This window comes from Crotalus tigris, unplaced genomic scaffold (assembly GCF_016545835.1).
Source record: "Crotalus tigris isolate CLP2741 ecotype Arizona unplaced genomic scaffold, ASM1654583v1 scf7180000024433.1590703, whole genome shotgun sequence".
In the NCBI taxonomy this organism is placed as follows: domain Eukaryota; kingdom Metazoa; phylum Chordata; class Lepidosauria; order Squamata; family Viperidae; genus Crotalus; species Crotalus tigris.
The window spans coordinates 6,263-78,351 of record NW_024100600.1 but is presented as its reverse complement, the minus strand read 5'-3'; the positions used below and the strand labels follow the sequence as shown (position 1 = coordinate 78,351).

The following is a 72,089-nucleotide window of genomic DNA, read 5'->3' as shown; positions in this document are numbered from 1 at the left end:
TCAAGTAAGCAGAAATCTTAGCCATTTCTGCTAAGTTTGACACTTTAATCGTCCATTCTTCTATAGTAGGCAAGCAATCATTTTTCCAATATTGCCCTTCTAGTAACCTTGCAGCTGTTATCAAAGTCAACATCAAATTAATTTCTTTAGCATCACAATCTGTAATAACACCCAATAAAAATAATTGTGGGGTAAACTTTATCTTTCTCTTGAAAATCTGTTGAATGTTCCACCAAATCTTAATCCAAAAGGCTTTTATATTTCTACAAGTCCACCATATATGAAAATAAGTGGCATCCAAACTATCACATCTCCAACATTTGGGCTCTAAATTAGGATACATACAAGACAACTTTTTAGGATCCAGATGCCATCTATAAAACTTTTTATAAAAATTTTCTCTTAAATTTTGTGCCTGGGTAAATTTTACATTTCTAACCCAAATTACCTCCCATGTATCCAATGGAATCGGTTCTTGAATATTTTGAGCCCACTTTACCATACAATCAACTAATTCCGTTTCCAAATCCATTTCTATTAAAACATTATAAATTCTCTTTATATGCTCTCGGTTTTGATCTTTAATCTGTTTTACCAAATCCTCATCCATTAAAGTAATACCAACCTTTTGATCTAACTTCCACCTAACCAACAATTGATTGTACTGAAACCAAGACTGTACAATATTTTCTTGCTTTAACTCAACTAATGATTTTAAATACCAATCATCAGATCCTCCTGTATCTTAAGCCTGTCTTCTGGAGTGTTGGCTATTCCTGCCAGCTTGGTGTCGTCTGCAAATTTGATGAGTTCCCCATCTATCCCCTCATCCAAATCGTTGATGAAGATGTTGAAGAGCACTACACACTTCCCTCCATGTAGATGTGGTTCCATTGAAGACCACACGGTGAGTACGGCCAGTCAGCCAGCTACAAATCCATCTGGTGGTGATGCTGTTTAACCCACATTTTTCTATCTTATCAAGTAGCAGGTTGTGGTCTATTTTATCAAATGCCTTACTGAAGTCCAAGTAAATTATATCCATAGCATTCGTCTGATCCACTAATTTTGTCACTTGGTCAAAGAATGCAATAAGATTTGTCTGGCATGATCTGTTTTTGACAAACCTGTGTTAGCTTTTAGTAATGACTTTGTTTGCCTCTAGGTGTTCACTGATTCGTTGTTTGATTATCTTTTCTAGAATCTTCCCAGGTATTGAGGTCAGGTTGATAGGTCTATAATTTCCTGGATCCATTTTTTTTTTCATTTTTTGAAGATGGGAACTACATCAGCTCTTTTCTAGTCCTCTGGTAGTTCCCCAGTGCTCTAGTTAACTAAGATGAGTAAAGGCCTGGAGACTAAAACATATGAAGAACGGTTGAAGGAACTGGGTATGGCCAGTTTAGAGAAAAGAAGGACAAGGGATGACATGATTGCAGTCTTCCAGGATTTGAGAGGCTGCCAAAAAGAAAAGGGGCTCAATTTATTTTCCAAAGCATCAGAAGGCAGGACAAGAAACAACGGATGGGAACTAATCAAGGAGAGAAGAAACCTGGAATTAAGGAGAAACTTCCTAACAGTGAGGACAATCAACCAGTGAAAGGGCTGGCCCTTCAAAAGTTGTGGGTGCTCCATCACTGGAGGTTTTTAAGAAGAGACTGCACAGCTACCTGTCCGAAATGATATAGAGTCTCCTGCTTGAGCAGGGGGTTGAACTAGAAGACCCCCAAGGTCCCTTCCAGCTCTATTCTGATTGACCTAATTCCCAGAAATTCCTTGTGCTTTGGTATTTTCTCCAGTGGGAGAAAGACATTCCCAGAAATGGATCTCAGTGAGGTTTGTAGAGATTCGGAAAGTGGCCTTGGTGAAAATAAACAGAAATTGTTGCTTATGCAAAAAAAAAGAGCTGAAACATTTTGAAGCCTGGAACTATGAGATAACTACTGGGTCAGACAGACACCCCCTTAATTTGCCAAAGTATAAGAAGGGGGAAGACATTCGGCACAATCTAACTCACAAGAGATTCTGATACTAGGGCAGCCAATCTGAACAAAAGCAGTTTTAGCTTTCCTGGCCAGTTGATTTCCTAGTCTGATCTCCTCCTGGGGCTGGCAAGATTACTGCCAGTAGGGAGATGTCTGAGCTATTGCAACAGTACATCTTCCAAGATCTTTCTCTGCTTCTGGAAAGGCAAACCCACCCTCTGGAGACCCCACCGGTCCAATGAGGGCAATGATGATTTGGAGAAGTAACCCAAACTTTGGGAAAATCATTTTTAAGCGCAGCTCCTTACGGACTGTTTGCGGAGTGGCACATAGTGGCCGAAGAGGCCAGAAGTGCTTGCAGATGTTTTATTACCCCCCACTAGGTAACATCTGGGAGAATTTTGCTCATTTTTTCAAGGGCTGTTTGGATTCCTCCACAAGGTTCTCAAAGCTAAAGTAAATCCATCCACAGATGTGTTCAAAGGGAAGTTGAAATTAGTTACCACTTTGCATTTCTTTCCCTGCTTCAATTCCCAGGAAAGTATTCCCTGGCTCATCTTGAATGAAGGCCATCTCAACTGCCCAAACCCTCCTGACCAAAAGCCTTTTTTTTTTTTTTTGCAGGGACACCCATGGTTTCCAAGAACTGAATAACTGCATCAACAAACAGCAATATGTTGTTTTTTTTATCAAGACTTTTTCCAACTGCATTCCTCCAAATAAATAACCGCAAATCAACTGAGCTCTGCCAGAAGAGGAACTTTTTTCAGCAACTCCACAGAGCAATCTTTCAGAAACAACACTCGAAGGATGCAAAACACTAGCCAAAATCAGAGAAGGGAAGACAACTGGAGCTCTGCCTGGATGGAATAAGCATCTCCAGTTTAAGCAGCTTTTTTGTTCCCGGTTGCCTTTAGCTCTGAGATCTCATCACTTAGCTAAGCCTGATTGGCTACCACATGCCATGACATTATCGCATTAACCATTCTAACCCCTGGCAGATGACGCCGATCCCAAAGGCGCCAGGAAGAGACGAAGAGCAGAATGACAAAGAAGAACTTTCAAAATGGGGCCTGTTTAGAAGCTGGGAAAACGTTCTGAAAATATTCCCAAGGCTTCAAGCTTCCAAAACTAAACGTGTTGATGTTTGGCAGAGCCTGCTTGAAAACAAAGCAAACTACGATTCCTCTAGATGAGCAGGGGTCTCCAAACTTGGCAACTTTAAGACTTGCGGACTTCAACTCCCAGAATGCGGGCTGGGGAATTCTGGGAGTTACAAGCCCACAAGTCTTAAAGTTGCCAAGGTTGGAGACCCCTGCTCATCTAGAGGTTTGGGCAAGTATCAAAGTAATCAGCTCTTTCTGCTGAACAAATTTGAAAGTATGAGCGTTCTTAAACATCCATCCCCCACCCTTGTCTGTTTTCTGACGCTCAGATACCTCCAGGATAGGCTCCTTCCAAAGCCTGCCTCAAGTGAAAAGACAGGCCAGAAGAACAGTCCTGCCACACCTACCATATGGAGTGGCTGCAAAAAAAACCCAACGGTGAGATCACGCTTGTGGGACACTGGAGAGCACTGATTGCTCCGTTCTTCATTCCCCCCCTCCTTCGTGGCCATCTTCCCTGGCCACAAATCGGCGGGGAAGGTTCAGGACCCCCAAAATGATAGGGATAAAGCACAACCCAAATAGCATGCAGTTGTGTGTTTCTTCGGAGTCACACATATCAAGCGTGGCTTCTTTGGCCAGGGCTGCTGATGGCATCCCAGAATACGACTTACCCCCCTCAACTGAGCCCCAAAGGTTTGTTGTTAAGTAAGACAGTTAAGTGGGTTTTGCTCCACTTTAGGACCTTCCTCGCCACAGCTGTTAAGGGGATCGCGGCAGTTGTTAAATTACTCACAGGGCTGTTAAGTGAACATGGCTTCCCTTTTGATTTTGCGGGCGAGAAGGTCGCCAAAGGGGATCACATGACCCTGTGACCGTCATAAATATGAACCAGCTGCTAAGGGTGTCTGAATTTCAATCACGTGACCACAGGGATGGTGCAGTAGTCTTGAGTGTGAAAAACGGTCATAAGTCACTTTTTCCGGTGTCGTCGTAACTTCGAAGTCACTAAACGATGATAGTAAGTGGAGGACTACCTATGTCGATTCTAATTCTGGAGGGTGTACAGAAGCAGAGAGGACAGCCGAGACTCGGCTTCTTCAGCCCGGTTGGTGAAGGGCTGAGAAGAAAGCAGCTGCAGAGAGCCTCTTGGAAGAAAAGAAAAGTGGAAACTGAACAGGGCTAATTCCAGGATCCACACAGCAAATGCTTTATTTTCTGAGGCAAAAGCCCAATTTCGTTTTGCCATAAATCAAGGGCCATAAAAATTAAGGTTGAGCAGAGAGCTGTCGCCAGATAGGAAATTAATTCTTATTTCCAGGTTGCCAATTTTCACTTTTCTAACTGTTTGGAACAACTCTCCACTCGACATGATTGATTTGGTTTGTGTTCTATCCACATACACCCGAGCGCGCATGCACGGCACCCACCCCCACGGAATTCTGAGGGGGTGTTCCTTCTTTTAGTGCCTTTCTTCTTCTTAAGAACCCTGTAAGGTAGGCGGAGGATCTCAGGCCAGTCAAAAAGCATCAGAGCTGGAAAAGTTTGAATTTCTGTTAGATTGTTGGCTTTTGTTATTCCAATAAGTAGCCTGACTTCTTCCTAAAGATGAAAAAAAAAATAATTGGGATGAAACTTTAGGTCAAGGGTGTCCAATCCTGGCAATCTGTGGACTTCAACTTCAAGCATGGCTGGCTGGGGAAATCTGGGAGTTGAAGTCCACAAGTCTTAAAGTTGCCCAGTTTGGAGACCCCCCTGGTTCAGGTGGATTATTAATGACAGGACCAAATATTTAAACGTCTAACCTTTGGCTCCCCCAGAGCCCTCCAAAGCTATTTTCGGCATTAAATCCAAAGTACTACCGAACTCCCAAGCATATGACTGGGAAATAATCATATGGCTTACATTAAATTTTAATTAAGCAGAAATAGAAATGAAATTTAGTTTAGCCTTGGCCACATCCACTGCTTGTGAGTGGACAACCGCCAAGATGTCAGCCAAAGACCCAGTGCACCCCCAGCTGGAAACAGTTGTGCACCTCCAAAATAGTAAAATAAGAGGGCAAAGCAGTGAAGGGAACCAGGGACGAAAGAGGAATCTCAACAGGCAGTAAGGAAAGCCTGTATTTGATAGATACACTTCAGAAAATGTGTGGTGTTTTTTAAGGACCCCATGAAAACCAGTAAGTCTGTTTAGAAGTATAAACTGAGCATGAATTGATGTGCAAATCATGAAAAAAAAAACCTGTCAAGCAGGAGACAAAAATGACCTGCAACATCCTTATAAAAAAAAAAACACTGTTATCTAAAATGGATGATTCTTGTTGCATGTGCTCAAAATAATTCAGGAAAAGTGTAGATCTGAAAGACAGAGTTGTCGTTCGTCCTGCATCTCTGTGTCTTTGCAGATCGAGACTTTTCCTGAATTGCTTTGAGCACACCCAAGAAGAATGACCCATTTCTGTTCATGTATACAGCATTTGGTAAGTGATTCTTCCCAAGACCAGATTTTGAGCCAAGGGCCCCAATTTGTGTCTAATTTAACTTTGGAAGGCAAGAATATCTTCCTGTCTATTTATGGCCCTCTGACACATTACCAATGATGCAATGGCTCTAGTAAAGTCTAATGTGATTATTATTTATTAACACCCCTTGCCTGTTTTTGCTTAGGTGGAAGGATGAATCAGAGTCTCTTTCCTGCTTGCTTTTTCCCCTCAAATATGCTCACATCAGGAAATTAAGTTCTTTGCAGTTCCAACTGCTTGTCCGCATTATGAAAATCTGTCCTGCAAGTGATAAACGGCTCCAGAATGTACAAGTCCTCTATCATTTTTAGTGCAAGTCCCACGCCAAGAGTGTAATGGCACAGTCAGGCCATGACATGTCTACGGAGCTAAACCTTTGGCAAATCCCAAAAACATTTGCAGCCAAGAAGTCCGGCTAATTTGTCCAATGGGAAATCAGTGGACATTCTTTTGAAGCCACATGTCTGCTGCAGTGCTGCAACTCGCAGAGGCGGTTTCAGTTGCGGAAGTGTCTGAGGGATGCTGATATGTGCTTTGGCGTGGGGCAACGCGTTCTCGTCTGAGAAAGGAAGCAGAGATTGGCAAGCTGGTAAGAACAACAGTTGGGCTTCTCTTGCCAAACAGATAAGGTTGGACCAAAGTAGAATTTTCCTTCTGAAGAGACAATCAACCAGCATGCTGTAGCTTTCCACTCTGAACCCTCATCTGGAAGAACGATCTTCCACAGGCAAGACACCCCAGCTCACTGTTCCCTTGGAAGAGGGGTGGTATGAAGTAGGATTGCGAAAGTCTTTGGGTCAGTTCTGGTCACTACAATATGAAAAACATGTCGAGATCTTGGAAAGGGTGCAGCAAAGAGCAACAAGGATTCTGGAGGCTAAACTGTATGACGAACGGTTGAGAGAACTAGGTATGTCTAGTATAAGGAAGAGAAGGACTGGGGTGATATGAGAGCTGTCTTCCAGTATTTGAGGGGGCTATCCCAGAGAAGAGGGGATATTCTCTAGGGCACCAGAGGGCAGGGCAAGAAGTAATGGGTGGAAGCTTGTCAAAGAGAGATCTAACCGAGACGTAAGGTAAGGTGAAATTTCTTGACAATGTGAATAATTAATCAATGGAGTAGTTTGCCTACCAGAGTTGTGGGTCCTCCATCACTGGAAGTTCAAAAAATAGACTGGCCAACCGTTTAACTGGGACGGTTTATATAAGACTGCTGCCTTGAGCAGGAGATTAGACTAGAAGACCTCCAAGCTCCCTTCCATTCCTAGGATTCTATGATTCTGATGTTCCCATGAATCATGTTGAAGTGGCAGGTTGGAGGTGGGTGGCTAGGCAAGGAACAAACTCTGTATTAGGTGCCTCCTAATGCTCCTAGCAAATTGTAGAAGAACCTCTGAAAGATGATTTGAAATCTACCCTCTCCTTTTTTCCCCTCTCCCTCTTTTTAGACTTAGCTCACAGACAACCCCTTAGCAATCTTTTCTAAAATACCTTGGAGAATTCCTTCTGAGAGATGTCACTTAAACTCAGGACAGTCTAGACAATTGTTCTATCACAATCTTGATTATATCCATGCATCACATCAATCACACATGCCCATGTAAAAAATCACCCTTGTGGGTAAATCCAAAATTACCCACTGTATCCTGTTTCTATCCTGAGTACCAGCTGATCAAACACAGCATTCTGGAGGGTTGGGTGATGGTAGTGAAGAAAAAGTGGACCAGTGGACCACATATGATGCTTTGTGGCAACAGTAGCATGGGGCAATCCACAGGGATGAACCCTAATTTCCCTACAAAATGCAGCATCCCATCCCAAATACCTGAGGAAGTGCACATCTTTCATCTTTTCTTGGGCTACACAACGGATGTGTGGATGAGTATGTGCTGCACCCACCTGGGTATCTTGCCTACCATCTTCCTGACTTCAGAAAATAGCAAGAGGTGTAGCTGAAGCTCACCTAATATTGGACTAATCTGTTTCTCATCATTTAGTTTTAGAATGTGCAGGGAGAGCAGATCCCGTGTTCGGTCATATTTATAAAGAAATAAGAACAATCCAATGGGTCCTGTAAGTTTTAAGCGCTACTATATGTGTGTTGTTCATTTAAAAAAAAAAGACAGAACTTTGATGACACCCTTGTGACCATCACCGTGACTATTTTTGACCCCACTCTGTGGAGAGTTTTGCTGTAAACAGAGAATGGCACCTGAGGTGCTATCAGCTTGCTGTCTCCTTCATACTTGTCAACCCTTGGCAGACATTCTCACAGCCCAGGGTTCGTCCCAGAGCAGATGAGGAGATGGTGCCAGGGTTGTTGGTTGAGTTGATGCCCAAAGTGGGGGTCTCTGAGGGACCCACTAAGGAGGCAGGGTGAGGCCAGGGATTAAAGGTCAGCCACCAGGAAGGAGAAGTGATCAGGCAGCGCCGTCCTTCATGTTGCAAGCCTGTGGGAAAACAAATGCCAGTGTCATCTAAGACGGCTGTTTTCACATCATCGCTGGAAGAGACGAGGTGGTCCGGTGGCCAAGTTTCTGTCAGTTGCAAATCATAGACTAATATGGCTTTTAACTGGCAGAGGTGCTCTGGCCTTTCTACTCTGCAATATAACCCAGAAAAGAGGCATCTTTCGGGGAACACAGCATAGCGATGTGTAATTTAAGGTTATTAAATCAAGAAATGTCATGAAAAATAACACAAATGACTTATTGTTAACTTACTCCTTTAAAAAAAACCTATCTTCTTGATTAGCCAGAAGTTTGTCTGCAGAACATTCATATGTGGAAATGAAAATGGAAGAGGTTGGCTGAAAGCTTGACATTTTTGGGACTCATATCTTCAGGGGGGTTCGAAGGGAGTGGTCAAAGAAGTGAAGCTGGCTGGACTCCTACTTGAAACAGCTGTTTGAGGCCTTGGGGATGGGGGATTTGGGACTGCAGAGACCCCCTGCTCCCATCCCACCTGGACTTCCTCAACTACTAAGAATTGGGCCCTCCCCTTTTGATGACATCATCATGTTGGACCTCTTGAAACCCCGCCAAATGGGAGAAGGCTGACTTATCCTTCCACAATTGATCCCAGTGTCCCCCAGTACCTCCCATTCATGCAGAGACACAGGAACAGCAGGAAAGGCCCCAGCTTCACAGCTGATGCACACAACAAGGCCAAACCAAGAGTTTGTTTGGAAAGAAAGTGATTTATGAAAAACTCCAAGAAAGCACCATCTTCTCAGAGCGAATCCTGCAAGCCAGGCTGAGCTGGGGACCATGGGAATTAAAGTCTCACAGAGTTGGAAGATGCCAGCTTGGAAAAGGCGACTTTTAGGGATTAGCCTGCAACAAAGTGATTTTGCAATGAGCGATGCCGATTCCCGGATTTTTCAAAGTTCTTGTCCAAAACTTTCCATCTTACTGAGGACAACAAAGGAAATTAAACATGTCTTGCCATTTTTTAAAATGCAAGAAACAGAGACGCAAAAACACACCCTCCGCTCCCCCCCCCAGCCATCCCCACCCCAAAGAATATTTCCGATCAAAGGATAAAATTAAGTTGGAAAAGATTTCCAATTTTGGCACGCTTCTCCTCATCTTTTCCATCTGTCCTTGAGGACTGCAAGATAGCAAAACACTAGTTGGAATAAGAACAATATTTAAAACCCAGTATAAATATAGTTGACATTCCTTGCGATACCTCACTCACCGGGGCGAATGTGTTTCATTAATCATCTCAGGCTCTTATCTTGGATCACTCCCCCTGCTCACCAGGGGACCTGTCCCGGCTGTAGTTGCCCCCAATAAAATATTAAGCTGATAAATATTTAACTGATGGACACAAAGCATGTGCCCCAAAGAGCCGGATTTCTGCTGCAAACTGCAGCCTGCCTTTCTTTGACCTCTCCCCTCCATTCTGCCTAGGAAATTCCAGCAGGCAGAAAATTTGGTCAGAGGGTCAATCTCGACAGCCAGGCCTTTGCCCCCAAGAGGTCTCCAACGTATTTCTGAGATGGTCCAGAGGAAGACAATCCAATAGACCTCCAATTTCAGAGAGCCCAAAATCCTGAAAAGGCTCATTAATCCATCCACCTCTAAATCTCCCCTCAACACATCCATGTTCTCCACGCAGAAACATGTTGCTTCCTAGATTTCAGGGGGGTTTCCTGAGATTCGGGTGGTCACTGGGATCTTGGCAAGAATCGTTAGGAAAGGAGAGCCTTGCTTTCCATGCTAGGCACGGCCTCAATTTTTCTATCGTGTTTCTACACTCCAAGGGGAGAGTGTGCCATTCAAACTGTCAAAACAGTGCAATAATTATTATAAACTATTATGCCACAGACCATCAGCCGTCCCTCGCTAAAACAAACACAGGAAATGATCTTACAAGCAAGCCGAAACCTGTTTTTAATATTCACCTCGTTTTAGGGGAGGGGGTCTTCCTTCTTTCTTGGCTTTGAAAACTATAGTCCTCAGTGTGTCTCTCTCCAAGCTCCCTCGGTGAGTTGAGTCTGGAGGGGCAACACAGAACGCAGGCAGTCCTCGACTTACGGTCACAACTGAGCCCAAACTTTCTATGGCTAAGTGAGACAGTTGTTCGGTGAATTTTGCTCCATGTTATGACCTTTCTGGCCACAATTGTTAAGTTAATCACTGCAATTGTGAAGTTAGTAACACAATTGTCCCAAAGATGGCAACTGGACTTTCTTGTTTTTCTTTGAAGCCGTTTTGCTTCTCATCCTAGAAGCTTGACTTCAGCTCAGAAGCTTCTTGGATGAGAAGAGAAACGTCTTCAAAGAAGAACAAGAAGGTCCAGTTGCCTCGTGGAAAAGCCCCTTTGGGACAACCGTGACCTGGATGACGGAGAATCTCCATAGACATTTAGTAACAAGGTTGTTACGTGAGTCTGGCTTCAGACAGGTCTGGAGGGCAAGCGTAGAAAGGAAGGTCTGACAGAGGGGAAGGGACGGTCAACAGCAGTCAGAGGGAAGGGGGAACCAGCATTGCAAGGATGAAGAACCACCTGGCTTCAGTGACTAAAAGGTCTTGTGCAAGAAACTATCAGAAGCTACTTTATCTCAGCTTTGAACTTGATGACCATCTTCTTTGAAAAAATCCACCACGTTGACTAGGAGCAACCTTGATTCTACAGCTGGAGACTTTTTTTTAAATAGGAATTGTTGAGACCTGAAAGTTGGATACAAAACTGTAGCGTGCACTTCCTCCACGGATTTGGAGCCTACAGAGTTTCTCGGTAGGAGAGCAAAGAGGTATTTCTAAGAAGAGAAGTTATGAATATTTTGGACACATGGACAACGGCGCAGCAGTCCCGTCTGACATCTGTAAGGAAAGTAGAACAACGGCTCAACATTCCAGAGCGTTTATGGGACTAGCAGATGTTCTGCAGGTCTGCCGCTGATGGGTTGAAGCAGTTTCCTCTGGACTTTCTAGGTTCATACAACAGTGTGGATGCTACCTGATCTTCCAAAATGTCTAAGCACGGTGGATTCCAGAAAGGTTGGAAACTGGCCAGCCTGAGCCAAAAACCTGTCATCCATCTACTTCTGCTGTTGTCAGCTTCTAAGATTTCTACGGAGAACAATCAAGTCCTCCTAAGGTTTAATCAATATTTGTTTGTCTATTCTGGTAACAGCCAATAAGAATTGCTGTTAATTCTGTTAGGTAACAGATTCCCAAGCATTATTCAATAGAAAAAAATCAGATTCCCATCTATCTGAGAGCCCTTGACTTATCTGCAAGTTTTGGAGCCTGCCTCTTGAAGACGAAATGGAAATGATCCTTTGGTCACTTAAGAAGCTGCAAATGAAATACATAACAAATTAAGTCCATCTGTCACTGTCAATTGAAGTTCATCCTCAGAGGGCATGCATTCCAATTTCAGCAGTCCATCAAGAGAAGCAGAGAGATTTATTTTCAAGCATGCTCCAAATTTTTTTAAAAAAAATAAAATAGAGAGACCTTCGTGGGTACAATCGAGAAAGAGAAATAGCATTAGCCAGTGAGATGGAAGACTGGGCCGGAGGCACACTGGCTGCCCTCAGCATCCTCCGATGGAAGAGATTCAACCTTCCAAAAGGTGGGAAGTATCCAAAAGTAGGAGAATAAAGAATAGGCTCCATCTTTACCAGCCTCAGTTGATAAGCAGAAATTAAAATGGGAAGCTATTTTTAATAAATGTTAGTAGGTTCTTTATCCTGGTTCTTTGCTACTTATTTTATTTTTGGATATATCGTTGGGAATGAAGCTACTAGGGTCAAAACGTGCTGCCCAAGAAGGATTGATTTCTTTTGGGAAAAGAATATGTTGTTGTCTCCCAGCAGATTAACTTCTGGTATTCATGACTTTGGTTGGATCCTGTGATTCAGACAGCCAGATGTCATTCCACAAGAGGGAAAAAAATCCTAACAACATTTTGTCAGTAGTGCAGGAGACTGATGCCATTGAACCTTAAATTCATGCCTGTGTATGTGAGTCTTTATGATGATCAGTAGAAGAGAAGGAGCTTGGTGGTTTTCTTGCAGATGTTTCCTGACTCAACCAAGGAAAATCATCCCTGCTAGAAGGAAGTGGGGTTCAGGAGTGGAGGAGGAGGAGGGGGATGACTGTGGGGTCCCCGGTGCTCCTAGAGCTTGGCTGTTTGTTTGAAGACTTTTCATGACCCAACAGGGAACATCATCAGTGCTAGAAGGAGGAGTGGTTTGCAGAATGGAGAAGGAAGAAGAGAAGGGCTATGGGATCCTTGGTGCTCTCCGGGCACGGTCATTTACTTGCAGATGTTTTATGATCCAGCTAGCTAATAACATCTGTACTAAGATATTTAAGATAAGCATTTAGCCTTGTATCAACAGGGTTCCAGCCGGCCAGCTGACTACAGATGCATTTGAAGTAGATATTTCAGCTTCCAGGCTTAAGGTCCCTTGACTGCCTGCTGCAAAATCAGATGGAAACCTGAACATAGCACTTGGGTCAACATTGGAACTGTGCTGGGAAGGGAATCCAAAGGACAGAGTCTCATTAGTACCAGGTTCAACTTCAAAATAAATATTTCATCCTAAATCCCGCCAACTGAGCAGAATAATAAAATGATGGAAACGGAAATTCACCTAAGCTTTAAAAAAAAAAAAAAAGCCTAAGAGGTTGTTAACCAGAAACTGCCACATTTGACTTCAGCAATGAAAACGTTTCCAAGACAAGCCGCCTGGCTAATCAATAATACATCCATAAAAATGTCTTTCTTCCCCACACAGGAACAAGGGGGAGGACAGACCAGGATGAGCAGAACTGATCTTTGTCTGTCTTTGCTTTGTAGAAGTTGGGTAATGCCGGTCATCAAGAAGAGAGGAAGCATAGCATCTGTCCATCCAGTGTCTGTCTCAGCCTTGAACTCTTCGCCTGCCCAAAACAGTTCAACTCTCTGGTATCAGAAAGCCTTGACTAGGTGCCAATAACATCGTGGCGAGAGCTGGGGGATTAATACCGCAAGGTCCTTTGGGAAGGGAGATCTCCAAATTCTTCTTCTGCCTTCCATCAAGTGGGGATGTCAAGAGAGGAGAAGATGGGCTTGGTTCAGTTATGTGAGTGAATATTTGGACGTGGCCGCTATGGGGCCGCAGCGTGCGGAGAAGGGGGACCAGCAGATTCCAATAAAATTGCACAAGAAAATGAAGCAGCAGCCAAGCGAGAAGAAGAATCAATTTCATCTGCTCTGTATTTTCAATGCTGCAAAAGGGTTCAAGCCTTCCCCTTTCCTTTTGAAGACTCCACCCTGGGCCCCGTCCTTGTGCCAAGGTCGAAAGCAGCTTCACAAAAACCAGGGAACACAGCCCAACATACGCACCCAGGCCTGCCATATTTCTCAATGGGGTAAATAAAGGAATCACGTCAAAGAGTCTTCTGCTTGTAGGACCCTGCAGCCGAGCCACCTTTAACTCTACTTTCTCATCTTAAAGGAGAGAAGAGCAGGCTTGCATGATGTTCCTTTGCAACATAATCTTGGGGATTTTTCCTTTTAAGAAGGCTGCCTTGAACTTAAAGCCATGGACCAAAGCCAGACCTTGGGCAGAGCGTCTCACCTATTTTACAAGCCAATCAGGCTCAGAATTGAATTAATGGTGGCTACTGTTTATCACCACCAAAAGAGAGAACACAAAATAAAGGAGTGACATCTTAGAGATTACCAGAATGAGAGATGTGTTATAGTCCCTGACAAAGAAGAACAGACATATTTCCAAACAGAGATTTCAATGGAGACAGGAAGATAAAAATCGGAAGCTGTAATCCCTGCGGTCAGGGAAGCTGCCGAGAGGGGAACTTGTGAGGGCAAGGAAAGAGTCGGGTGCCAAACACATGGTCACCTGCTGTTACAGAAACTGGTGGAAGTCAAGCCACTCATTAATGCAAGAACGGGATGTGTTTAGAGCCAATGTTAAGATGATTCAGGAACGGTCAGCATCACGGCAAGGATTCTAAACAACAGCCAAGGGATCCTGATCCATCCTTGAAAACAGTGATGGAAATCTAGTTATCTTTGCTTTCATGGGAATCAGCTGGGCTTGGCTTCCATCGGTTAGGCCAATGCTTCTCAACCTTGACAATGCTAAAGGAAGTGGCCTTCAACTCAACTTTTGTCATTCTGGGTGGGACATAGGCCCTTAATCAAGCGGTCTCGGGCTCTAAGGGCATACACCGGTAGTGGCTGGCATGTACTTTTGTAAAATACAAGGTAGATCTCCAGACAATCCATTACTACCAGTAGCAAAACCAGAGGCAACATTTCCAAACTGGGTTGCTGAAACTGGGTACCGTGTGAAAAACAAATAAGTCACTGAAGTCACTCATCAAACCATCCATTTTTATGTAGGGTAATGTATAACCCGAACATTAAACAGCAGGCTACTATGGCTAGTTCAACAAATCTTGGATAAATGAACATGCCTTGGCCTTTTTCCATCTCTGCAACTCATGGCCAATATTTAAGGGGGCAGCACGGACATTGGCACATATCCACTTATTTCTAGAAAGCAAGACATTATAAAAAAAGAAATCAAAGAGCACCAGGTCCTCCAACACCCAACTGCGCAGAAGGGGGCTGAGAGTTTGGCCACTTTCAGTCTCCACCACATTTTGTGTCCAAGTTGATCAAGTGTTTGGCATTGTAGAGAGGGAAAAGGTAAATATCCTGACAAGCCCACATAATTAAGCCCTCCTCAGCCATGTTTACACTGACCCTTTTATACGCCTTTAGCTCTGAGCCAAAGAACGGAGCCAGCCCAAGAGGATGTGGAAAGACAACCCAGCTCACTCCAAGAGGTTTGATGAGCCTCAATAAAAATGATATCTAATCAAAAACACCTCAAGTGTGACTGGAGCTGGATTAGCTGGGATGGAGAACACAACCTGGAAGACAGTTTTCTGGGCTGCGATGTCCAGAGACTAGCTCGGGGCTTCAGTCGAAGGAAATCAATTATAGCAATGGGGGTGCCAAAGAGAAAGCCACAGAGCATGACCAGTGAACCCGGGCAGTCACACAAACACACAGACACACAACTTCAGCAGAATTCCTAGGACCAACAAAATTACCGTGCAACTCTATTGCGTGGCCCAGTTGCCAGCACGTCTTGTATAAAAGCCAGAAATGTGGCTTGCATCTATGGAGGCAGCCAGAATTGTGTGAGCAAATGTGTGAGGCAGAGTTGTGACTTGGAAAGGTTGTGCATTCAAGTTCAGGCATGTTAGAGAACCAAAGGATTGTGCTAAGCCCAGCCACCACCCCACAAGGCGTCCCAGAGTCTGCAGGTTTGATGTCCTACTCAGGACGATCTTCACCATGGCTGCCTTCAGCATCTCTGTTGCAATGCGGAAAAGTGGTTACACACTTTGGCTGTCCTAAGTGCACAACTTCGTAGGTCAGTAATATGTGGATGTCATTGTTGCCTTTTGCGTGGCTTCTTCCAGATCCCAACTTTTGCAAATCAAAGCCAACAGTTCTAGTTCAAGACATTCTCCGCTTATTTTCTGTAGTTGCACCCGGGCAATAATGATGTCCAGAGTCCTAACACAAAGGCCGGTCCATCTGCTGGTAGCTCAGCTACTGTGAGAAACATGTACTAACAATGAGTTATTTTTGGCCAGTGACAAAGCCAAGAAGGTGGCTTCATTTTGGCAGTCTAAAGTTTGATCTGGACACAAGAAGTCCTAATTTATATGGCTGCTCATGGTCACCTGGGTATGAGTTGGGTGGCCACCTAAATTCAATAAATACAGTTCATTTAGTGACTGTTTGAAGTTACAACGGCACTAAAAAAAAGTGACTTATGATTGTTGTTCACGTTTATGACTGTTGCAGGGTCATGTGATCAAAATTCAGGCTCTTGGCAACTGATTCATATTTATGACGTTTGCAGAATCCCAGGGTCATGTGATCCCTTTTTGCGACCTTCTGACAAGCAAAGTCAATGGGGGATTCACTTAACAGCCATGTGACTAACTTAACAACTGCAGTGACTCACTTAACATCTGTGGCAAAGAAGGTTGTAAAATGGGGCAAAACTCATTTAACAACTGTCTTGTTTAGCAACGGAAATTTGGGGCATTTCTGGTCGTAATTCGAGGACTATGTGTAATGCCGACAAGCCTCTTCAGACCCCTTTTTGATGCAACCTCGATTGTGGGGCATTGGGATCAACGATCTTAAAAACTTTATTCCCTGTTAATACCTTTATGGTGGAAAAAATGTTGCTTTAGGGAACGGCACACCACAGGGCTGCAAAGGTAGGGCAAGGATTGCATTGAGAAGTAAGATCTGCTTCTCATGTGCCTCTTTTTATTTATTGACATATATCATCATTTTAGCCCTTGTCTATCCACTGCAGGAGGAAGGCCTCTTCCGCATGTTTCCAACCTGATATTTCTTTTGCCAAGTGGGCCCGCCATACTTGCTGATCTCGTTGCTCCATCTTGCTTTAGGTCCCTTTCAGGGGCGCTTTTGATCAAGTGGGATCCATCCTGTGACTGCCTTGGTCCACCTGCCCTGTCCTTCTTGCTATGTGATCAGCCCGTTTCCATTTCAATTCTTTTACTCTCTCGAGGATACCATATACTTTTGTTGTTCTCTAATCCAGAGGACCCCAAGGAACCGATTCCGTGGAGAGAGGTTTTTCCACAGACTGGAGGGTGCGTGGTTTGTGTGCTGCATGCATCCCGCGGATGGGGCTTTGCTTGTTTGTGCAGCCCAATTGCTGGTATGCCGCGGCCCGGTACCGGTCCACGGACCGGGGTTTAGAAATATATATATTTCTAAAGCGCCCTTCTTCCTCATCTATCCTTATCCACATCAGGGAGTGTGTGGCTTTTTATCAACTGTTAATACACAATGCAGAAGGTCATTTGCATGGCACATAATCATTAGATATGTTCTTTAATATGATCTCTACCTCATGACATTGATAAAAAGCCATTCAATCGAGGAGCTTCCCACCATGACTAACCCATGAAACGGATTCATTGAGTCTTTTCCGTACGTACACAAGCTTTAGGGGGAGGGAAGGAGAATGCGTGCCAAAAATGCATAACTAAATAAATATTTGGGAAGAGGACCAGGATAATTGGGAAAGCCTCATTTCTTACAGAGCTGTCTGCTAACGCTCGATTGCCGAAAGTCTGTATAGCGCGGCACGCACGAGAGTAAGCCACACAAAAGACATCGGTGTTGCCGCTTTGCAAATGAAGGATAAAAGCGTGGAAAAGTTGGCCGTGAAAGGATTTTTCCTCTAGAGTTCCTGCACAAACAGGTAGGCTGAGACTGCAGGGCCTTACATGGTTTGATTTTGACTTTGACGATGGATCAATCCAGCCTCTGAAGTTTACAAATCATAGATTACAACAGTGTTTCTCAACCCTGGCCTTTTGAAGATGTGTGGACTTCAACTCCCAGAATTCCCCAACCAGCATTCGCTCGCTGGGGAATTCTGGGAGTTGAAGTCCACACATCTTCAAGAGGCCAAGGTTGAGAAAACCTGGTTTACAGCAAGTGGATTTAAGAAACAATGTTTTGGTGACTACAAATGACATGGAACATTTTTTTAGGAGGCCGAGAATCAGACGAAAGATGTCAAATAAGTAGAAAACACTCCATGCAGAAATTTCCTACTTTTTCCTAAAGATGGTGAGGAGATGATGTACACACTTATGCTCATTTTTGTTCTTTTCCCATTTCAACATGGTAGGCAATTGGGTTATTGACTTTCATCATTTACAACAGAGGGGGCTCCTCCCAAAATTTAAGGGGCTCCTATGTGTCCTGGGGGGGGGAGTGGCTCAGAGAGACCTCAACCTTACTCTCTGTGCATTGGGTGCTTTGATTGACTATTGTAGAGTGTCCCACAAGCCACAGCTTGGCGCAATGCGGAAGCTCAACTGTAGAAATCAACTGGTTAAACTGACTTTGCATTCTGGCTTGTTGACTTAAGAATTAACAGTCAATTTGTATCATCGCTGCAGATGGCAAAGCTTTTAAGTTTTGGGAAGACATTTGCTGCATTTCTGAGCTCCGTTTCATTTCCATCTGGATGGAGAGTAACACAAACATCGCATTGTAAATAAAAGTAAGAGCTTCTAAAATCATTTGGAAACATCTCACATCCCCATGACGGAAACAGACGCCCCTCTTGAATCTTTTCTTGCCTGCCCGCCCCCCAAGAGAGACCACACTGAAGGAAGCCACCCCAACCATCAATTTACCTGCTCCAGTGCTGCCTTCTCCCCCACCCCCCACCCTACCCCGAAACATCCTGCCGAAGTGAAAGGTCTCAATGGAGGGGTGGGAAGGAGAGACTTAGGCTTGGAAAATGTGACTGTCCTTTTGGTCTGTCTACCAAAGCTTCGTAATGGAAAACAGGCGCTTAACGCAAGCAACATGGGGCATAGAGAAGGGAAATCAAAACCAGGCACCAGAGGGGGGGGGGAGAGTGAGTGAGTGAGAGAGTGAGTGTGAGAGAGAGAGAGAGGGAGAGAGAGAGAGAGAGAGGGAGAGAGATGCTGAATCTTGGAATAAGAGCAATTATGGGAAATGGGCAGAACTTGGTACAATCAGCTATCAGGAGAGGCGCAAGCGCCAACTGAAATTTTTTGGGGGGGGAGGGGCTTTAAAAGCAGGGAGGGTGAGGGGCAGGCGGGGAGAATCCTCCCATGAAAACCTGTGTTTCCCTCTGGAAAAATATTGTGGACGGGATGAAAAGCGATCAAAACGTTTGTTTGTTTTTGCCTTATCAAGCAAAAGCAGCATCTAATCACACACCTTGGCTCCATACCAGGAAAACAAACATCCTTTAAAAGCCCAAATGCAGGAGAATTTCAGGAACCAGCACAGAGATTGTCTGCCCCTTCTCTTTCACACATTCCCAATACGAGGTCCTGTAAGATCTTGACCCTTAAATGACCAAAATGGTCAAAAAAAAAAAAAAAACCCTGCAGCATTCTAGACACATTAGCACAAGCCTATTCATTTTCTGTGAAGGACTGTTGTTTCCTCCAATCCGAAGGAGGGGCTTAAAACGATACCCCCCCCCCCTTCCTGCTTAGTCTCCCTGGTTCCTGACACTTCAGTAGGTTTTACCTGCCCACTTTCTGGTCTCCCTTTGCAGTTTTAAGGACTGTCCAAATAATCCTTTGCTCTAGCTGAAAGTGGAAGAGAGCAAATGGTTTGGGGGGGGGGGGAAGCGCCCTGCGATTAAACTCCATCAAATGAGACAAAACAGGACAGCTTGCAGAATGAATTGGCTTTACGTGATGCCAAAACTGAACCACAGATAGCTCCTAAAGTGGCCTCTGGAAATGTACAGTTCAGAAATGAAAGCATCAATGCACTCAAGAGACATCTGGAGAACTCAACCTTGGTGCGCGTGTCTGCAGGTGTGTGCATTGAGGGGAGCTGCTTCAGCCCCTTTTCTTCTACAGGATGACGAGAGCAAGATTTCCCTCCCTCTCTGGCGTGTCTCTTGACAGCACATGCCTGCCCATCTCCATCGCGTCCCCCCGCCCCAAGCCTGAAAGAAATGCCTTGCCATCATTTCCCCTTCTAAGGAGATGCCGGATCTTAAGCAGAAGACTTCACCCCACAGAGCTACAGCTGCAGCTGCAAACCTCCAAACCCAAATACAGCCCAAACCTTTGTGGAGAGATGGCCTGGATACTCACAGATTAGGGGCCTTTGCATTCCACTTTCTTTCTCTTTAAATTCTCGGCAGGTGTCAAGGGACCGGGGTACCGGATGGTAAGAGTGTTTGTACAGAGGGCAAGGGTACCAAAATTTTGTTCTGGAGCCACTGATGCCACAGTCTCCACTTGGAAAGCTGCTTCTCCATTGCTGGAGAGGCCCGCAAGCTGCGAAAGAGAGCCGCAGGTTTTCTTTTGCAAAGCTACTTCAGAGACTGACACGTTTCCTACTCACCGGAGTCGGAAGTGATGGCATCACATACCTCTATCCTCAGTGGTGCTGCAGCCCTCGGTGCTCCTTCGGCAGACTTCCTTTGACATGGGAGCCGAGCGCGGCAAGGAGGGTTGTGACGTCCACCCACATCTCTCCACTCTCAGCTGGAAGGTCTCAAGTTCCAGAATAGGGATTCCCTTCCTCTTTGCACATGTTTAACCCTCTTTGGGCTGGAAACAAACAGGAAACAGCCTCTGTCGATTTCGGAGGAGGAGGAGGAGGAGGAGGAGGAGGAGGAACCGCTTGGTGAGAAAGGACCAAGACATTTCTGCTTTGTGAATTCCGCTCTCCAAGATAAACTATTGGTTTCTCCTCAGTTGGATTAACACAACACGTTTAATTGGGTTACTGAATTAACCCGTCTTCTGCATTCATATATTAAATTGGACCGTAACAGGGCCAAATCAGCTTTGTTCTCAAGTTACATTATAAGTCACCAAAACCCAAGGTTAGCATTTTATACAAATTCAGCTTTGAGTCAAGCCTGTAAACATAGCCAAGCATCTCAAGAACTGCCTTGAAGCCACAGCAATTCCCCCCCCCCTTTTTTTTTTTTGCAAGAATCAAAGGAACAAAACCACCTCCCATCTTTGGGGACTGTGACTTCTGCATTCTTGTTTATTTTGCAGGATGTTTTGCTACAGCCTTTGTAAAACTGCAAGCCGGTATAAGGGAACTCAAGAAACTGGGTTGTAGGAACAGGTCTGAAAGGCTTCCCAGAGAAGAAAAAAATGGGAGTTGAGTAAACTCTCCAATCCAGCAAACCCCACCAAGGTGGGGAAAACATATATATCTTTCCTCACAGATGTGTTACTGTAATTCAGGGGTCTCCAAACTTGGCAACTTTAAGACTTGTGGACTTCAACTCCCAGAATTCCCCAGCCAACCCTACTAGTAACTTGGTTACTTGGTTTACACAATATGGGTGGGACAGTAGCAGATTTCCCACAGCTGGATCACAAACCCACTAAAGTCCATCTTAGCCTGGTCTGTTCTGGATCCGTTTCAGGAAAGAGAGAAAAGTTTAATTTCGAAACAAATTTATTTCCTTCCCTTTCCAAAAAATGGAATGATTAATCACAGATTAAGGGGAAAGTGCTGTGGAAAGAGAGAAGGCGTGCCAGATGACCATATTCTGCTGCAACTTTCTGAATCTTGCAGGGAATTTAAAGATGGTCATCCCATTTTTAACCGTTTTCAAGATTCTGGGATAGCTTTTTAAAAGTTTTCTCCAGGTGATGTTTTAGGAAACCTGTATTGTGCCTTGATATAAGTTAAGCCTGGTGTTCTCGGTGGCCAGGTGCACCACTGTTTTTCCCACAACCACTTCAGGTAGTCAACAGTTCATTTAGTGACCGTTCAAAGTTGCAACATCGCTGAAAAACAGTGACATGACATTTTCCACACTTACGACCGTTTGCAGCAGCCTCCTGGTGACGTGATCGAAATTCATACCGTTGGCAACTGACTCACATTCACGACGGTCGCCGTGTCTTGGGGTCACATGATCTCCTTTTGCGACCTTCTGACAGGCAAAGTCAATGGGGAAGCCGGATTCACTTAACAACCGTGTGACTAACTTAACTGCAATGATTCACTTAACAACTTTGGTAAGAAAGGTTGTAAAATGGGGCAAAACTCACTTAACAAATCTCTCGCTTAGCAACAGAATTTTTGGGGCTCCGTTGTGGTTGTAAGTTGAGCACTACATTTGAAAGAAGAGGGTTTTGAGTCACTCAGCGACTCTAAGATCAAACAGGAAACTGGAAACCTGGCAGATAGAGGCTCTTTTATCTTCTCCCCCTAGATTAGAGTTTCTATCAATCTTTCAGATTTGCTGTCTGGTTTCTCCATTGAAAACAGAGTGATAATTTATGACTGAGCACAGTAGGGGGAAAAAATGAATCCCCACAGGACTGCCAAGCCCAGGACTTATTTTCCTTTGGTCAAATAAATTTTCTGCTTGATTGCAATTTCCCGCATTTATCTGCAGTTAAAAACTAAGCGTTTGCACAAAAAGAAGAAAAACTATCTTCTAGCCAAACTGCAGAAGACAACACTAAAAATTCCTGAGATGTCTCTACGAGATGTTTCTACAAGGGGGCTAATTCTGGCTTTCTGGTGCCTAAGGGGGCTTCGCCCAGCAGGGATGTTTTCTTTGCAAGTTGCCACCGTTACGCCACCGTTGCCTCGTGTGTAACAGTTGCTGCCAGTTAACGAAACTACCAAAATAGCCTTGCTAAGAGAGTTGGGTTGCCCCAACCAAGCCTACTTGCTCATTCCTGTCCATTACAAACACTCTCCCTTTCCAGAGCTTCATTTTCGCCTTTGCATGCATGCCTACTTCTTGTTTAGAGAAAAAACAAACCCAAAGCTCCTATTTAACAAATTGCCTTGGGAACTATAGAAACAAGAATTGATTTGGAGCCCAAGTTGGGGATCCAAGTTTTTCTGTATTTTCTGTATTTTCTGACTTTGCATTAGGATATCTCTGGCCATTTTCTTGTCTTCTGAAAAAAAGAGTGTTGGGAGCGTAATGCCCTAAATGAGGATTACCCTATCTAAAAACTTCCTTTTCATGACCCTATAAATCTGGAAGGACAAATAAACCAGGATAACCCTTAGAACAGTTTCTTTCCTCAGTCTATTTTCCCCCACATCACTGGTTCTTTAGAAAGGAACACATGCAAAGAGAGAGAAAGACACTCAAATCCTTGTTGAAGAAGCACAGAAATGATCTAATGTGAGCCAGAAAAATAAGTCATGTAAGTTATACCTCTGTGAGACCAGGCTGAGGCTGCCGTACCTAAAGATAAAGCAGGTACATAGGTAGGGTGGACAAAGTCAGGAATTTTGTCTAAAAGAGCCCTTCAGGGTGGTACTTAAGAAGAAACCAAACTGGAAAGGAAACGCAGACAAGGAGGTCACCTGAACCAATAACCATAAGCTGCACCTGGGACCGTGTGTAACACCTCAATGAGGAATTTTCAAAATGATCTTCATAAATACACATTTATTTTGTTAGAAATGCATAATTACAGTGGAGGATAGTAGTTTTTCCCCTTTAAAAAAAGTAGTTGCAAGAACACCCACCCCCCAAAAGAGGCAAAGTTTCTCTTTGTATGTTTTTTTTCTCTCTCCTTTTTTTTATGATTACACTGAAACAAGAAAACCAGCAGCAAAAGAAGCTAACATTTATGATTATGGGCCTGCCTCCATCCCACTTTCTTTTTTTTAAATACATCTCTCTCTCTTTGTTATTATAAACATAGCAAATTAAAAAAAAAAAACTTCTTTCAACAGCAAAATATATTTGCACTCTTGATTCTCTCTGAGTAACAAGGTATGCATGGCAAGAAAACCCTGTCTCCGAGAAGATGTCTAGGGATAGTTGCAGGGATGAGTCACAGAGGAGAAGTGGTGATTCATCACATCACTCAAAATAGTTGGGTTAATGAAAGTTAGCTAGATCTCGCCTTTTCCCCCCCCCCACCCCCAGTTAAACCACGTATCCTAGGAGCCTTGCAACGGAGTGGAAGGATGGCAATTCCACGGCGCCACGTTTTGGTCCAAACAATCAGCGTGTGGTTCCATACAAACCAGGTCAGAGGAGACAGATCACACTCCTATGTCCAGGAAGTGTCCAGGAAACATCCTGCAGCTGAGCAGAAGCAACGAGCTTGCTCTGCGACCGACCGGAATCCTTAGCTGTCATCCATGAGCTGACATAGTGGCGGACGTGTCGCCTTGTCCTACTGAATCTGAATGGCTCCGTGGTCTATTTGCATTTCTGGCGGGATGGCTGAGTGAAGGGAGTCTGTGTTCTGCACAAGAGCAAGAGAGACAAACAAACAAACACACTAGAGTTTACCATCAGATGGCTTGGCTGTCCCTTCAGGGGTGATGGCTTTTGGCTGACACCCCGAATAAGCAACAGCACCCTAAATAAGGTTCAATGCCCATTAAAGAAAGTATTTCCATGCTAGGTCCGAACCAAAATCTCCACGGTCCAGCTCTCTATCACCCAACTGTGGCTAGCCAGACACCAAAAAATGTACTAACAGAGATAGAAGTCTGAAGCAGCTTCCTTTATTTACAATCTATGTTGTGTCTCTGCTGAAGAACACATCTCCCTCTGAGTTACTGCCAAGAGAGAGAACGAAGAGAGGAGTGCAGCAATTGGTAAGAGTGATTGGCTACTCTTTGTAAAACTGTGTTTGGATCTGCTCTGTTCCTCCAGAACTTTGCTTTAGATCAGAGGTCTCCAAACTTGGCAACTTTAAGACTTCAGGACTTCAATTCCCAGAATTCCTCAGCCAGCCACGCTTGCGGAACAGCTTGGAGAGTGAAGATGTGATGATGGACAGGACAAGCACTGGATCCTAAACAAGCAGATGCCTTCTTCTCTCGTACACTTTCCTAGAGGAGCTCACTAAGTCCTAGTTAACGGCCCTACAGTCGAGATTAGCAGACACCCTCCCTAAATCCTATCAAGCATCATCTTCTACTAGGAGGGCAAAGAAAGAAAGGGGCAATATCACATTTTATTAACATCACTTTGAAATATAATCACCTGCTTGTTGTATCATCTAAGGCAAGTTGGCAAAGTTATAGCTACCAGTTTGCTTCTGCTTTTCCTTATTGGCTGCTCTGTGTAGAAGGTTAATAAATGGGTACATTCTAACCACGGGGAAGGGGAATAATAAGGCTACTTCATCTCATGCTTGTGTACGGTTCTCTAGGCAAAGAGGTGAAATGGCCTATACTTTCAGTCTGGGGGATAAATGCCAGGAAGATGTCTTGGTGAAGTTAATTACAAGTAATCCTCAACTTACAACAGTTCATTTAGTGACCGTTCAAAGTTACAATGACACTAAAACAAGGGACTTATGACCGTTTTCCACACTTACAATCATTGCAGCATCTCCGTGGCCACCTGATCAAAATTTAGCCGCTTGGCATCTGACTCACACTTATGACGGTTGTAGCGTCCCAGGATTACGTGATCACCTTCAGACCAGCAAAGTCGATGGGGAAAGCCAAATTCCTTTAACAACTATGTTACTAATTTAACAACCGCAGCGATTCCATTAACCACGGTGGCCTAAGAGATCATAAAAAGGGGCAAAATTCACTTAACAAATGTCTCCCTGAGCTACGGAAATTTGGGGTCCAATCGTGGTCATTAATTTGAGGACTACCTGTAAATAAGACACCATTTTTCAGGCTCGGAAATTCACGATGATACCGCCCTTCCGACTGTGGCTGTTGTGAGGTTCAGGAGATGCCCTCATCCCGCAAAGAAACTGTCCCATGACAGCTTTTCTCTCCCAGGCACTCCGTTCCCTAAGACAGAGGTCCCCAACCTTTTGGGCACAGGGACCGGTTCTGTGGAGAGAGGTTTTTCCGTGGACCGAAGGGTGTGTGGTTTTGTGTGTTGCCTGCATCTCGTGGACGGGGCTTTGCTTGTTTGTGCGGACCGGATGCTTGTATGCCAAGGCCCGGTACTGATCCACGGACCGGGGTTGGGGACCCCTGCCCTAAGAGGCTCCCTTCTCGGCTTCAGTGCCTTGGAAGCCCCACATCCTCCTCCTGCCCAGCAAAGCCACAAAGGCTTCCGGTCTGAAGAATTCACGCTGGCACTTTGGTTTTATGTCCTTGGCTCAAGTGGCCTCCTCAACCTCTCCCTTCTTTATTCCTAGAAAGGGGCTGGAGAGAACAAAGGGTAAAGGCTGCTCTAATAGCTTTCCTTCCTCCGGTTTTATTGCCTGAGGAATCGGTGCTGATTTATAAAGAAGAGCCGGCTGTGAATTCAGAAGGTGAGTCTTCCTTCCCCAATTAAAGGCAAACGCTTTGAAATGAATTACTGTCTAATACTCTTGACTCTCCTGCCCCTAATAACGTGTTATTACAGATTTACAAGTCGTCTCCGTTGCTCTTTTTTCTCCCTCCAATACACAACTGACTAATCAGAACATTTACAACCACCGTTTTTGTGCAACTAAAATATAACCCAACACCTGGGGGGAGGAGGGGGAATCGCTAAAATAAATAGCTCCTTCTCAAGGGCTGGGTTAATCATCCCACGTTTAACCAGATGTGGAAGGCTTTCCGAAGGGCCGGCTTTAAGAGGAAAACATTTCCGCTCGCACCAATTTCAGCAGAAGGAAGGAAAAACAAATCTTGGGTGGCACGCCAGTGTTATTACTGTAATTTAACATCTCAGGGAGCATTAGAGGGTCTGGAGGGGAAGAATGCAATCAGTGCACAAAAATAAACTTCAGCTGAGGTGCACCCTGGCACCCTTTGTGCCCGAAGCACTCTGGGCTGGCACTGCCTCCCAAGCGGGGTAGTTGCTAGCCATCTAAGGACCTAATCTGGGCCCAGCCTCTGCTCCTCGGGAGGCTGGGCATCAATGTGCTGAACCCCAAGGCCTGGAGGATCACACCACCATCACCAGGACCACTGTGGGACGTCCTTAGAGCTGATTCCTCCTTCTTGGTATTGAGATGTGAGAGTACAGACTTTACTCTGTACTTACAATCACAATTGAGACCAGAATTTCCGCTGCTAAGCAAGGCAGTTTTTAAGTGAGTTGGGTCCAATTTTACGACTATTGGTCACATGTTTAAGTGAATCATTGCAGTTGTCAAGTGAATCATGGAGTCATTAAATGAATCTGGCTCCCCCTGATTGACAGAAGCCAGCGGGGAAGGTCGCGGGTGGCAGATACCCGAGATGCTGCAACCGTCGTGAATACTGGCTGGTTGCCAAGCAGCTACATTTTGATCACACAACCGTGAAGATGCTGCGATTGTTGTAAGCATGAGGACCAGTTGGTAAGTCACTTATTTCAGTGCTGTCATAACTTTGAACAGTCACTAAACAAATGGTTTGAATTGAGGACTCCCTACATTATCCAGCAGAATGAAAGCATGCAAGCTTCTGAGCTATGCAGCCTTTTCTGACCAGTACAGAGCTATGAGCTACCCAGAAAGTTTTGTTTAACTCACAGGCCTAGCCCTAGCCCTTACAGCCCTTACTGGATCTGGTCTGGCCAGGGATAATTCGATGCTTCCAGCTGTTTACCACCTGGTCATGAAGCATAGGAAAAAACAAAAGATGCTGTGATGTTTCTCCCATGCGCTTCACCCTCGCACCATCCTTAGACAGGCTTCTGTTTTATAATTCTGGGTTCCTTGTCACGCATCTTGCCTTGCCTGCTCAGAAATACGCCCGGTCAGCTTCAGCGTGCTTCTCTCTAGCCTAATCAGCAGTTTTACATACTCTCATCCTCCTTTAAGGGCCAGCATTCCTTTAGGTTTATCTGCAGCATGGTATAAATCTCTGTGGTTAACCACAATATTAAAAACTAACAGGGTGCAAAGTGTCTGAAAGAGAGCAATTCCATCCTTGCTGCCAACAGATGTAAAGATTTATCGCCGGGCTTGAAACAGCAGCTCCAGTTCAATGTAAAGGAGAAGAGGAAAGATGAGATGATAGGCAATTTGCCTCCCGATAGAATTCAATGGGAGGAAATGGGTGGGGAGACCCAGAGGGCTTTAACCAGGAGGGCAGACTCACTAAGTCCAAGAACAAACAAGATGGCAGCATTCAGGCTTCTCCGTCTCCTACCCTTGCAGAGTTCCTAGCCAGCCATTCGAGGTGAAGGGAACTCGGAAGGGGAAGGGAGATTAAAAACGTGATAGATTCACACCCTCATTCCATACAGAGCAACCTTCACAGATCATGGGATGGAGAAAAGTAAGGGAGGGTTAAAGGGGGAAATGTATATTTATGGGGGACAGGGAAGGGGGAGGGAAGTGTGGGTCTCCATGTGTGGACAAGAGGGAGGAAAGGACCACCACTGCCAGAACACTTGGGCCCACCGAGCTCCTGCTCCTAAAACATCCCCCAATCCCTAAGGTAGAGCAAGACCACCTAGGAAGTTGCACCTTGTTAGTGTTGCAGGCAGGAGAGCTTGGAAAACAGAACGTATAAAGGTTGGGACTAATTTCTCAGTTCTGCAGGGAGGTCTTAATACTGACAATGCTGTGAGAACATACATGCCAGGATTAGAAAACCCCAGATGGATTGATGATGGTTGTGAAGAAAGGAAGAAGAGGAGGAAACAAAATAAGAACGCGACGTAATTATGAGCTTCCTTCACATGCCCTGCCGGAATGTCGCACAATTCCATTTTTGGGGAGCACCATCTACAGTTTGGTATTTCAGTCTGACTTCCAACAGCCTTTCTCAGCTCTGTTGAGTCAGCTTCAATTACAGATTCCAAAATTCCAAACCTGGGAATGATGGAGAGCACCATGTTGGGGAGGGCTAGCTTCATGGAAACATTTGAGAGCAGGTATAGTTGCATTGGGCTGTGATGATGCAGTGGTTAGAGTGCTGTATTGCGGGCTAACTCTGCCCACGGCCAGGAGTTCGATCCTGACGGGCTCGAGGCCGACTCAGCCTTCTATCCTTCTGAGGTCGGTAAAAATGAGGACCCAGATTATTGGGGACAATGTGCTGACTCTGTAAACCGCTTAAGGAAGGCTGTAAAGCTTTTAACAACAGGAGTTGATACATTTAGAAGAATAACAGAGAGTGCTAGATCTTGTGTCAGGGAAGCTGTGAAATCCCTCTGCACAGTCCCCTTTCATGAAAAGGAATGGTCTACGCACTGGATTAGCAGCGGAGTGATCTGTCACTGGGGCCAGCTGGACGTACTGGACCTGGATATCGCTCCCCTGAAGTGGGGATCCATCGACACCAGCAGCTGCAGGATCAGAAGAAGCAACTGCAATCAGCTGGGCACCTTGAAGCACCTGTAGGCAAGAAAGAGAGAGAGAGAGAGAACGCATCATCAGTGGGTATCCTTGCAAAATCATGCCACAGATCTGTGCACAAAATTTCTCTTTACTCAATCATCAGTAAAACTACTGAATTAAACAAGATTGTCCAGAAATTGTCAAAGAAATCACAGTATGTTTATTTGATATAACATTCATCTTGGAAGGAAAAAAGATGCATTCTTCCCACCTCAGGAGGCACTGCTTATTCCGCTTACTTTTGTTAATGTTTTATGCTGTTCTGTTCTTAAAGCTGGTATATTATACCTGCCCACATTAGGATTTTTAACAAGATAGACTGCTGGCTGGGGAATTCTGGGAGTTGAAGTCCTCTCACCTTAAAGTTCTAAGGCTGAGAAACACTGCCTTAGATTTCCAAAAGCCAGACTAGCAATCAAGTTAGTAGAATTTGTGTAAATCAGCAGAAAATATATATAAAATATAATTTTTCCTTCTAATCTGTCACTTACAACTGCACAAGTTCTTAACAAAAATCTCTCACCTAAATCTACCCCCTTCCCAAGTATTTTAAAATTTGGTCTAAGCTCTGAACTAAGCAAATACTCTTAGACATCTGCGTAAACAATGGCTAATGGCCACCACTCAGAAAATAACCCAGCTTCATACTTTTTCCATTGACTGTATCTCTGTGAGTAGGTGTTGATTGTATCAGCCCAACTTTTATTTAAATTCCAAAAGGCCAGGAAGATTATTAAACTAGAAAACGGAAATCCAATTTCCTTTTATGATTTTTTTTAATAAAAAAGAACATGAACAGACTGTCATGGTTCCGACAGATGAAACTCTTCAAAAGAACTTCAAGGCATTGTTTACCTTAAAGAATCTTTTATTCGAGAAACAAAGTATTGGCATTACATAGTCGAAACCAAAAACTAAATTCCCCTCCCCTTGATACAAAGTTAACAAAGCACAATTCCCTCCTCCAATAAACAATCATAAATCACATTCCCCAATTAGCTTGAAGCACGGGCTTTCTCCCCAGATCTCCAGCCCATCAAAACTCTGGGCCTAATGACCTTGGGTTCCCACGGCTGAGTTATTAATGTTATGACTAGCTGGACTCTCATCCACATTCCCCCTCCCAGCATCAACTAACTCTAAAAGCAGTAGTGAAAAATGGCTGCATTTCCATCTGTTGTCAAAGCAAGAACATCCGATGTTAGCAGTGTTGACACAGACTCTCTTTTGTGTATAGGCCAGCAAAAGAAGCAGTGTAATTGTGACCTTTAGTTGCACACTCTCTTGTCTATGGAGAGGAAAGGTATATTCTATAAACCAGGGATGTCCAACTTTGGCAACTTTAAGCCCAGCCTGAACTGAGTGCAAGGATCGGGATGAATCACCTGAAGAACATTTATCTAGGTGCTCACCAACTTGATTGCACATAACCCATCAAGTGTATTACTCACAAGGAAGATCTATGTTTCATAGCAACAGTTTCCCCTTTGAATGGGCATGCGCCTAAAGAATTGATTGTGTGGCAGGGTCCCTATAGTCTTCAGCACAGTCTTTGGAGATTTGCAGGGACTGTTTAAAATAGTTTGTTGAAATACAACATTCCAGAGCTGTTTGTAAGCACACAGAAGACATAACAAGAAAAATGCTGAGAATAGCTTATAGATGTCACCCAGCCCCTTCCCTCCATAAAATGAATTTGCTTGCTGAATGAAGATTTTTACATTAAAAAAAAAATGGTTCAAGAATTAGGGAGCATGAACCCGTCGGAGAGCAAAATAGATGGATAGACTAGGGAAGCCTTCTAGCTGAACCGTGGGATCGAAATGAGGTTAGAGGAGCAGGGATCATAATTAAAATACATTTAATCCAATCTGGGTCGGTCACCTGGACCAGAGGTTTTGGATTCATGCCGGAACCCATCCACAAGGAACTTCTCTGTGTGCTCTGGGCTGTTTTGTGTGTGTATTTATGTGGTGGCTGTTTGTAGCTTTCTAAATGTAGATTCAGTCATTAACTTAATAGCCAGCCATCGACACCCCAATCTAAAAAGCTACACACAACAGATTGGATCCTGCAGCATTATTCTGGGACATGCTTATTCGCCTCCATTCGTAAAACAAATCTAATTTATTTAATAGCTTCCCTTCAAAACTACCGTCTTGCCTGCAGAGCTATCAAACTAGACAAACACTTTGGTTAAAAACAAAATTCTTTCCTCCCAAACTTGTTCTTTAAAAAGAATCTGGAAAAGAAGCCAATATAGTATTATCGTGTGTTGTTTTCAAATGTTCTTAGTCAAAGCACGGGCCGGGCCAGGCCAGAACACAACTCAGTATATTTGCTTTCTCTCCAGCTGGCCCAACATCACCTTTTTATCAACCAACAAACAGGATCCAAAAGCATCACTAACCAGCCAGGCAACACAAATAATCTTTGGATTCAGCAAAGAAACTTATCACAATTGCTCTTTCCTTTGCTCTTCATTATAAAGACCAGGGGTCTCCAAACTGGGCAACTTTAAGGCTTGTGGACTTCAACTCCCAGCTATGCTGGCTGAGGAATTCTGGGAGTTGAAGTCCACAAGCCTTAAGGTTGCCCAGTTTGGAGACCCCCTGATTTATTTTCTACCACCCATAAAACCTTGCCGTAGGTCTGAATTTTTAAACTTCTATTGGCAGGTCATCTCTGAGGCACCACATTGGCAGAGTGACCTCAGGCTTTGCAAATGTGGAACGGCAGCTACTAAATCCACTATCAATTTTTCCAAACAACGTTGGATCAAAAATGGGGAGAACAAGTACGGTAGCTAAACCTACCAAGACGTAGCAGATGACTGTTATTCCTGCCATTTTGCATGTGGGGGGGGGGAGAGACAAATGAGTGAAAGATATCCATGACCCATTCCTCTCCTTTCTTTTTTTCCCCAGTCCATTTACACAAAAAATGCAATTTGCATCCCTTTCCTCCATTTGGGACAGAAACAGGCAAGCTTTGAGCCTGGACAGTGGAGCCATTTCTGGCAGTGCTCACCTAAATTATTTAACTGTTGTTAATTTTAGGGCTTGTAACATTTTTTTATACTATTGTAACAGTTACTAGAGAGAGTGAGATGGGCGGCATGTACATGTAAACAAACAAACAAACAAACAAACAAACAAACGTATAGGTTCTCCTGCTTGAGCAGGGGGCTGGACTAGAAGACCTCCAAGGTCCCTTCCAGCTCTATTCTATTCTAGGGTTTATCCCAGCCAGTCTGGGAGGGGGGACATGATAGCAGTGTTCCAATATCTCAGGGGCTGCCCCAAAGAAGAGGGAGTCAAGCTATTCTCCAAAGCGCCTGAGGACAACAAGCAACAGATCATGGAAACTAATCAAGGAGAGAAGCAACCTAGAACTAAGGAGAAACTTCCTGACAGTTAGAACAATTAACCAATGGAACAACCTGCCTCCAGAAGTGGTGAATGCTCCAACACTGGAAGAAAAGACTGGACAGCCATTTGTCCGAAATGGTGTAGGGTTTGCTGCATGAGCAGGGGGTTGGAATCGATGACCTCCAAGGTCCCTTCCAACTTTATTATTATTATTATTATTATTATTATTATTATTATTATTATTATTATGGATCATCGCACAGTCAGCCAGATGTTCAGACTGGATTTGGCATTTTGTCTACCTATCGAGTCCTTACCCAGGACCTGGGATAGGCAGATGTGGATGTTTGATGGTATTACAGATATCGTCGCAGGATGGAAGCAGTTCCTAATAAGGCCGCCTTTTGCAATTGACTAATAGCGAATTTGTCAATGCCAATGGTGTTCAAGTGGTGCTCCAGTTGTTTTGGGATTGCACCCAAGGAGCCTATACTATTGGTACTACCCTTGCTTGCTTTTGCCACAGTCTTTCTATTTCTATTTGTAGGTCTTTGTATTTTGTTATCTTCTCCAGTTCTTTCTCTTCTATTCTGCTATCTCCAGGCACTGCCACGTCCACTATCCAGACTTTTTTGTCTTTCTTATCGACAATTGTTAAGTCTGGGGTGTTATGTTGCAGGTGCTTGTCTGTTTGAATTCTGAAGTCCCAGAGCAGTTTAATTTTATCATTTTCTATGACTTTCTCTATTTTATGATCCCACCAGTTTTTGCTTACAGGCAAATGATATTTTTTGCAGATCTTCCAATGCACCATTGTTGCTACTTTGTCATGCCGCTGCTTGTAGTCAGTCTGTGCAATCTTCTTGCAACAGCTTACCAGGTGGTCCACTGTTTCTTCAGCTTCTTTGCATAGGCGGCACTTACTGTCTGTTGCTGTCTTCTCAATTTTGACTTTATATGCATTTGTCCTTAAGGCTTGGTCTTGTGCAGCCAGAATTAGTCCCTCGGTCTCTTTCTTCAATTTTCCTGCTCTTAGCCATTGCCAGGTCTTGTTATTATCTGCTTTCCCAGCTATTTTTTTAATGTATTGGCCATGTAGTGCTTTGTCTTCCCATGCCTCTATTCTGTTCTTCATTTGGTCTTTCTTGTAGGCCAGTTTGGTCTCTCCAGTAGTCAGTAAGCCTTCCTGATATACTAATTTCAGTGCATCTTCATCATTGTTCTTCAGATATTCTTCCAAAGCCATTTTTTCTTCTTCAACCATCTGATGTACTTGTAGCATTCCACACCCACCTATTTGCCTTGGTAGATAAAGTCTGTTCAATGTCACTGCGTGGATGAAGGGCGTGATTCATTGTCATTATTTTTCTTGTCTTCCTATCCATTGCTTTTAGTTCTGCTTGAGTCCAGTCCACTATTCCAGCTGTGTACCTAATGACTGGAATTGCCCAGGTGTTGATTGCCTTTATGGTATTTCCTCCATTGAGTTTGGACTTTAAGATCTTCTTCTTCTTCACCTCTAATCTTTTTCTTGACTTCAGTGTGCTTGATGTTGTCAGCTTGAAGGATACCCAAGTATTTGTAGTAATCTTCCTCATCCAGACTCTTAATGTTATTTTCATGGGGCATCTTGATTCCTTCAGTTTTCACTATTTTTCCTTGTTTGATAGCAAGTGTGGCACATTTGTCCAAGCCAAACTCCATTACAATATCTTGGCTATAGATACGGACAGTGTTGAGCAGCGATTCTATTTCAGATGATGTTTTTCCATACAGCTTCAGATCATCCATGTAAAGGAGGTGGGATAGTCTGGCAGATGTTTTTGATGTTTGATAGCCATGTCCTGAGTTATTCAGTATTGTTGACAGAGGAAACAGTGCAATAACAAATAGTAATGGTGATAATGAATCTCCTTGAAATATTCCTCTCTTGATATTAACCTCTCCCAGTCTCTCACCATTGATCTGCAACTGTGTCTTCCATTGTGCCATCGATCTTTGCACAAATTTTCTGATGTTTCTACTGACTCCTGTTATTTCTAGGCACTTGATTATCCAATCATGTGGCAGAGAGTCAAATGCCTTTTTGTAGTCAATCCATGCCACATTCAGGTTGGTCTTCCTTCTCTTGCAGTTTTCCAAGATCATTTTGTCTATTAGGAGTTGATCTTTTGTTCCTCTGCTATTGGGGCGGTTTCCTTTCTGCTCAGGTGGAAAGAGATTGTTTTCAACTAGATACTGTTGTACTGCATCAGCTACCACACCAGTTAGTAATTCGAAAGTTGTTGGTAAGCAGGTAATTGGCCTGTAGTTGCCTGGTGTTGCCCCTTTTGCTGGATTTTTCATTATTAGGTAGGTTTTCCCAGTTGTTAGCCCTTTTCAATTTCTCCTCCTTGTAGTATATTGTTGAACTGCTTGGCAATGAGTGGGTGTATAACAGTTAGATGTTTCAACCAAAACCCATGCAGTTCATCTTCACCTGGTGCTGTGATCTTCACCCTGACCTTCCTTGCTCTTTTTCTACCATTTTTGTTGTTATTACTAGTTCTTTCATTTCAACTTCTGTTTTATTTGCATCCACCTCTTTTAACCAAGCCGCATCCTTGTTGTATTTCTTTGGGTTATCCCATATCTGCTTCCAGAACTGCACTGTTTCTTCCTTGTCAGGTACTGACTGATTCATTGCAGTTTCTCCATTGATGGATTGGTAGAAACGTTTCTGATTGGATTGAAATTGGAGGTTCTGCCTATAGTTTGCAATTCGAGCTTCATATCTACTGATTTTCCTGGCTATAGCTGTTATTTGTTGCTTTATTATTTCCAGTGCTTCCTTGATCTTCCTTGTTTCTAAGTGGTATTTCTTGATTAGGTGTTCTTTGGTCTTCTTGTTCTTCAGCTTCTTTTCTTTCATCTGTTCTAGCTTGCTTGCATGTGATCTTAACTTGCTGATCTTATTTTCTAGTCTAACCTTCCATTTTTCTGGTGCACTGTTTGTTTGTTTTTCTTCTTTGTTGATTTTGCATCCCAGGTATTCAGTTATAACTGCAGCTGTGCTGTACATTAGTTGGTTTGTTTCTTGCAGTGAATTGGTGCTTATACTTGATATTGCAGTATTTGCATCTTTTAATGCTTGTGCTAGCTGTTTCTTTGGAACAAGCTTCAATGCAGGCAGCCTTATTCTGTTGTTTTTGTGCTGTTCTAGATGCTCAGTTATTCTTTGTTTCAATTCTTTTATTTCTTTAATTAGAGGGTTTTGTTCTTCCTGAGGAAGAGGTGCTTGGTTTCCAAATGAGAACAGTTGTATATCTCTGCTGGATTCCTTCACTGCCAACTCCCCCTGGTTTGCCTCTACATTCTGAATTACTTCTGGTAAGGCTTTGATTTCTTTGCCTTGGGTAAACCTTTGCAGTTCATCCAATTCTGTTTCTGTGAATACTTTATTTCGTATTATAAATCGCCATTGATCTGCTAGTTTCTGTTCTGTTATTTCTGATTCTGGATGTTGTTCTTTCCAGAACTGGTGCATTCGTTTTAGATATCCTCTTCTTGTTGGACTTGATCTGTAGTAACAGATCATTCTTTCTTTGTTTTCCATCACTGTGTATCTGCGACGGGTAAACACCTTTTCTTCCAGTAGTTCTGCAGCTGCTGGCCTTGGTTACTCAGCCAACAGTCCTGAGTCCTGTAACCCATTTTTCACCAGATATCCAGGAACTCCAATATCTAGTGCGGACCTTGTTAACCCGGGTGACATCCGAGCCGGTATGGCATTCTGTAATTTATGTCTCACCATATTTTTATGGGAGAGACACTCTTTGTCTGACTCCTCTGATGAGACCTGTCCAGTATGGTTGAACCTCTGGCATAGCTCTCATCTTCCTCAGAGTACACAAGCCCACAACCACGTCAAGGTAGTGCCTTATTATTATTATTATTATTATTATTATTATTATTAAACTACAGCACAGGTGCTTCATTCAGCTGTGGAGCATCTGCATCTTTGCACACTCTGCTCTTGTTGTGAGAAGACGACACACCTATTTTGTGAGCTTTGCAGCTGCGCACAAAAAGGGACATTAGTGATACTGAGAATAGCAACCCAGAGAGATTCTAACCTGCTCTCATTTGGCTGTCAGGACTCATCCTGTTTTAACAACTTCCATCTGCAACTTCTATCTCCCACTCCATTATCATACCAAGGGAAAAAACTATTAAAAGATAGTAAATTTTCTTCCCTTCCTTGTGTCCACCCATATATATTTTTTTTTCTCCAAAGGCATATAGCTTCCAACCTCAGTAAATTCTCAGGTCACATTCTTGCTTCCTCAACATTTATTGCTCGGGGTTATTTTTCCGGAATCCCCCTTCTATATGGCTTACTCTTAACATTAAATATTTTCCATTCCGGAAAGTCTTTTTAAAAAGCAAAAACAATCTTCCCTTGAAACGGACAGATTCTTCCAAGGATACCGTAAAATAGGCTTTATTTATTGCTATTTGGGGTATTGATGTGTTTAAGCAATTAGGGCTGGACAAATCCTAGGAGGGAGAAATATTATTTTCAAACTGGCTCTGAGTGCAGAACGGCTGTTAACCAATCAGTCGCTGCTAAAATACGGCATCCTCTCACCCAGATAATGAATGCAGAGCATTTGAATGAAGAAGTTATAATAAAAGAAACAGGAAAATACAAACTGCTGATTAGATTGAGGAACCTAAGCATTTGATACCAGCTGCTAAAACGAGGAATGTTCTTCAACAAAAAACAGCTCTCATTGTTAGTAAGATTCATGTGCTAGATCCACAAAATACTCAAATTTAAGTTAAATGACCACAACCCAATTTCTTTCTCTCTCCTCCCCCAAAAGAGCTGCCCTGAAATAACTGATAGGTAAGTGTCCAAATCCAGCAGTTGGGTAGGAAACATCTGTGACACAATGAAGCCGAAGGACTGAAGGATGACATCATATCCCAAGGTCAAAAAAAGGCAAATCACGTTGTATATGCGAATGCCTCCTAAACCAATAAAAGCAAATAACAGGCCAGGCCTTCGCGCTGTCTTGCTAATCGGGCTCTTGAGAGAAATTCTTGATTAAATTAACTTCATCAGAGTGCAAGAAACGGGAATGCCTGCCAAAGACTGTGCAAAGTTGGGGAGGGAACATCTCATCGGCAGAAACCGATTACACATTTGATGGGAAGAGAGAAGAGGGGAGCTTGGAGCCAGGTCTCTGTGGCTTGAGGCCAGAGTTATTAGGGCAGGGCCTGGCTGGACTTCTGTTCATCGAAGGAGCAAGAAAATAGAAGGCAGAGTGACCACGCCAGGGTGAAAACTCGGCTGCGACCCAGCAAAAGGTAGCTGACAAGAATCCCAAATTAAGATTCAGGAAATGTGAGGACTGAATGTTTGCCAACCAAGGGAACTCACTGGACTTTTGGCAAATTTAGTTTTCTCTAGATAGTTGTAGCAAGGTTAAAGAGTTCATTGCATAGTTCCAAAGTAATTTCAGGAAAAGAATTCAAAGTGACTGATCTATCTATCTATCTATCTATCTATCTATCTATCTATCTATCTATCTATCTATCTATCTATCTATCTATCTATCTAATCCATCCATCCATCTATCCTTTTATCTTTCCTCATTCTATTTTTTAGGAGGACCCAGATTCTAGTATTAAGAGAAGAGAGAAAACCATCTCTCTCTGCTTCTCTTTCCTGTGTATTTTGATATACCTGGGCCATGTCACTTCTTGCTCTCCATGGTCAAGGAAGAACGTGCTTCAGCTAGTTCCACATGTCTTATTTATTTATTTTTTTGCTTTGGAAAACATCCACTTTGTGTTTATCTTTTCCTGCTGGGCTTTCCATAAAGAAATAAAAGCACCTGTCATTTGTTGAATCTACTTAGAATCCAATAAAATGTTTACAATCTGGAGTTGTATTGATCTTCAAAGGGCCACTAGAATCGCTTGGGTATAATGTCCTATTTTGCAGTCCCTGAGTTTATATTCAAAACATTCCTTCTTTGCCAAACGCCATCACTTGGGGGAGGGGGGAACAGAAACAAATAGTAAAACTAAGTAAACTTTACAAATGTTTTAATTTATGATATAGCTCACAGTAGGAGTTTTTCCAAAAAAGACTTGCAAGCAAAATGTGATTTTTGTTGCCAAGGTAACAAAACATTGTTGTAACGCCAAGCTGCAAAACTTGGAAATGAGTAGTACTATGAATGGAGAAAAGGACTCATGCCACTGGAGATCTTGCAGGAAAATAACAATAACAACAGATTAGTAGACGGTCCTCATACCCTTCTTCTTTCATGATCAAGATAGATGGGACTGCACTGACTCCTGTGCTTTACTTCAGCAGTTTCATCATCGTCCCAGTTCGGATCTTAAGAAACAAGCCAGCCTGATTGACCAGCCACAATGTAGAGTCAAAGGACTATCATATTCCACAAGACAGATTTGGCTAAAAATGAGCAGTTAGAAAAACCATCAACGCAGCAAGTTATGGCTTCCTAAACACACCCATGTTTCTTAAATTAAGGCACTATTTGTTTTTCATTACCAAACATTTTCAACTCTCTCTCCACCCATATCCTCTTTGCAGTAATGAAAACTGAGCAAAGCAGGATTTATTAAACCGATCCCAACATACCCTGCTTCTAAATTTAGACCTTCCTTCTCAGACATTCTTGATGCTCCTTTTGATTAGGCGGAATAAAAGCAGAGGTGCTAAGAGGCTTTAAACTTCTAAGTTCAGAATTTTACAGGGATGGTGACTATAACCATGAAGAGTTACTCTGCTACTTGGGATAAAGACTACGACAGTTCAACTGTCAATGAAGACCAAGACTTTTTAAGTTTGGAGCTAGTCCTTCAAATGCTCCCAAAGGAATTTCCAAGAGTGGATCCATAGCCACCTCCATTAGTTCCTTCAGCATCCTAAAATATAATTGATTTGGTGTTAGAGAGTGGAATTCTTTTCATTAGTTCTCTTCTACTCTTTTACCTGCCTGTCTCATCTGCGGTTCCCCCCTTCTGCAAGGGGCTCCATGATGATTAGCTAGGCCTCCATTCTTCTCTAAGAGGAGACGGACCCAAGACCGTCTTTGTGGAAAACGAACCATTCCAGTCTTACTCTGCAGCTGCAGGAGACCCACCAGGGCTGAGGGTCCCTCTTCACCATCCCAAGTGCGATCATGGTGTGCAGCTCCACCCAGTTTTATTATAGGCGCTTGCGGCCATCAAATGACAGCCTTGATCAGCTATTCCTGCCCTGTGGCTGACCTTACAATGTCTCCTCTGTACAGCAATATATTTTGCTACCAAGCTGAAGGAACAGATCAGCCAAAGTCCACTTTCCTCTGCTTATCCTTACAGTGTCCTGCATCAGTGTTAACTTTCTCTACCAGCAGATGAACACTTTCTTGAATGCTGCCCAGTTTCTTTATGGGAAGCAAAAAGCTATGGTGTGTAAATCTCAATTTATGTTGAAGTTCTGGACCTAAAACTTTTCATTTAGAATATACATCTGGTGTCCCCGGTAGACTGCCAATTCTATAACTCCATTGAATACCCTCTTGGGAAATCTGTAGCACTAGAACCCACAATAAAGGCAAATTGTGTCTATTTAAATTTGAACAATGCTTCTCAGCATTTAAGTTTAAACTAGGTTTATCTTTTCTCAGCGAGGCTGTATCAATAAAAATAAACCTGAGCCGCATTGTCCATAAAAATCAGAAATGGAATTCAGAAAATGTGTTAGCAAAAGACAGCCAAAAAAAAAAAAAGAAATTTAGTCCCAAAGATGCTTTTCCAAAAGGCAACTGGACGTTATTTTTGTTTTTACTCAAAGACATTTCGCTTCTCATCCAAGAAGCTTCTTCAGTTCTGACTGAATGGTGAGAACTGAAGAAGCTTCCTGGATGAGAAGCAAAACGTCTTCAAGGAAAAACAAAATCCAGTTGCCTTTTGAAAAAACAACTTTGGGACAATCTTGACCTGGATGGCTGAGAAACTCCATAGACTTCATCACTGAAAATGAAAGAGGGGAATAAATGCAATGCAAAAGAAAGCATTTCCAAACCGAAATTGACAATTGCTAAGGATCCCATTATCTGAAAATAAGTCATCCTCTGCCGGCCTCAGTTTCCCATATGTGTCAGACAATATTATGTTGCTTAAAACAATTATAGCTCAATGAAAATTAAATGCTTTTTTTATTTTTTCCCAAATCTGTAGCAATGCATTCCTAACTATGTATCTTTGAAAGTATCTGTGTATTTTGTATTTTTCGTCCCATAGGAATGCATGCCACCCCGCTTGCAAGTCATGTCCTATTGATAAAACTCTGGTATTTTTCAACTCCATCCATGTCGGAAATGTAAAAAAGCACATGGAACATATTATCATCTATGGTGGACATGCCCAGTTGCAAAAAAATACTGGACTAAAATAAGAAGATGGATCAAAGAAATAATAGACCAACCCGTAGACTGGAAACCAGAGATTTTTTTGCTGAGTATTTTAAACAGAAAATATAGTAAAGAAATACGGTATTTAATTCTACATATAATAATGGCAGCAAGAATAGCATACGCACAGTTCTGGAAAAATGAGAATATACCATCAGAGGAAGAAGTGATAAGGAAAATCCTGGACTGTGCTGAGATGGACAAATTAACAAAAGAGATAAAAGAAAAGGAAGACACAGAGTACTATTTAATATGGAATAAGTGGTACGATTGGTTGGAGACTAGAAATAATAGAGGAGAATAAATGTGGAAAGGTCAAAAGTGGAAAATGTATGTATAATAATGTATAGTAAAAATAATATGTATTATTTTTAGTATGAAGTATAGTATGAAGGAAGAAAGAAACATGCAAACAAGAAACAACGGGACAACAAGGACAAATATATCTAAAGAAGAATAAGGGGGGAAATGTAAATAATACTGTTACGAACTTGCTGTAAAAAAAGGAGGAGCACACACTGTGTGTGTATGTGTGTTATGTTTTGTTTTGTCTTGTTTTGTTTTGTTGGTTTAAAAAATAAAAATTATATATATATAAAAGAAAATTAAATGCTATTCACTTGTGGTTCTGAAATTTAAGGATACACTTCTTTTTTTAAAAAAAATTAGGTGATGTTAAGAATGAAGAATGAAGGCCAATCTGGGTTGGACACTGGGCCCATCCTCAGGGAACTTCTCTCCCACCAGAATGCGTGAGGTGATGTTCTTATGTTCTTTATGCGCTGTTTCCAAAGGGTTCCGCTTTTCAAGAATGGGAGTGATTGTTTCTGCTTGCTCCCTTGTTGAACATTCACGTTGCCTTGGTATGTCGAAGGCTGCCTGCATGAGGGGTCTGATTTCTGGTGACTGCCGTCTCTGACATCTGGAAGGCGTAATCATGTTCCACCTCATAGAGTGGCAAGAACAAGCACAACACTTCATAAAAGGGCCTCAAAATTATACGTGCTACTAATTGAGCATATGGCTCCTGAGGAAATTCCCCATGCATGAAACTCTTCTTTGTAGTCCACGGTTTTAGTACTAAGGCCTCTCGCAAGTTTATGAATATTTGACACCTGGGACCTTCTAGGCAACTGTGATTATTTTAACACTGCATTTCATCTGCTTCCATTCCAGCATCTGCTTCCAATGTGCAGCATGGATTCAGGGATGATTTCTTTTCCCTATTCGCTCCACCAGATACTGCAATAACTTCTTTCAATGTACCTGGAAGAAAACGCCATAAATGTGTCTGCCCAGGTCAGTGAAGATTCCCAGTCATCCAGGTAGTCTGGAAGTTGAGTCATGGCAACTGGATTGCTTTTCTTGTTGGTTCTAAATGTTTCGTTGCTTATCCAAGGAGCTTCTTCAGTCTGAGCAAGATGGTTAGGGGGACCCCATAGGATGGTGTTATCCATTCAGTCGTGTCCAACTCTTGGTGAGTGTGTGGGCCGGGTCTTTCCACATCTTCCGATCTTGCGTACTTCTTTGACTTGTCCAATGCTCTGGCCGGCGTCAGCTTTGATGGTGTCTGGCCACCATGTCCTTTGATGGCCTGGTTTCCTTTTACAGCTAACTCTTCCCAACATAATTGCTTTCTCCAGTGAATTTCACTGTGTCATGGTTCCGACAGATGAAACTCTTCAAACTTCGAGGCATTGTTTACCTTAAAGAATCTTTATTTGAGAAGCATAGCATCAGCACTAACACAGTTGAAGCCAAAAACTGGATTCCCCTCACCTGAGCACACAGTATCAAAGCACAATTCCCTCCTCCAGTTAACTGTCATAAATCATATTCTCCAATTAGTTTGAAATGCAGGCTTTCCCTCCAGTTCTCCAGCCCCCCAATTCTTATCATCTCTTATTTCAATAATCTTGTTTCACACACTAGGTTCAGTATTATTATGTCTAGCTAAACTCTCATGCACATTCCTTCCCCCAGCATCATCTAACTCTAGCTCTAACTCTAAAACATAAGAAGAAAAGGGTTGCATCTCCATCTGTTGTCAAAGCAAAAACATCTGATGTTAGCAGCGTTGACACCCTGCAGGACATGGCCAAAATAAGTGAAACCCCATATATGTCCACCTTGATGCCCAGAGGACAACATAAACAGAGCCAAAGTAGGCCAGAAGAGAGTAGGATGACTTTGGTCAATCAGTTGGCTAAATACAGCCAAAGGGTTTGAGGCAGGAATGCAAGACCTTCACTAGTTGAGTATTTAATCCTTTCCAAATATTGAATGAAAGTTTTTTTTAACATACAACATGGCTGACATGTACATACAGTATATGCAATGCAAACTATCTGCCTTTCAAACACCTTTGGTAGAAGCAACATTAGCAGCCACATAATGTAGAATTAGAGTGACTATTTTCTTCCATTAAAAACTAGAGGATGCACAGAGATGTGTGCCTTGCCTTGGAAAAACCTATCTGTAACTAAGGTCTACAAAGAACACATTACAGAATGAACCTTTGATGACCTCTAATATTTCTGCCCTGAGTTCCAAACTTGCCCAAGTGTTAATTCCCACTCATATACAAACTTTCTCTCTTTCTGTGCAGATAATTGTGCTTTGCTCCCAGTGACATTTACTGTGTTCTCACAAGGGCCTGTTCCACACTCATTAAATGCTTTCTTTACAAAGAATGCCTTTGATAGCAGAGCCAAGTTGCATGAATTTGAAATGCTTTTAAAGTAAGGTTTCAGCATGGAAAAGTAAGACCCTCGCCTTTGACATTCAAGAATTACTAGTTGATCAAAATATGCATAAAATATAGACGGGAAGCAATGGAGGATGACAAAAACAGACACAACTGGTTGGCAGAACAAAAGGGCATTCTGGATGAGCTTCTCTGTATTTTGTCCAGCAAAGTAGTCCCAGTCAGTTTTATTTCTAGACCTGGAATTAGGAATACAAATGTACCACGGATATATATTCATGTTTATGAATATGATTATGGATTATTGGATTTTTTTAAAGTCATTGTCCTGGTGATGAATTTTCCCAAGATTATTTCAGGTTGGCAAACAGAACAGTAATAGATTCTCACTGAAATGAGATAAATACAAAAAAAAAAGAAGTCCTCCCCCCAAGTAAGCTCACACTACAAATTGTTTCTTCACAATGTACAAATATGACTAAAGTTGGAAATAGAATCATGAAAGAACAAAATCTTGATTTTGAAGAGATCATAGATAGCTGCAGATTTTCAGATTCAGATCTTCCTACTGCTTAGAAACATTTGGGGCACGAATGAAGCCAACGTAATCCACCTTCCAGTTCTTTCTAATATAGGGACGATAATGGGAAACATGTGTACATCCACAACTCATTTTTAAAAAAAATTTACAGTTTTTTTTTCATTTTCCAAAACAATTACCATGACAACAAATCTCACTGGAAAGAGTAGGAAAGGGCAGTGGATTGCTACTGGAGCCTTGAAGAGCTTGCTAATAAGAACATGATTCTTCCTAACACAATCAGTTCAATCAACCTTCTAGCAGGCAGACACCATTGGGAGTATAGGAGATTTCCACAGACTTCCTATCCCTGTGCACACACACACACACACGCATGCACGCATACACACCTCTTGGGGAAAAGGTAAAGTGACCACAAGATTTGGCTGAACACAAAAGGAGTCCTACAGAAACGGATACAGCACCAACCTTGATGTAATTTAGAATAACATACCTATTTTTCATCCAGCAGATAAAGCTTTTTAAAAGACTGAGCTCTTTTAACTCTCAAATTTATGTCCTGTGCTTTCCTTACTTCATTATTATAAAATTTGGGATGCTTCAGATAAAAGGGCTCCCTGACTGGAACGTGGAAAGGAAGTGAAGTTCCTCGATTGAGTGATAGGACAAAGTAGCTGAAAGGTTCAGCTATAAGGACCTCACGTGGATTTGGTAGTTTACTGCTGGTTATTCTGCACTTTATCCCACACTGCCATCCATTGCTTCCTAATGGACAGCCTTAGAAATTATCTATCTATCTATCTATCTATCTATCTATCTATCTATCTATCTATCTATCTATCTATCTATCTATCTACTTACCTATCATCCATCCATCCATCCATCCACATTATTTCTTTTTGTAAAGTTTAGAGCATAGTGTTGCTAGAAAATGCTTTTGCTTTGAAAGGTTGTATAGAAATGCTGAAATAAATAATGGGATTTCATTTCAGTTGAGTCCAGTTGAGCAATTTCCCACAGGTGATCAGAGAATTAGAGTCTCTGTTGTTCATAGGCCTGTGGGCAGCTGTTGTAACAGTATGTTTCTTTGTTTTTTTCTGGCATGTTTGTTTTTATCTCACTTAATATATTTGATTGCATTTAGGATTCTGTAGGGAAAAATGAAACATTTTCCTTTGGATCTTGCGACTGCTAATTTTGCCGGAGGGAGGGAGGGAGGAAGGAAGAAAGAAAGGAAGGAAGGAAGGAAGGAAGGAAGGAAGGAAGGAAGGAAGGAAGGAAGGAAGGAAGGAAGGAGAGATTCTTTTGTAGAGATTCCTCCTTTTCTAGAAAGAAGGAAATGAAACAAATGCTTGACAGAAAATTAACTTTTAAGAGAAATGAGAAAAGTGCATTTTAGATTTTGGAGAAAATGGATAGCTGTGGTAAAAGAACCTACAATTTCTTTTAAATGGGCTGCAATATAGTTTTCAAATTTGATGGGTGGGTCCAGATAGGAAGTTGCATTCAGAATTGATCCAAAGAGCCATGGCTGCCCTTCCTAGGTCTGATTTCACACATCATGCTAAGCCAGAAAAAGTCTTATTTATTTATGGTTCAAAATAAAACGTAAACCATTCATTATGGCTTAGGCTTATTTCATGGATCCTCTCCTAATGTAGTGCACAAATCGAGGCTTTTGAACATCCAAGAAAGAGACCAACCTTCTGATGCTCATTTTAAAAGCGTTATCCTAGAGGGGGATCCTCAGCCTGGGATCCCAGGACAACAAGTAACCCATTAAATCAGGGATGTCAACCTTGGCTCCTTTATGATCCATGGACTTCAACTCCCAGAGTCCCCATGGTTGCCCACCCCTGCATTAAACCAAGGTTCCCGATAGGGCTCTTATTGTTGAGCCCTAAAATTTCTCAGAAACTATGATTGGATGTAGCTAAGATATAAACTGCCTCTGGGAAGTAAAAAAAGGAGGAAGTATTCAAAGTTGCAGGATCCAATCTGGGTCGGTCACCAGGACTAGAGGTTTAGTCTTCTGAGCTTTCAGACTTGGTGCTGGAGCCTATCCTCAAAGTATTCAAAGTGTGGATTTGTTAAACAAAACTTAAATAAATCATGTTTTTTCATGGTTTTTTGATAATACTCTGTAGTTTCTGTCCATTAACCCCAAAGGTAGGTGGCAATTTCTCATGTTCTCAGGGAACTTATTAAAAATTGAGGCAGATGCAGTTGTTTGCAGACTTAAAGCCTATTTATGCACTCTGGCTTTGCAATCAAGGACCGCTGAACTCAGGTGAACCTAAGAACTAAAGTTGTTGGTATGGTGTTGCTTTCAATAGATCTCAGGGTTGATTCACAATTCTGCTAAAATAGACCCAGGACATTTTGCAAAGCAACTTGACTGTCGCAATATGAGTTCTGGACTCAGTGCCTTTGGGGAAATGCTGGCAGCATTAGTGTGCTGGCTCAAAAGTGAGTACTGTGCATCCCAAAACATACCCATAAATTTCACAAAAGGTTGGCCAGAGAAAAACTGAGCTTCCCCTTCCCCATGCAGTAATGCTGATTGATTTCATATGTAAACTAGATCATCATACCTTAAAGGCTTGTGGTCAACAGCACATGCAGGAGAGAGGTCTGATGTTGCTGGATTTGTTTTAAAAAGCATTTGGAAATGGGAAAGGAAGATTTTTCTCACACTCAGAGAGCAAACATTTCTTTATAAAATAAGCGATGCTTGTGTGTAATTCCTAAGACTGTATTTTTTCCTTCCTTCCTTCCTTCCTTCCTTCCTTCCTTCCTTCCTTCCTTCCTTCCTTCCTTCCTTCCTTCCTTCCTTCCTTCCTTTTTTGTAAAAATATCCGTAATGGCCTAAGTCTATTGAGATTCTCATTCATCCGGGTCATGGTTGTCCCAAAGGTGCTTTTTTTCCAAAAGGCAACTGGATTTTCTTTCTTTTTCCTTGAAGATGTTTTACTTCTCATCCAAGAAGTTTCTGAATGAAGCTTCTTGGATGAGAAGCAAAACCTCTTTAAGGAAAAAAAAGAAAAAGAAAGCGAAATGTCTTCAAGGAAAAACGAAGAATGTCCAGTTGCCTTTTGAAAAGACACCTTTGGGATCTAATGGCCTATAAACCTCACTTTCCAGATTCCTTTCCATTTCTTTACCTCTTCCAAGCTATTACATCCAAGTGAGGTGGGAAGAGGTACCGAAGGCAGAAAGTGCAGAAAAAGGGAGGGGGGGGTGTCTGTCTGGAATCCGAAAGGAATATTATTTCCATTACTGAATGACTGAATTTTATGAAAACCTTTAATATTCTTTCACACGCACTCCTTCATCTTGGTGAGCAAAATGGAGCAGAACGTAATAAAAGCCATTGGAAACGCCTCTTGTGCAAGATCCTTCTCCAGCACAATAAGCCTTTCCTTTCCATGGGTCCTTCAGCAGGGAAGCCTCCCGTTTTTTCTTATTTTTACGGGCTCCCACTGGCTTCCAAAACACACAGTCTCCCCTTCCTCCTCCCGTCTCTGCCTGCTGACAGGAGAGTCAGTGGTCCCAAGTTGCCTTTATATGTCTCTCAGATTTGGCTTCACTCTGCTTGCCTTGCAGACCACGTCCATCCCGCTACATTTTTCTCACACATTTTTCCTGATACACCCTCAGGCCTGCCAGAGAGGAAAACATAATGGCTGAAAGGGAGCCACTAGGAGGGATCAGACAAACTCTTGGCAGGGTCTGAGGAATAACAGGAACTTGCCGTGACTGCAGGGTTAACCTTACACTCTACTGGGCTTCATCATCTCCCATCAGATCCTGTGAATATAATGGTAACTCCAAGAAAGCCGAGGAAAGCAGACATCTGATTGGAAATGTTTTCTCCCTCTTCATCTACACTGTCCCTATAGGAATATTCCCATAGCCTTTTTGCTGGCTGTGTCTGATACAATATAGTCTCCCCAGATCCTTCCTTTCAAACATGCTCTTCCTTGGACAAGCCACTATTCCTCCAGAGACCACGATGTACGGGAACACTGGAGTAGGGAAGTCAGGGGCCACATCACTGTCTTCTCAGCCAGGAGTGGGAAGCATTTTTATACTGAATTAATAAGAGCGGGACGGGATTTTCTAGGGCCTGAGTCATGCCCACATCTGTGGTACAATTCCTGTCTGTGTGGCTAGGATCCCCTGCCAAGATGGCACCATTTGAAATGGCCTCTTTCTCTTTTCTGCTGCTCTGTTGCGAAAATAGGCCACGCCACCCACTTGGCTGCCTGACCCCACCAATTGCTGGCATTATTCGGGTGACATGGAATCCCAGCCTCATAGGATTGGCAGCCACCCTAGAGAAACACTCGGGAAGCAAAATGGCATCTGAGAACACAGAATGAAGCCTGGTTAACTGGAAGGAAGCGCTTCAACCATTAAAACGGCCTCCAAGAAAGAAGCTCTCAGACTGGAAGAAGTGGCCAAATCTGAGGGACAGATGTGCAGATTGAGCAGCTTTTCACCCCTGGCTTTCTATGCTTCCTCTGGATCAGCTCTACTCCTGCTCCTGAGTTCCAGGCACTGCATAACATACGACCCACGGGTTGAATCTAGGCTTTCAGAAGACAATAAAAGGATATTGAAACATATTTCAGCCACGCTGTATTAAATCCTTGTCTAAAGGGCCAGATAAAGATTTGAAGAATAGCAAGGGTATGTAAGCTGTGCATGGCCATACAGGAAAGTACATTGAGAACTCTGCTCACACTCAATGAAGTTGCCAAATCAAACGTGAAGAACCTTTCATGCTATTTAAGCAGCAAGGACTTTATAACACAACTGACAAGGCGTGTGCACACATTCTGAGAAGCTAGAGCAGAGAGCGGGCCAGGATGGAGACACGTCCATGTAATCCACTCCATGGAGAGGGATGAGAAGTTCACAGGCAAAAGTATTTCTGCTTTTTTTTTTTAATTATCACAGTAAACCTTTGTCTTGAAGAGAAGTAGAGAAACTGAATACCTCATATAAATACAAAGCAGCGGGCAGGACACGGAATGTGAAGAATAACAGCATTAAATTTTTATGATGTACCAACCCAAAGTTCTGCTCGGTTCAGCTTTTTAAGCAAGTCAATCGCCCTCTCCATCCCTGTTTTGTTGTCCTTTGGGGCCACATAAAATCGAAGGCCAAAAACATGAGACAGAATTAAGACAGGCCTCTTTGGGCCAATCTTCCATTTCATGCTCATCTTTAACATGACTTTTCTGGGATGTTTTTTGAAGCTGATCTATCCCCAAACCCTTCATTTATACCTTTCCCATCTCCCATTGGTACTTTCCATTTCTCTGAGTAGGGAAAGTGTTTTGGGTTTTTTTCATGCAGGACTGATGCCTAGATATACTACAAGGCCCCTATTTTGTTGTGCCTCCAACAAAAGAAATATTTCACAATGATAAAAATAGGTCAACTCCCTGGAGTTGTTGACCTAATAAAGATCAAAAACACTTTACCCACCCCACCCTCCAAGGGGGTCAAGAGAGAAAAAAAAGCTATGAGAAAAAAGAAAAATCTTTTGATTGGGCAAATCATATAATCATCTCTGTTCTTATTTGCTTCAGTGTGTATATTTTATTTCCAGTCTATACTTCCAAGGATGGTTTTAAAAGCCAGGGGAAATGTTTTAACCTTGTTGTAAATATTGCAAAGAAGCTAGGTTATGTAAGGAAGAATCTTAGATTTCCTCAGTCACCATTTTTTTCTGGTTTGGAGGATTCTCTCTTTGATTTATTGCCCAAGGAGTAGGCCAAGGATACTGGGCATATCTCCATGTATCAGATAGAGATTTTAATCATCAAGAACAGCCACTATGTTTTTCTAAGCTGAGAGAGATGAACTCCAATCACAAATGTTTGTGGGATCTGGCAAAACTATCAACCCTGTTTCCAGGTTTTAGACTAGTGATAGTCATCTCAACACAAGCTGGTTTCAAATTATGAGACAGATCCTACTCTGCAGGACACGCAGAGGCTGTGTCCAAGCCGATGTGGTCCCGTCCCAGTCTAATCAGCTGGACAGAGGTTAGTAATGTGAGATGAGAGGAAACAACATGAAAAGAGCTTGACAACATGGTTGAACTAGACTGTATCCAGGAATGACACAGCTCCTTACCACAACACATTGACCGAACGAGGAAAAATAGCCAGACCAGCAAGGAAGCTTCAAAATAATGGACCCCCCCCCCCCAAAAAAAATCACCTTCTACACTAGCGGATCTCCAAAGGGTTCTTTGGAATTTGTCCTTCTCAATGTGGTCACAGTTGGTTCAAGCAAAGTCTTGTGCTGCTAAATAAGGTCATGTTTTATGATACAGGAACATTAAATGGGCCCCTCCAATATCAGCACTGACTTACAGTGCGAATAATTGACAGGCACAACCCAAATGAATTGGCTAACCGGAGGCAAATAAAATTAAGAATTATTAATAAAAGATTAGTAAAAGAAGATTCCTGCTGAGCTATTTTGCCCCCTTAATTGATCCATGCAGTTGATAAGGTGACAGCTAGAGTTGTTTCTGGAGTTCAATCCCAAACCAGGCAGGCTATTTGCTTTAGGAACTCTTAAAAATGGCTTCTCGGATGAACACCCAGGGACTGCTAATAAAATACAATGTAGAAACGGCTTATTTGCAAAGTACAAATATTAGCACAACTTTAGTGCTGCAACCCTCACTTGAAAAAATATTGTTTTAGAGAAAATGTTTGAATTTCCATGGGCCCAATTGCTACCTCAGCCTGAGGCTTACGCCAGGCTTCCAAGACAGATAACTTGCCAGTTTCTGGCAGCCGCAGCCGTGTGGAGGGGGACAAGAGGGGGGATGAAGAGAACCCCCACTTTTTCTGCCCAAATGTTCCCTTTTCCCCATACACTGAGCAAACATGCAAGCCTGCTTTTGACTCATGATCCATTTCTTGGAGGAAGTGGGCAGAAGTAGCCTTTGTCCCCATCCTGACCGTGGTAAGAAAATAGAAGTAAATAAAGGTAAAGGTTCATGTCTAGTCATGGACAACTCTAGTGGACGGTGCTCATCTCTGCTTTTTAGCCGAGGGAGCCAACGTTGTCTGAGGATGCTTCTGTGGTCATGTGGCCAGCATGACTATGCACCAAGGTCCATAGAAAGCTCTTACCTGCCCACCCAAATGGTATCTATTTATCTACTCCCTTTTGCATGCTTTGGAACTGCTAGGTGGCAGAAGCTGGGACATGGAACGGGAGCTCACCCCGTTGTACGGCACTTGAGTCTTGAACTCGGGCTTCCAACTGACGAGCTCAGCATCTTTAACCGCTGAGCCATCATGCCCCCATAGCCTTAAATAAAGAATATTAAATGGGAGGAAAAAATCAATACCTCACCCACTGTCATTGCACTGGAGAAGCCAAGCACGTTCCTCATATCTAAACAGGTTCCACGATGGACCTTTGGCTTCCCTTGACTGCCTGCGCAGCTCCATCCATTGAGATTCCTCCTTTGCAGTGGTTCTCAACCTTTTTAATGCCGCGACCCCCAACCGGTCGTAAGTCGAGGACTATTCAACTGGTGAAGCACCGTTTGTAGAATGGGACTTTTGGCGGGCTCAGCAGGGCAGAGACAGCCTGGACAATTCCTATTGGCTTTTGAAAGCCAATAGAATTAGACTCTATTCAAGAGAGTCTATTCTATTGGCTTTCAAAAGCCAATAGAATAAAAGGGAGTAGCACAGCTAAGGAAAAGGGGAAAAAATGGCGGGCTGCGTTGTTTGGCAACCCCCGTGAAATGGTCGTTCGACCCCAAATGGGGTCCCGACCCACAGGCTGAGAACCACTGCTTTAGAGATAAGGGCAGATCTTGAGCCTGTGACCTTTTTGCAACCACAGAACACCCCAAATGGACGTGATCAAAGGAGTTCGAAAAGAGAAAAGCAAATTGCGGAGAAACACAAGCCACATGGGGATGACCACATCTACTTTTGACTCTGCTCCTGACCATTACTGTCATTATCCCTCGGAGAAGGCAGCCCTTGACTATAAACATTTTTCTCATTCCTTCCCTGAGGTTGTTGCAGCTAAGCCTGCTTAACCACAAGCAGGTGGGTTTTGTGGGTCTAGGAATGAAAGAATGTGTCGCTGTGGTGACACTCTGTTGGATCTTCTTGACTCTAGGAACAGACCTTGCTCTAACCTTGTGTGCACTCCAATGATAAATCAAAAGCAACTTGATAGTCATAAGAGTATTCAACCTGGGCATTTTCCTCTAAAATCCAGCCTATGATTTTCAGAAAGCCAATTTTTGAAATACCAAATAAAACATGGAGCTGCCCCTTCCATCTTTGCTTATTCCGGGAGGATAGCAAACCCAGCTGGATCTCAGACTGTCAACAAAAAAACATCTTACAGCCAGGCAGCCAAATGTCTAAAAATAAAGGAAGAGTTTGCCGCTGGAGGATAATTTTTAGGATCCTGCAATGGGTAGCAGCTTTAGAAAAACAATCTGTGAAGAAATATAATGCTTGGACTGAAGACCACACAGTTCTTTTAAAGCAACAGTTTGCTTTTTTCCCAAATGTAATGCAAGCAACTGGCTCCCATGAATATCTGTTGTGTAAGAGTCCCACGCTGTCGAACACTGTTTCAATAACTCAAGTCAAAGTGTCCACAGCCATTCCAATGGCTACCAACAATATATATTTACTGCTGTCATACAAGTAAATATATTAATAAAGAAAGCTAACTTTAAAATACAGTTCACAGGTTCCAGAATTACCTTGATTCAGAGCCCAAAACTTTCTCCAATAAACATGTGGAACTGCTGTACAGGTGGGCCCACCCAAAAGATGCTTCCACTAAAAACAACATTCAAAGAATTAGGGGCTGTTACTGAGGTGCCATGATTGGGTTGGACAGTCAGATGCTTTTAGATAGTTTAATGATAAGTCATAGTGTGTGTAATATCACTGATCTGTAAATTAGTATCTATCTTTCTCTCTCTTGAAAGCTCAGATTAATTACACAGAACTCCCTGATTCACGTGGATTCAGGCTCTAGGCTTCTGTATGGAGTGGAAGAGCAGATTTATGCTGTAAACCTGTATTCTCTATCGAATTGATGATAGATGCTCCCTCCAACTGCTATTTTGGAAAACTTTATGATAAAGATATCTCTAAAGCATGGGTCCAGGATATCTGAGGAGTCATTTCTCCCCATTGGAACTAGCTCACCCCACTCATTCCAGGGGAATAAGCCTACTTTTGATCCTGTCTGCCAAAGAATCTCGGCAGGATCCAGGAGACGAGGCTTTTCTGCTGTGGCCCTCTGGAATATTCTCCCGCTGGAGTTGAGGTCGGCCTTGTCATTCCTGACCTTCCAGAAGAGCCTGAAAACTTGGCTCTGCCCCCTGGCCTACGATGGGGGTGGCCGATGGGATTGACAAGATCCTTGTCCCCAGGCCTCCCATCGTCTTGGTTTTTAGTTTTTCTATTTTCCTTTTTTTTAATTGTTTAATTGCCTTGAATTGCCTTTTCTACTTTTGATTATATTGTCCCAAAGTCACTATGTCAAGTGAGATGGGGCAGCATGAAATAAACAAACAAACTCTCTGGAGCAATGGATGGTCACCATGGAAGACATCTGATAGCAAGTTTATAGTGTTGTAATATTCTACTTTCCAGTTGGAGGATGTTAACTGTTGAACCCAGGTCAATATGCAACAGCTGGGAGAGGGACAAAGGAATACAAATGGCAGTGCTCTTCCACTCCAATTTTTGTAAAAAGAGACTTCATGTAATCATTTCCTACGGTGGCCAAACTGCTCCATCCAAAAAGTAATTTTGGCCCCCCCAGGTGCTTGACTTTTGTTGGTCAAACTTTTGTAGTTTATGACAGGAAGTCTCAAGAAAACTTCCTTCCTAAGTTTGCCAACAGAATCCTTCCTGAAATGCATCCAAGACAAATTTGTTGTATTTCAAGGCAACCATCTAAACAGCACTACAAAAGAGGGCTCTGTCTTAATATGTAGAGAGCCGCATTGGATCAACTTGTAAACTTTCGCAGCACTCCAGACAAAATATTCAGAACTACGAATGTGGAAGTATGGTTCCGTTTTTTTGCTTCATTTTTTTCACGGGTAAAGCGATGGAAAATCTGGTAGAATAGGGAAAATGCTCTCAAGCAGCCAAGCACTTGGTGTGCAGAGGCTCCGGGTTCAGTCCAAGGGTATGCAGTGAAAAGGATCAGGCAAGAGAGATGGAAAATCTGTGCTGGAGCTGCAAAAGCCATCGCCAGTCAAAAATTACAGTTTTCAGGGTGGAATCCTGAGCTAAATGGAGAAATAATCTGAAGAGCCCATTTGTCTTCATCAAAGCATCCTAAGCATCACTCAACTATTCCTGCCCACTGTCTATTTCTGATAATTTTGTCTACCCCAGTGTTTTTCAACCTTGGCAACTTTCAGGTGGGTAGACTTCAACTCCCAGAATTCCCCAGCCAGTGCGCAAGCTCTCTTCTATTGATCTGATCCAGACAATACATTCAATGATGGGTGAACAATGAGAAGAGATTATGGTTGGCTTCATGCAGGCCATACGCTATGCTATCCTGGAGAAAAAGCTACAATGCTTACACATTTTAGAACTCTTGAGATGCAGAGGAGAAGCTGGCTGTTGCTGAAATTCTTCAAAACTAGTGTAGCCTCTTCATGCCATTCCAAATAGACCCACAGGTGCTTTTTTTCCCAAAAGGCAACTGGACTTTCCTGGTTTTTCCCTTTGAAAACATTTCACTTCTCATCCAAGAAGCTTCTTCAGTTCTCGTGGGGAATGGAAGGATTTATTCCCTTTGCAGTCATCTCCTCTGCAGGTCGGTGTTAGCTCTCTGAGAGTTGTTGAGGCCACTTGGGGGTTTATCTGTATCCTCAGAGTCACTTGAATCAGAATGTAAATGGGTGTGGAAAAGTTCTTCAGTCAGAACTGAAGAAACGTCTTGGATGAAAAGCAAAACGTTTTCAAGGGGGAAAAAAACCTAAAGTCCTGTTGCCTTTTGGATAAAAGCACCTTTGGGACAATCATGAAACTGGATGCTTGAGAATCTCCATGGACATTTTCATTAAACTGTCATCAAACAGTCAACTAAAACATGATAGCAGTTTAAAAAATAAAATGGGGCTGGAGGTAAGCAGTCTCTTTCGTTTTTGGTTTCCTTTTATACACAAATATTTTCAAAATGTTATAGAAGCACTAGGAGAAGAAGAGAGGAAGAGACATTAAAATGATTTATAAAAAATTTGTTATTAAGTACACTACGTAGGAATGAAATAAGCACTGTTCTGCAAGAAAAAGAATGCTGTCTCTTTGCCCTCTTTTGGCAGAGAAATAATTTTAATACACAGAATTTAAAAAAAAATTGAACAAATAAGCAACAGTACATCAATTAATATAATCCTAGTATGTCTAGCTTGGCAAACGGCTGAAAACTGATGCCCATCTTTCCTCTCAAGACAAATGTGTTCTTCATTTGCAGAATGTTCTATTATATTTTAATTAACAAGAAAACATTTCCCATGTCTCAAACAACCTCCCCTGCATTAAAAAATATCCCAATTATTTCATGAGAAATATTATCCCTAGAGTCTCTTGGATGCTCAAATCAGGATTTGTCGACTTTGGACATTAAAAAGGTGAAAGAAATTAATTGGAATATGTATGCTTTTATTAGCTTTGAAGAAAACCCCGCAGTCTTTAACCAATAAGATCAACTGGCTAGTCCCATGAGCACTTGAGACCGTAACCACCACAACCTTGCATTTGCTGCGTGTCAATATGGATCAGCAAATCAGAGACTGATCCTAGATAAATAAAAAGGCCTTCATTCCTTCTTCCATCCCTCCCATAGCTTTCCTTTTCTCTTTCCTTCTTTCTTTAATGTCTCCCTTCCTCTCATTTGTCTCTCCCCTCCCCTCCCCTCCCTCCCTTCCTTGTCATGTGCATCAGTTCTGCCATTCCATTCCTCACTGAAATTCTTTCACGATATCACATAGAATCCTAGAATAACATGCTATATAAGAACACAGGCAATGCTGCATGACACACCTAAACTATCATAAAGTTGTGTGGGATTTTCTACACAAATGGCTGGGAAGTAGCAAAAGTAGCCTTATTATCTTAGCACCAAAACCTGTCTTAAATCGTTACTATGAGCATCCTCAAAACTGTGCGGTGCCAAACTCAGGCGTCCTGGCACAACAAAAACAAAAATGTGACAATTGGGATTTGGGCCACTGTAGAAGCCACCCCAAACATTAAAGGAGCACAAGACAGTGGCGAAAGCAGAGAATCTGAAAGTCGACTGAAAAGACTCGCTCAGGCCAGAGGCTCTTCACTGGTTACCTGCCAAGCCATTTCCAAGATCGAAAATGTCAATCAAGAAAAACTCACAGAAGGAGCGATTCGGCTGCTCACTCCGCCTTCCTGCTACATCAGTAAAGCAGCAGCCGATGGACGGGTCCTCCTGCACAGGTCAGATTTGGGCAAAGCATTGGTGCTGTTACAGCAGCCCCAGGGTGGTACAATTCATAACAGTTTAGGGAAATAATCGGATGTGCCTCTGCATCTTGGAAGCAATCCCAGCCTGAAAAGATTAGAGTACAATGTGTGCTCGGCTGCTTTCTCATGTGAAGAAAGCAGAGAAAGTGGACACCCAGGGCAGAAGCACTAAAAAGCACGGGAAAGCATAGAGTCAGCTGCAAAGGGAGTTAAAAAGGAGAGGGGGAGGTTCAGACATTGAGGGTAAAAGGAGAGGAGCTGTACCTCATTACTGAAAAGTGTTGAGGCTAATGATCATCTGATCCTCACAAATGATTAACATTTAAGAATGAGAAAATTCTGCCAGTACACACAAAAGATTACTTAGAGATTTCCCAAGAAAAACACAAACGGACAGTTTTTATTATAAGAGGGGAGTTTTTATTACATGCACACATTTGTAAAGAGATGGAACCTGGGCCGAGAAAAGCACTTTGGAAAGCAAAGAAAATGATTTTCCATTCATTTAAAAGATTATTGTGCCTTATCACATCTTGCCTTATTAAGTCCACAGTAATATTAAAACAAGATTTGAGCGAACAAAGAACAGAATAGACTTCGTATAAAGAAGAGAGCTTCAAAGTACTGTTAATATTCCTGGTTGTGTGGACGGGATTTCTATGGACCGATATATCCTCTCAGTACAATGCCCCTAAAATGAGAAACAAATTAGCAAAGGATTATCCCTTTCCAAAAAGTTACTTATTCTGCCACTCCAGAATATTCCATGGGCTTCGTCACTCAGGAAGCTCACCCAATTAAAGATAGTAATAGCACTTAGACTTATATGCCACTTCACAGTACTTTACAGTCCTCTCTAAGCAGTTTACAGAGCCAGCCTATGCCCCCCAACAATCCAGGCCCTCATTTTACCGACTTCGGAAGAATGGAAGGATAGAGTCAACCTTGAGCCGGTGAGACTCGAACTGTCGAACTGCTGACAGTTGGCAGTCAGCAGAATTAGCCTGCAATACTGCATTCTAATCACTGCGCTACTATGGCTCCTTAGATAGACAGCAGTGAATGCTGTCTATGGAACTAGCTATGTGCATGTAGGACAGCAGAGTTTCTCCAGGGCACGTGGAAGAATGCAGGAAGCTTTCTTGTTCATTAAAAATAAAATCTGTCCCATATGTATCTTCTATATGTACATATCTCAAAAGAAATGTGGAAGATTAAGAGATCTTTGCCTGGGGCGAAAGATACTTCAGTAAAAAATATTTGAGGTGACATCACAATGAATTATGGCTTGGTTCTGTTTTCCTAGAAGGCTTGGGGCTGGGTAACCTTTGAAGCCCAGACTTTGTGAGTTAGAAAATGTAGTGACTGTATTTTAACGTCTTTCTGGCGTCAAAAAGTTACCAAGAAATGAAAGTAGGAAGGTTATATAGGGAGAAAGGATGAAAACAAAAATTGTAGTTTCTCAAAACCTGGTTCCATCGTTTTTATTTAGAAGTATTAAGATGTAATTAAGATTGAAGACGGGCTTAAAGGTTAATAAGAAGATTACAGTAGTGCCTGAAATTTTTCACTTTGCGAAAAAGTGCTACGAACAACATTTAAATAAGAACCTCTTGGTGATTTTTTAAGCCATCAAGGGGACTGATGGGATTACACTACCAATCAGGTGTCAAAGAGCAATAGAAAGATTCTCTCACACAAATCCTTAATCCTCATTGAAAAGGTTTCAGTGGAAGAAAAACCAAGCAGTAAGGACAATATGGTGGATATCATAAAAACAGATATCTGGAACCGGAAGTATCTATTCCATCTAAAAAAAAAAAAAGTCCCCCCTTTAATACGTATCAGCCTATTTACCGCTTAACACCCTCACCATCTTAGACCAATGACCATGTTAGCTGAGGCTGATGGGTGAAGATCAACCGTATCCACCAAGACCTGCTTGTAGTACTACTGATATTAATTTCTATGCTTTGGCACTTAAAAAAAAAAAAGAACAACTTTTGGATTTCCAGTGTATAATATTTAGTGGCTCACTTTTTTGTTCTTCTAACTATCTTGTTTGTTTCTGAGTCTCAATTATTTAAAGCAGATGTTCTGAAACAGAAGGAGAGTGCACAGCGTAGCTGCTGCAGAAGTGTAACACAAAAGAGAGACACCATCTCTGTCACTGGTGGGGTGGGAAAAATCCCCTTCTGAAGGCCTCTGTCCTTTTAATATGAGTTAGCTTACCCCAAAAAATCAAAAGAGGTCTGGGATTTGTCTTCCTAATTGCCTCTCCCTTTTCCCCAAATCTCAAACAGTGTCCCCACCAAAGATTTTTTTTCCCAGCAGCGTCCTCAGTTGGACCCAGAGACCTCATGTCTATATCATACCCAAATATTGGGTCAGGAGGCCTGAGATGCAACATAAGAAATATTATCGCTTGATTACACTGCAGAGGGGCAAGATATTATTATTACCCCTCTATCTGGATAGGAAACCAAACATACACTGTCCGAAAAGAGAATGAAAGCCACTATTATTTGCATATTGAGCAACATCACTATTTTCTCAAAAACACTGTTAGCTGCAGAGGTATGCTATTCTTTTTCTTAAGTGTCCCTTTAAGAAGGCATTTGGACAGATATATTTAATATATTGGTTCTCGGCTGAATTTTCTTTTGGTGATTGTTGGAATGAGTGCATTCCATCAACACTGCCATGTTAAAAGATATTTAAGTTTTCCAGTTTGGGGAAATGGTTGCCTACACACAAACGTGGGGTCTGTAAGAGGACACCCATTTTTAGGACATAAAAACAGAATGACGTATTCTTATAATTCTTGGACACTTAGCCTCCTGAACACTCACTGCAAGAATCTTCCATATACATGTTCCTCCAACTCCATTATTTATAAGTGGTTTTTAAGCTGCAAAGTTTGAACTGTTTCAGCCCTGTAACCTAACACTTTTTTGAAAGCCCATGTATGTTTTTGAGTGTCTCACAGGACCGGAGGTCAAGATTACCTCACTGGACAGGGGAAAAAAGCAGAACGCTGTAGTCTAATCAGATACTCTCTGGTTGAAGAAGTTTGGGGTGGAGTGTGCTGATCTTAAATTAAATAAGGATAAACACAGAGTGTCCTTGTGCCAAGGATCTCCACAAGGAGGCCGCTGCTTCATATATCACTGGGGCTTTTTGTAAAAAATTCCTGTAGGATGTTCGATTTAAATCTGACAGCCGTACACTATTGCACAAACAGAAGAATAAAACAGATATTTGTGTCCAGAAAGCAATTTCAGTCACAAAAAAGAAGTCTGGTTGCTTTTTTCTTGAACCCAAGAACTATTCCGAGTCCATGCACTCCTTAAACTTTTATCAGTCCTTCACATCAGCCAAATCAGATTTCAAAAACGCTGAAGCTGGAGTGCCCCCCCCCCACTGCCACAAGCCTGTGACTCTGGGTCACGCCAGATCTCAACTGGACTCCAATCAATTCGATGGATTCTGACAATACTAATAAAAGGCGACACACAAGTTGGAAGGAAGAACACGGATCCATGTCATGGAAAACTCATACTGAAGTCGGGCTGGAGGGAGATTTCCCATGAAAAATTGGACCTCTGTGTAAACAGGCACGTTTGCCTCTTGGCATGAGCTAATTAGAAATAAACACAGATTAAAATAAGATGTGGGTGATGGGGATATCAGGAATCTTTGGGGGGGGGCTTGGGGTGGTTAGCTTGGTTGGTTTTTTTCCGTTTGCCTTTCCCTAAAATGCACAGATTGTCCTGTAACCAGAAGTAAACAGGGATGTTCCCGACAGAGTGCTGAGGTCACTAGAACACATGGCAAGCAGTCCTTGACTTACAACCACGAGACCAAAGCCTCTGTTGCTAAGCAAAACAGTCGTTAAGTGAGTTTTGCCCCATTTTACGACTTCTCTCCCCATGGTTAACTGAGCCACTGTAGTTGTTAAGTTGCTAACACGGTCATTAAGTGAACCTGGCTTCCCCATTGACTTTGCTTGTCAGAAGGTCGCAAAAGGAGATCACATGACTTCCCCCCGGGACATGGCAACCGTCGTAAATATGAGTCAGTTGCCAAAAGTCTGAATTTTGATCACGTGACCACGGGGAGTTTGCAACAGTCGTAAGTGTGAAAAACAATCCTAAGTCACTTTTTTCAGTCGTAATGATGAATGGTCACTAAATGAACTGTTGTAAGTGGAGACTACCTGTAGTTCACAAACCAACTTCCAGCAATCTACGCACAGCAATTCTACGCACTGGGGAGAGAAGCAGCCCGTCCAGCTCTTGCTGGGCAGGCAGCACCACAGAGCGAGCGAGACCAGCTGGGCCTTTCTCCTGGGCCACCTTTGCTGGAACCAGCCAAGAGTCCAACAGAGAGAGGACACGGCCATTAGGCTTGGTGCCACTTATTGCATTTATTCAAGGGTAGCCACCCATCTCAAACAAAATCAATGAAAACCAATTAGAAACCCAGTATAGATAAGCGCTCGACGTACCACCATAGTCCGTTACGATCGTAGGTCATCAGCTGGGTCAGTCCCAGGACCAATATGATTTGACAGCCTTAAACTAAAGCTGTTGGTTGCTTGTTACGTTGCGGTTTTGCCAAAAGCCGGAAGTAGGCAATGAGCAAAATGGAGGCATTTCTGAAAATCCCTCCACATGTCTCAACCTCGGCAACTTGAAGAAGAGTGGATTTAGACTCCCAGAATTCCCCATCCAGCACGCTGGTTGGGGAATTCTGGGGGCTGAAGTCCGCCCTTCCTCAAGTTGCCGAGGTTGAGAAACACTTTTCCTTTTAGAGGAAAAGAGCTGGAAGAGGAAAAAGAATGGGAAATCAGAAGAGGGAGAAAAGCAGGCAATGAGAACAAAATCTCTGAGAATCTACTATTGCCAAAATCAAGCCCCTCCCGTCATTCCGTGGACTCTCATCATCTACATTAGTTCAAACAGAAAGTTTAATTATTTCTACATTTTGGTCTTCCTATTAAACAGGGACCGAAACACGAAACCTCAGGCTAATAGAACCCATGTGGAGAGAACAAGAGTTCCTCTGTCACTGCCCTCGTCTAGCGTGCCAGAAAAACAAGACATCAATCCAATAGAGTCACCCAGACACAACATTCAAGGAGGCAAAGGCAGAAGAAAGAGCCACTGGTGATAGATTGTGGAGTTCAGGGACTCTTGGGAAGGCTGACGTTGGGGGCAGATGCAGGAAGAAAGCCAGTTTGGTCCTGTGGTTAAGACACCAGGCTAGGAACCGGAGACTGGGAATTCTAGTCCCCCCTTAGGCATAAAAGCCAGGTGGGTGACTTTGGACCAATCACAGGAGATGGCGACTTCTAGTCCCGCCTGAGGCACGAAAGCGGTCCAGGTGCCTTTGGGCCAATCATCAGGAGACTGTGAGTTCTAGTCCTGCCCTATGCATGAAAGCCAGCTGGGTGACTTTGGGTCAGTCACTCTCTCTCTCAGCCCAACTCACCTCACAGTGTTGTGATTGTGGGGAAAATAGGAGGAAGGTGTTTTGGATATGTCCTTTGCCTTATTTGTAAGAATCATACAGGTATAAATAAATAAACAAACAAACAAACAAACAAACTTAAGATTCTTTAACAAACCTAAAGTACCTCATAACTGATGTACAATCTGTAGACAAGAAGGGAGAAAAGAGACATCCCCAGATAGTCTTTGGAGAAAAAGTGGACTCCTTGCCACCAGATGTTGTTGGCCATCAGGATTGGGGTAGATGTTGCAATGAAACCTAAAGGTCAACTGCTTTTAAAGCAAAGGGGCCTGCCCACCCTGGAAGAGTGGGGTCCCAGCATAAGCAAAGGGTCTCCCAATCCACAATCCGAGCCATATCACCATGTGTATAAGAGAGAAAGTGTCTGCAGTTCCTGGGAGGTCGTGGAAAATGTCTCTTTCTCACAATGCTGAAGTCGAATGCCTGTTATCCACAAACATCTCCAAGTTTGCACATTTCTGTCCATGCCGACAGTGTCGGATAAGGAAAGAGTAATCTAGCCCAGTGACAAGGAAACCAAAACTCCATAAAATTTAAGATAAACACACACGAGGATATTAGATAAGTACGTTTGCCAGAAAATCAGCTTAACTATTAACCCTTCCCAAAATTAAAACAAAAAGTTATATTCTGACCAGTTTTAGGAAATTGCAAGAATCCAATGGTTTGCATTAACCAACGGCAGCAGAACTAAAATGTTAAAAGCAGAGCAGCAGCCCTACCTGGCCGTCTTGCCCAACATGGACTTGGTGGATCTGCAAGTTACCCTGTGAAAGAAAGAAATGGGTTTATTTAGTTGATACAACTGAAGAAGCTTCTTGGATGAGAAGTAAAACGTCTTCAAGGAAAAGCAAGAAAGTCCGGTTGCCTTTTGAAAAAGCACCTTTGGAACAACCATGACATGGAGGACTGAGAACCTCCATAGGCACTCATTTAATGCAAGTGATTTTTCTTTTTTACCCCAAACAAAAGTTCTGCTCCTATAAAGAAAATTATGCTTTTGCAATGTTAATTAGAGCTGTGTTGGTGTATTCAAGACAACTCTCAATTTCTCTCTCTTTTTTTCTCTTTCTATGCCAAGACTTTTAGCAAGGAGAAAAGGGATAGGGTTTCTACTGCCTCTGAATATGAAGGGGCTCCTGGAGATAACATTTGAAACTTGCTAAACAATAAACAGGACAAGCTTTTTACATGCTAGCCATGTATCTTATCTGCAAATGTGGAGACATTCCTGAATTTAAAATTTCTCTCAGCCTAAAATTAGCGGAGCAACAGGGTATTCTTCTGGCCATTCCAGAGTCCAACTTTCTGAATGGGTAAAACATCTGCAAACTTTAATGTTGGTATTTCCACTGTGGATCTTTTCTTTTATCACAGTTCAGACTCAGGCAAACAAAAACTCCATTAAGGAACAATAAAGGTATCCGTTCTTGGAGAAGTTTCTGAATCTAGAAGTATGAAGAATGCAGGGGAAAAAAATCCATTTCACTGTAACTAGTAATATCTCTCCAAAACCCGAGTAAAAAAAAATTAATTTCACCTAAAGAATATTCACACAGAAGATAAAAAGAAAGTTATAAGGGGATCCAATTTTCATACTTGCTATAAACATGAGGCTGTCGACAACTACTTTGGCTCTATCCAAGAGACTATAAATTAGAATTAGTTCCTATCCAGATGTTATCTATCTAAACTGGATAAAAGATGGACCTGATCCTGCTTCCCTTCACATCCAAGGTTACTCCCTCTGAAGTCATAGGGGTGTGCAAACACAGCCGTTTCTTCCTGCAGTTTGCATTCCTTGTGTTCGTCTTTCTTTAACATCAGGAGATTCTCAGTCACTCTGCTTAGTCTGTCCACAACCTCAGGCAGATTTTGAAATTGTGTGGCATGAGGGCTTGTTCTGACATTTCTTATTCTCCTGTTTTATCTTTATAAACAAAACACACACACTCGCTTCCAGACAGAAACTCAGGTAGTCCTCAAGTTACTGACTCAATTTTATGACCGTCTTACCATGGTCGTTAATTGGGCTATAGTAGTCATTCAGCAAGCCACACAGTTGCAAGCGCAAACCTATTTTATCCACTAGGCATCTTTTGACTTTTTTTGCGGCAAAAGAGCAAAAACGATTGCAAAATGTGATCACGTGAATGTGGGGCACTGCAACCGGCTGTAAATGAGGGCTTATTGCCAAGTGCCCAAAATGCAATCACATAACTATGGAGGGTGATGTGGAAATTGTAACTTCAAGGGCAGGTTGTAAGTAATTTTTTTGAGTCCGTCGTAACTTCAGATGGTCATTAAGCTACATCGAGGACTGCCTGTAATATAGCTCAGCAGAAATAATACACTTAAGCAGGAAAACATGCCCCTGCTACCCATTATAAAATGCGCATAGCTCAATAAATCAGCATGGATTTGACACATAGGCCACCATCCTATTTCAATTTAAAATTAGTGAGGAACTACAGGTGCATGTGAACCCCGGTACAGTTTCTTCTCCATAGGTGGCCCAAGAGGCGAACAGGAGGGCACTGCTGTTCCTCACAGCGTTACACATTCCACTTAATGCTTCTTGTCCTTTCCAGCTACATGGAAGACAAAGGACTCTAGATCAAGTTTTCTCCTTCCAGATAGTCTGTTGAAGGCTCACCTCGCTGTCTTGCGTGATCTGGACCTGCTCTCCTTGTGGCACCTGGGCTATGTGGAGATGACCCTGTGGGATCCATGAATTTAAAAAGAAAGAAAGAAAGAAGAAACACAAGAAGCATTAGTCAAAACCTTACGAATACTGCCAGTTTAAAACAATAATGCTCAGTGGTGGGAGAAGCACAAAGAAGCACAAAGAAATCAGCATTTCTTGCTAAAAGAGAAGGAAAGCTCACTTCAGGGAGGTACACAACTAACTTTCCAAGGTTGTTTACTTTTTATTCTTTTTTTTTTTTACTGTTCTCAGTATCGAGGGATTTTCTAACTCTGGTGGTAACAGGAAAAATATAATTAACATGTTTGTAGAAAGCTATAGTTGTCCTCCTGCTCTACTGCCGGGAAAATATCCACTTGGATATAGCTTGAACCTTCCTTATTCTCCTGAAAAGAAGAACGAAAAGAAGGACTAGGGGTGACATGACAGCTGTTTTCTAGTATCTCAGGGGCTGCCGCAAAGAAGAGAAGGACAACCTATTTTCCAAAGCACCAGAGGGCAGGACAAGAAGCAACAGATGGAAACTAATGGAAAGGAGAAAACCAATGTAGAAATAAGGAGAAATTTCTTGACAGCAAGAACAATTAATCAGTGGAACTGGTTGCCTTCGGAAGTTGTGGGTGCTCCGATACTGGAGGTTTTCAAGAAGAGATTGGGCATCCATTTGTCTAAAATGGCATAGGGTCTTCTCCTGCTTGAGCAGGGGGTTGGACTAGAAGATCTCCAAGGTACCTTCCAACTCTGTTATTCTGTTATCCCTACCCAAAGCCTTATGTTCTTCAGGGCAAGTTATCTGCAGAAGCACCAATTGCATTCATGTTCAAGGTTTCCATCGGGCGCTTTAGACAAGTTCTGCTACAGGTGGATTTAACCTAAAGTCGATGTTGCTTTTTTTGTGGCAGGGGCTATTTTGAAAAACAAGATGCCTCTGAAGTTCGGACACGCTGCTCTCTTCTTTCAGATTTTAGTCTAGTGCTGAGCTCAAAACAGCCCCAATTCTCAGATCTTTCAGTCAATCAGCTGGAAGGGACCTTGGAGGTCTTCTAGCCCAACCCCTGCTCAAGCAGGAGACCCTCTACCATTTTAAAAACCTCCAGTGATGAAGCCCCCACAACTTCTGAAGGCAAGCCGTTCCACTGGTTAATTGTCCTGACTGTCAGGTAGTTTCTCCTTAATTCCAGGTTGCTTCTCTCCTTGATTACTTTCCATCCATTGTTTCTTGTCCTGCCCTCTGGTGCTTTGGAAAATAATTTTGCAGCTGCTCCTGAGGGACGTTGTGCCAACTGACGAAAGCAGAGAATTGCGCCTGAAGGCTTTAATAAAAAGGATGTGATAGATCACTGAGTGGTACAACTGCTACCTGATTGGGAAAAAAAAGGGGGGGGGAATGGTCAAGGGAAGTAGGGAAAAACTTACACCCAGGCTCTGATGGAGCTTTATCTGCTGGCCAACTAGCTGCAATTTGACTGCTTAAAATTCTTTTGGGTTCATTTTGTGCTGCTGCATAGGAGCCCAAGATTAAATGCATCCATGAGGAAGTCTGTCAAAGACCTTCTTTTTTTTATAAAGCACTAAAAATTTCACATGAACTTCAAAGAAATACTGATCCTCTTATTTTAAATAGTTTCATTTCCTTTGGAAGGAAACTGTCTATTTATAGCGGGGAAACAGCAGGACCAAATATCCAAATGACAATAAGACCACAGAGCCAATCCTGGCTGAAATTATAAGCAAGTTGCCTTCCCTTCCAAATACCAAATCTCCATCAGAGACCTGCTTTGGTTAAAAAAAGGAATTGTGCTGTTTGCAGATGAAGGGAACTCTTCAAGAACAGCCAGAAAAGGCAAGTTCTTTTATCTATGTGTCCCTTTGCAACCCATAAACACATAAGTTCCATGTACAGAAGCTGAACCACCTGCAATTTAAAACATGAAATATTAAATGGGAAAACATAACCCAAAAAAATGTACTAAATAGGAATTGCTGTGGAACAGCAGCGGAAAAGAGCCTGCCCAGATTGCTGGATGCAAGGTAGGGAGCAAATAAGTTTCATAAATAAATAATAAACAAAAGAGTCATCGTTGTATCTTTATATGCCGGACTTTCCAGATGCGTCTAGTTGGTTACTGGTTGTCTTGCCAGCTGCTGCATCACTATGGGACACAGAAAGCCAAAATAGGTGACTCTTTTCCCTTGGTTTCACCTGATATATCATTAATGTTCTTAGATCTTTTTCCTTTTATCTCTCCACCCAAGAAAGCTCTGGAAAACTTCTCTGTCTGCTTGGTATAGATATGGAACAGAAGCATGATTGAAGTAATCAAGAAGGGATCTTGCCCAGACTTTGAAGGGGAACGGATTAAAAACAGGTCCTGGGCTGTGACAAAAGGTCTAGTTTGAGTTTTGTCGGTTCTCTTGAGCAGATAGAAAAGGTCTAAATCAAGTAATTTTCAAAAGGAGTCCTTCATATGTACAAGTGGAGATGTGGAAGAATGATACTGCCTTGAATTTTAAGACAAGCTAACCTTGTTTGCAACCGATCCAGAGCTTTTGGGTTATGGACCCCAATTCCAGTTTTTCCATGCCTTACCAGGAAGATCCTTTAAGAACAGCTGAAGTGCCACACTTCGTGTTTAAACTTCCTGTCTTCTGTATCTTTTGGGGTCAAAGTGTTAACTTTACTTAAACTTTTTAAAGAAAAGAATTTAATGCCAATGTTTATAAACTGGGCTTATATACACAAATTTAACCATATACACATGGAAGAAATTCAGCCAACAGATGTCAAAAAATTCTTCAGAAAGCACTTTGGAAAAAATGAAGGCAAATGGATTGCTAGGTCAATCCATCAAGACTGCATCCTGCCCGGGATGGGACAATGAAAAGCAATGATCGGCATGCAAATTCATGCGTGCATATACAATGACTGCAGAGCCTAATTTCAATGATATATTTTTACATGCACACACACACAGATCAAGGACCACACCAGAAAACTGATTTTTCCAAAACACATGTGGACATGCCTTAATTACATAAACCTTAGGAAATCGTATTTTGGGAACAAAGGAAAAACTAAGTTTAAACTGTGTGAGCCTAAAGCAGTTGTAGAGCACAGAAGAGATGGTCAAGAATGAATACTTACTACTTGAACTTGGCCGTCCTCTCCTATCTGGTGAATCTGGACTTGCTGGGCATTGGCCAAAGCATAATGAAGCGCCTGTGGTTGGTTGGCCTGAATTTCATTTGGGGCCGACACTGTGCTTTGCGTGCTCTCTGGAAAACAAAGAAAAGTTCACAGGGTTTATCACAAATCTCCCCACCTCTGATAACGCCCAGTGTCCAGATTAGATTTCTGCAACTTGAAGATTCTGAGAGGAGAAGTCTGCCCAGGTCTGGAGAACAGTAGGCTGGAGAAGCATAGGAAGTCATGTCATAACCACTGCTGTGAAACAGAAGTGATCCATCTTTTATTATAAAAAATTAATGTGAACCTTACTTAGGTTACTTAATTATTAAATGATAATCTGCATTATTATTGAAATCCAGTAATAACATTGGGAACATCTTTTAGAAGGGAAGGTGTGTTTGTATCTGTGTGAGAGAAAGAGATGCACACGTACCTTGTAACTCCATGGCAGGAGCTAATTTTTTTCCCCCAGCTTTGTTTTATTAACCTAAAAATGGTTCCAGATTAATTAGCAAAGTTTCCAGCTGGGAAAGTGGGACTTTCCCCCTTGGCCCTAACCTTCCTTCTCAGTTCACTGATTACCTTGAATCCATCCAATTGTGACTTCATTTTTCCAATGTGCTGTTCAAATGTTTTCTAGAAATTAACAGTTAATCTGGAGGTCCAAATCTATAATTCTGAATATTATTTCTCTCCCCTCGTTCTGCAACCGAGGGCCAAACTCACAAACACAACTGAATGAAGGGCGTCAAGAAAGTGACTAATTCTTCAAAGTACTATCATTTTTGAAAAATCCATTTATTTGAATAGCTAGATAAGGAAAAGAGGAAAAAGAAGGCAAGGCTTAATAAGACCTCATTTGCCAAGCATGGGCTACTTAAAGTGGTCTATTGTAACATATAATTCTCTCATTTTGTTTCAAATATGTCTCTGGTCCTCCTAGATTTTCAAAACCTTGATATTCCATATAAGAATAAGCTTTGAGATTTCATCCACACATCTCTGGGTCTGATTCTTACTATTTCTTCTTATTTTGATGCTTGTGGACAAGACAGGGTGGTTATGAATCAAAGCAATAAAAAAAGAAATTGCTTTAAATATCCAGCAAACATCTCCTTCCTCAGGTTCACGCTACATACGCTCACAAGCTTAGGATCCCTCTTCAATTAGAAAAATGGTCCCTACTGACCAAACCAATCCCAGGATGGATGCTTTTGAGTAATGTCATTGGAGCAACTTTGCATGATGTTTGTAACCAAACAATACAAACCCTTATTTGTCACTGGCCAGCTGTTTCCTTACAGCTGGCCAGATGTTAAAAAGCTATTTTTATATCTGCCAAGTTAACCGAGAGATGCTGAATACCACAAGCATAACACTCACACAAATGTCATGCATCCAACAACGACATCTCTTGAGAAGCAAGTTTGCTTATAAACAGAATTTTTCAGCATCTGGCTGCGGTGTCATGACCTCTGATAGGAAGGGGAAGAAAAGGATTTAGTAAGATCTAAATCCCCAAATCACCATTCTCATTCAGAGATAACCGCCAGATGCAATACCACCTTTAAAAAAAAAAAAAAAAAAGAGCTGTTCATGCATTATTTTAGTAGAAACAGAAGAGAGAGAGAAGGATACACCCAGAGATGTAGATTGTCCAACAATCTAACCTTCCCTTTTTAAAAATATTATTAATAATAATGTTCAGGTGTTAAGAGAATTCACAACTCATATGAGGACCATGAGCTGATCATGGGTTAAAAGTTATTCTGTAGGAAACTTAGGTTTGATCATGTCCAAAAAATTCAGCATTTAATAATTTTGATAATTTGTAGCCTCATTCCTTCATTCCTTCTGGGTAGGTACTGGATATTCAGAATAATCAAACAATTGCTCAGTACACTGTGGTTCTAAAATGAGGGAACAACTAAATGGAGAAGGAAATCTCTCCTTAATTCTAGGTTGTTGGAGTTATTGAATTATCTGGCCTGTTAGGCTGAGTCATCAGCTGCAGTAGGCCAAGGTATGAGGAAGTCGGAAGTAAAAAAGATTGGAGTAAACAACGTGCCGTGCGGTGCAAAGGAATGTGTTTTGGTGTTTTGTTTAGTAGCGTGTGCAAAACAAAGTTGTAGCAGGTGTAATATGCTAATATGCTGTGTTATAACAAATGTGGTTGGTGTAAGGTGGTCACCAGGTGCATATAAACCCGCCTTCTGATAACACAATAAAAGGGATGCTTCGGCTTTGTGCGAGGCTCCCATCCCGAGGAAGCCACGTGTTCGTGTCTGTTCTTCTACACCCATGGGAGACCGCTGGGCGCGTGAAAACCCACATAGGTTGGGCCTCGATCTGACAAGCTTTCACCCATTACTTCTCGTCTTACCCTCTGGTGCTTTGGATATTAGGTTGACCCTCTCTTCTCTGGGACAGCTCTAAAGTACTGGAAGACTGCTACCATGGTTCCCCTAGTTCTTCTCTTTGATAAGACTAGACACCTCTAGTCTTTCATTCATCGCATGGTTTAGTCTCTGATCCCCTAATCCTCTTTGGTTGCCCTTCTCTGCACTCTTCCTGGGGTCCCAGCGTCATGCATCAAACAAAATATCCGGCAGGGGCAAACTTGAGGCCACTCTTTATCGAGTTATCTTCCTCTCTCCATGTGTTCAATTTTTATTGGAGACATTGGAGGCTGAAGAACTGAACTTCAGCTGCTAGAAGAGAAACAGGGAGGGGAGCAGGCTGTGGAGAAAGTTTGGAATGTTTAAAATAAGACAGGAAAAAGATAGAAAAGATAGCAGACTCAGTGGTCTGAGACCCGATTCTGACTGCTCGAAAGGGCATCTGGGAAACCAGCGCCAGTCCCCCCCCCCCCATGCCAGCTCCTTGCCACCCTCATCTGGGAAACCATGAGACCAAGATGCACGGAGAGGCCGAAGCGACAGCAGGCTAGTTGATTCCTTCAAGCACAGAGTGCAGCCTTTTTTACAACTGCCCAGGGAGCCAAAAGAAATGTGGGGAAACTTTCATTAGCTACCGCAAGAAACTGGTACATCTTGTGACAGTTGTAAAGCCGCTCAGCCAATTAAGCACAGAGCAGCCTTAATTAGTGTCTGGGCGTTGTGGGAGGAAGAAGTGCTAGGCTGCATTAACAGAGGGATAGAATCAAGATCACGTGAAGTATTAATACCACTCTTTAATGCCTTGGTAAGGCCACACTTGGAATACTGCATCCAGTTTTGGTCACCACGATGTAAAAAAGATGTTGAGACTCTAGAAAGAGTACAGAGAAGAGCAACAAAGATGATTAGGGGACTGGAGGCTAAAACATATAAGGAACGGTTGCTAGAATTGGGTATGTCTAGTTTAACGAAGAGAAGGACAAGGGGGGACATGATAGCAGTATTCCAATATCTCAGGGGCTGCCATAAAGAAGAGGGAATCAAGCTATTTTCCAAAGCACCTGAAGGCAGGACAAGAAGCAATGGGTGGAAACTAATCAAGGAGAGAGAAACCTAGAACTACGGAGAAACTTCCTGACAGTGAGAACAATTAATCAGTGGAACAGCTTGCCTCCAGAAGCAGTAAATGCTCCAACACTGGAAGTTTTTAAGAAGAGAACTGGACAGCCATTTGTCCGAAATGGTTGTTAGGGTTTCCTGCCGAGCAGGGGGTTGGAATAGATGACCTCCAAGGTCCCTTCCAACATTATTATTATTATTATCAATCATCGCACAGTCAGCCAGATGTTCAGACTGGATTTGGCATTTTGTCTACCTATCGAGCCTTACCCAGGACCTGGGATAGGCAGATGTGGATGTTTGATGGTATTACAGGTATCGTCGCAGGATGGAAGCAGTTCCTAATAAGGCTGCCTTTTGCAATTGACTAATAGCAAATTTGTCAATGCCAATGGTGTTCAAGTGGTGCTCCAGTTGTTTTGGGATTGCGCCCAAGGAGCCTATGACTATTGGTACTACCCTTGCTTGCTTTTGCCCCAGTCTTTCTAGTTCTATTTGTAGGTCTTTGTATTTTGTTATCTTCTCCAGTTCTTTC

General features: G+C 42.6%; 1 protein-coding gene across 1 annotated transcript; it reads right to left on the bottom strand.

The window, feature by feature from the left end:
* Positions 1-23,107: 23,107 nt before the first annotated feature.
* Positions 23,108-68,482, bottom strand: LOC120302511 (protein BANP-like). The gene is made up of 6 exons (XM_039331031.1): positions 68,470-68,482; positions 67,992-68,122; positions 64,796-64,867; positions 62,862-62,906; positions 28,799-28,942; positions 23,108-23,938 (listed from the first exon to the last, which is right to left on the bottom strand). Exons 1-6 carry the CDS (start codon positions 68,480-68,482, stop codon positions 23,867-23,869), a joined length of 477 nt encoding a protein of 158 aa, XP_039186965.1. The 3' UTR covers positions 23,108-23,866.
* Between the last annotated feature and the right edge of the window lie 3,607 nt (positions 68,483-72,089).

What these genes read in the sequence shown, in the direction of transcription:
- LOC120302511 (XM_039331031.1), bottom strand. An exon ending in AGGACGGCCAAGTTCAAGTA is followed by an intron (nt 64,868 to 67,991) that starts GTAAGTATTCAT and finishes TTAAATTCATGG; the next exon opens with ATCCCACAGGGTCATCTCCA. An exon ending in ATCACTCCGCTGCTAATCCA is followed by an intron (nt 23,939 to 28,798) that starts GTGCGTAGACCA and finishes GCTCTTGTGCAG; the next exon opens with AACACAGACTCCCTTCACTC.